The sequence below is a fragment of the Rhinolophus hipposideros genome, assembly GCF_964194185.1.
Source record: "Rhinolophus hipposideros genome assembly, chromosome: 2".
Lineage (NCBI taxonomy): Eukaryota > Metazoa > Chordata > Mammalia > Chiroptera > Rhinolophidae > Rhinolophus > Rhinolophus hipposideros.
Genome location: NC_138048.1, coordinates 60,698,142 through 60,770,230, shown reverse-complemented (window position 1 = coordinate 60,770,230; position 72,089 = coordinate 60,698,142). Strand labels below are relative to the sequence as shown.

Here is a 72,089-nt window from a genome sequence, read left to right as displayed (position 1 = left end):
TTTATTATCTATTCGGAGTAAAAAATTACCTCAAGGCATAATGGTTTAAAACACCAATAAACATTTATTATCTTAGTTTCTGTAGGACAGGAATTCTGGAGTTGTATAGGTGGGTGGTTTTTGTTTGGGGTTTCTCATGAAGTTGCTGTCAAGAGGTTAACTGGGGCTGCAGTCATCTGCAAGCTTGAGGAGGGCTGGAAGATCCACTTCCAAAATGGCGTACTCACATGGCTGGCAACTTGGTGCCAGCTGTTGGAAGGAGGTCCAGTTCCTTGCCACATGGACTCTTTAAAGAATAGCTTGACTTTTTCTCACAACATTAATTGCTGGCGTTGCTCAGAACAAGTGACCCAAGAGAGAGCAAGTCAGAATGTTTATTACTGCCTTTTGATGACCAGAAATTCTTTAAAACTTTATTAAGATAAAATCCATCCAAGTATATAATATCTTTTATATATTCCCAAAATTATGCAACCACCACCAGTCAGTTTTTGAGTGTTTTCATCACCCTCAAAAGAACCCGTATCTATTTGCAGTCACTCTCCAATCCTCCTGAAAACTCCTAGCCCTAGGAAATCATTAATCTGTTTTCTCTGTATATGAAATTTCCTGTTATGTACATTTCACATAAATTAAATCACACAGTATATGGGGTTTTCTGACTGACTTCTTACACTTAGCTTAACAAAATGTATTGAAGAATTATCCATTGTGTACCATGATAGTACTTCATGCATTTTTATTGCTGAATAATATTCTATTGTATTGATATATCACATTTTATTTATCCATTCAACAGATGATGGATCGTTTGGGTTGTTTCTACTTTTTTGGCTATTATGAATAATGCTGCTATAAACATTCATGTGTAAGTTTTTGTATGAATGTATGTTTACCATTAGCTTAGGTAAATACCCAATAGTGGAATTGCTGGGTTGTGTGGTAACCCTATGTTTAACTTTTTTGTTAAGACTTAATTTTTTTAGAGCAATTTTCTGTTCACAGTAAAATTGAGAGGAAGGTTCAGAGATTTCCCATATCCCACCTGCCCCCACACAGGTATAGTCTCCTCTGGCAGCAACACCCAAGAGTGGTACGTTCATTATAATTGGTGACCCTACATTGACACATCATTATCATCCAAAGTCCGTAGTTTACATTAGGGTTCACTCTTGGTGTTATATATTCTGTGGGTTTGGACAAATGTATAATGACCTGTATTCACCATTATAGTATCATACAGAGTATTTTCACTGCTCTAAAAACTCTTCTGTGCTCAGCCTATTCATCGCTCCTCCAACCCTTGATCCCTGGAAATTACTGAACTTTTTACCATCTCCATAGTTTTGCCTTTTCCAAAATGTCATATAGTTAGAATCATAAGGTATGTAGCCTTTTCAAATTGGCTTCTTTCACTTGCATGCATTTAAGTTTCTGCCATGTATTTTCATGGCTTGATAACTCATTTCTTTTCAGTGCTGAATAATATTCCATTGTCTGGATGTGTGCCATAGTTTATTTATCCATTCACTCACTGAAGGATATCTTGGTTTCTTCCAAGTTTGGGCAATTATAAATACAGCAGCTATAAACACTTTTTTTGTGTGGACATAAGTTTTCAACTTTTTTGAGTAAATACCAAGGAATGTGATTACTGGATTGTATAGTAACAGTGTTTTTAGTTTTGTTAAGAAGCTGCCAAAAAAAATTAAAAAATAAAAATTAAAATTAAAAAATAAATAAATAAAAATAAATAAAAAGAAGCTGCCAAACTATCTTCCAAAATGGTGCTACCATTTTTCATTCCCACCAGCAGTGAAAGAGAATTTCTATTGCTGCAAATCCTCATCAGCATTTAACATTGTCAGTGTTTTGGATTTTGGCCATTCCAATAGGTGTGCAGTCATATCTCATTGTTATTTTAATTATGCATTCCCAATTATATATGTGTAACATATTTTCATATGCTCATTTACTTTCTGTATATCTTCTTTGGTGAAGGTGTCTGTTGCAGTCTTTGGCCCATTTTTAATTAGTTCATTCATTTTCTTAAGGCTGAGTTTTAAGAATTCTTTGTATATTTTGGATAATAGGCCTTTATCAGATGAGTCTTTTGTAAATATTTTCTCCCAATCTATGCCTTGTCTTGTTATTCTCTTCTTTTGGTTTTTCATTTTTTCTTTTTCCCCCCTTCTTTTATTATTCTCTTGACATTGTATTTCACAAAGTAAAAGTTTTTTATTTTAATGAAATCCAGCTTACCAATTATTTGTTTCATGGATTGTTTCTTTAGTGTTATATCTAAAGGGTCATTGCCACATCCAAGGTCACCTAGGTTTTCTCATATGTTATCTTCTAAGAGTTTTATAGTTTTGTATTTAACATTTAGGTCTATGATCCATTTTGAGTTAATTTTTATAAAGTTAATTTTTGTAAAGTCTGTGTCTACATTAATTATTTTTTTACATGTGGATGTCCAGTTGTTCCAGCAATATTTGTTGAAAAGGCTCTCTCTTTATCACCCCAATAAACATAAATTTAAAAAAAAAGCTATCTTTGCTCCATTAATAGTATTGCCTTTCCTCCTTTGGGAAAGATCTGTTGACTATATTTATATTGGTTTGTTTCTGGGCTCTCTATTCTGTTTCATTGATCTATTTGTCTATTCTTTCTCCAATATGACACTGTTTTAATTACAGTAGCTTTTAGTAAGTCTTGAAGTCAGGTAGTGTCAAGTCCTCCAACTTAGTTCTTTCCTTTCAATGTTGTGCTGATCATTCTGGGTTTTTTTTTGCCTCTCCATGTAAACTTTGGAATCAGTTTGCTCATAGCTACAAAAGTCCTTGCTGGGATTTTGATTGGGGTTGCATTGAATCTATAGATCAAGTTAGAAAGAACTGACATGTTGACAATATTGAGTCTTCGATATTGAATTGGAATATTTCTCCATTTATTTAGTTACTCTTGGATTTTGTTCATCAGAGTTCTGTAGTTTTCCTTATAAAGATCTTATGCATATTTTGTTAGATCCATACCTAATTATTGCAAATTTGGGGGGCTAATATAAATAGTATGGCATTTTTAATTTCAAATTCCACTTGTTAATTGCTGGTATATAGGAAAGCAATGGACTTCTGCATATTAACCTATATCTTGAAAACTTGCTATGATTGCTTATTGGTTCCAGGAATTTGATTGTAAATTGTCAGATTTTCTACATAGACAATCATTTCATCTGTAAACAAAGACAGTCTTATTTCTTCCTCCTCAATATCTGTACCTTTTATTTCCTTTTCTTGTGTTATTACCTTCGCTGGGACTTCCAGTATAATGTTAAAAAAAAAGTGGTGAGAGGAGACATCCTTGCCTTGTTCTTGATCATAGTGGGAAAGCTTCTAGTATCTCACCATTAAATGTGCTGTTAGTTGTTGGGGTTTTTGTTTTATTTTCTAGATTTTTTTATCTTTATTTTTTTGTCAAGCTGATGAAAATGAACCCTATTCTTACTTTGCCGAGAGTTATCATAAACGGACATTGGATTTTGTCAAACGCTTTTTCTGCATCTATTGATATAATCATGTGTTGTTTCTTCTTTACCCTTTTGATGTAATGGATTATACAAATTGATTTCTGAATGTTGAACCAACTTGCATAACTGGGATAAATCCCACTTGATAATGGTATATAATTATTATAAATTGTTAGATTTGATTAGCTAATATTTTGTTGAGGATTTTTTGCATGTAGGTTCATGAGAGATATTGGTCTGTAGTTTTCTTGTAATGTCTTTAAGTTTTGGTACTAGGGTAATGCTATCTTCATAGAGTAAGTTAGGAAGTACCGGTATGCCCTCTGCTTCTGTCTTTTGAAAGAAACTGAAGAGAATTGGTATAATTTCTTCCTTAAATGTTTGGTTGAATTCACCAGTGAATCCATTTGGTTCTGGTGCTGTTTTGAAAGGTTTTTCATTATTAATTCAATTTCTTTAATAGATATAAGCCTATTCAAATTGTCTATTCTTCTTGTGTGAGTTTTAGCAGATTGTGTCTTTCAAGAAATTTGTCCATTTTTGCTAGATTATCAAATTTGTGGGTATAGAGTTATTTTTCATAGTATACCTTGATTATCCTTTTAATGCCCATGGGATTCTTTCATTTCTGATCATAGTAACTTGTGTTTTCTCTCTCTTTTTTTTTTTTTAGTTAGCCTCATTAGAGGTTTATCAATTTTATTAATCTTGTCAAAGAATTAGTTTTTGTTTTCAGTGATTTTTCTCTATTGATTTCGATTTTTCTGTTTTAATTTTCATTGGTTTCTGCTCTAATTTTTATTATTTCTTTTCTGTTGCTTACTTTGGATTTAATTTGCTCTTCTTTTCCTATTTTCCTAAGGTAGAAACTTAGATGACTGATTTTAGACCTTTCCTCTTTTCTAATTTATGCATTCAATGGTATAAACTTTCCTCTAAGCACTGCTTTCACAGTATTCCACAAATTTAGTTCAAAATATTTTTAAATTTCTCTTGAGATTTCTTCTTTGATGCATGTGTTATTTAGGTGTGTGTTGTTTAATCTCCGATTATTTGGGGGCTTCATAGTTGTCTTTCTGTTACTGATTTCTAATGTCGTCTGAAAACAAGCACTGTATGATTTCTATTTTTAAAAATTTGTTTAGATTTGTTTTATGGCCCAGAATGTGATCTATTTAGGTGAATATTTTGTGAGCTTGAGAAGAATGTGTATTCTGCTGTTGTTGGATGAAGTAGTCTATGAGGTGTGATCAAACAATACAGTGAATGTTTAAATTTTTAAAAAATTATTACAAAAGACACATTGCCATTAATCCCCCTGGCTTCCAACACGCTTATTCCATCATTCTTGCCACTTTCTGAAGCAGTTCTGGAAGTCCTCTTTCATGAGTGTCTTTAGTTGCGCTGTTGTGACTGCCTCGATATCCTGAATCAATTCAAAATGTTTACTTGTCATGGTCATTTTGACTTTGGGGAAGAGCCAGAAGTCACATGGTACCATACCAGATCCTGTGAATAAGGCAAATGAGGGCAGATCTTAATGTTTTATAGGACAGAAATTACCTTACCAAGAGCAATGCGTTGCATGGAGCCTTTCTGTCGTGATCACAAAATATGGTGAATGCTGCTGCCGAGTGCCATCCAATGGAAAGATGGGGATCTTCAATATGGGAAACGGCACATCAAACCTTAGTAACAGTGTTGACAAGTTTCAACTTGTTCAGTGCAGACTGGTGTGAGCTGTGGCTGAGAGAACGTGAGTTTTAAAGCATGCTACAAATCATCCTTCATCATGACAATGACCCATGTCATACAATTGATTCCGGTATATGGCAATTTCTGTCAAATAAAAACATTCCGGTGTATCCTCATCCACCTTATTCACTGATCTGGCACCGTGCGTCTTCTGGCTCTTCCCCAAAGTCAAAATGACCATGAAAGGTAAACATTTTGAATCTATTCAGGGCATCGAGGCAGCCATGACGGTGCAACTAAAGACACTCACAAAAGAGGACTTCCAGAACTGCTTCAGAAAGTGGCAAGAATGATGGGAAAAGTGTGTTCGAAGTGAGCAGGAGTATTTTGAGGGGGATTAATGCCAATGTGTCTTTTGCTGTAATAAATTTTTTTAACTTAAACATTCACTGTATTGTTTGATCACACCTCGTATAGATGTCATTACATCCAGTTGATTGATGGTGTTATTGAGTTCAGTTATATCCTTCCTGATTTTCTGCCTGCTGGATCTGTCCATTTCTGATAGAGGGGAATTGAAGTCTCTCTCTATGCCAGTGGATTCATCTGTTTCTCCTTGCAGCTCTATCAGTTTTTTCCTCACATATTTTGACATTCTTTTTTTAGGTGCATACTTGTACACATTAAACATTGTTATATCTTCTTAAAGAACCTTCTTAAAAGAGGTCTCCTTATCATTATGGAATGCCTGTCTTTATCCTGGATAACTGTCCTTGCTCTGAAGTATGCTCTGTCTGAAATTAATATAGCTACCCACACTTCGTTTTGATTAGTATTAGCATGGTGTATCTTTATTTACTTATTCTGTATATGTCTTTATATTTAAAGTGGGCTCATTGTAGACAACATGTAGTTGTGTTATGTTTTTGGTAATCTGTCTTTAAAATTGTGTATTTATACCATTGATACTCAAAGTAATTATTAACATACTTGAACTAATATCTACCATATTTGTTAATATTCTCTATATGTTGCACTTGTTCTTTGTTCCGACTGTGTTTCCCAGAAAATAAGACCTAGCTGGACCATCACCTTTAATGCATCTTTTGGAGCAAAAATTGATATAAGACTGGGTCTTACATGAAATAACATAATACCCAGTCTTATATTAATTTTTGCTCCAAAAGACGCATTAGAGCTGATGGCCCAGGTAGGTTGTATTTTCATGGAAACACGGTATTTTTCTCTCCCATTCTACTTCTGCCTTTTCAAAAAATTTTTTTCAATTATAGTTGGCATTCAACATTATATTAGTTTCAGGTGTACAGCATAGTGGTAGACATTCATATAACTTATGAAGTGACCCCTTGGTAAGTTTAGTACCTCCATGACACCGTACATAGTTATTATAATATTGCCTATATTCCCTATGCTGTACTTTACATCTCCGTGACTATTTTGTAACAGCCAATTTGCACTTAATTCCTTTACTTTTTTCACCCAGGCCCTAACCCCCTCCCACTGTATCTATGAGTTTATTTCTGTTTTGTTTATTTTGTTTTTTAAATTGCATATATAAGTGAAATCATATGGTATTTGTCTTTATCTGTCTGACTTATTTTACCTAGCATAATACTCTCTAAGTCCATCCATGTTGTCACAAGTGGTAAGATTTCATTCTTTTTTTATGGCTGAGTAATAGTCCATTGTACATATGTACCACATTATTATCCAATCATCTATCAATGGACACTTGGGGCTTGTTTTCTTATCCATTCAACTGCCCTGTGCCTTGATTGGAGCATTGAATCCATTTAAAGTACTTATTGATGAGTATGTAGTTATTGCTATTTTATGTATTTTCTTCTGCTTAAAGAAATCCTTTTCACTTTTTTTGTAATACTGATTTGGTGATGATGAACTCCTTTAACTTTTTCTTGTCCGAGATGCCTTTTGTGGTTTTAATTGAGTATTTTATATAATTCCATTTTCTCTCCTTTCTTAGCTTCTTAGCATATTAGTTTTGCTTCTTTTTCTAACATGTACCCTGGAGTTTGCAATATACATTTATGTCCACTTTGGAATAACACTACACTGCTTTACCAGAATTGTACTTTTTATTAACAAAGTAATTTTAATTCCTCTCATCCCTGTTATCATTGCTGCCATTCATTTCTCTCATACATGAGCATAGAGGCCCAAGAGTGTGTGTGTAATATATACATAAGCATATATAATACATTAATTGAATAGCAGTGTTGCTATTATTTCGAACAAACTGAGGGGACGAATAGGCATAAAACAGGATTTTCAGGGCAGTGAAGCTACTGTTTGATATTATAATGGGACACATGTCATACATTTGTCTAAACCCACAGAATGTACACCAAGAGTGATGAACCCTAATGTAAAATATGGACTTTGAGTGATAATGATGTGTCCATGTAGGTTCATGGATTCTAAAAATGTCCCAATCTTGTGCTGGATGGTGATAGTGGGGAAATATGTGTGTGTGTGATATCCCAAAAGTGTTTGTGTTGTTTAAGTTTTAAGTTTCACTAACTTCAGAGAAGTAAGTGCTACAGACTTACCCCCAAGATCATTTGAGGGTTTAGTTCTTTACATTTATTTTATACTGATTTGTTTTGTGAATGATGAATAATGAATTATTCATTTTAATTGAGTCAGCCACTCTAATTGAAGAGAGTAAATGCTAACTGAAATAAACTAAAATTTGCTATTCAACATTCAGAAAACTAAGTATAAAAGAAATTTATACTTAGTTCTTGTAAGGCAAAACATTCTATAGGAAAGATGGATTTGAGGATATATATGACCCTGCATGTAAATGTCTGGGTACAAGCAAATATTCCAAGCAGTATTTTAGACTTTCAAGGTAGTGGATGGGATTAGCCCCAAGTCAAGTTCTCCACACGGTAAAGGGTAATATCTGGGTTACAGGTGGAACAAGCAGAACATTTCATTAAGGTAAATATATGATGTGATGAAAGATGGTTTGGAAAATAAGAAGGCAGGGGAGGGCAGAGGGACTTACAGGCCCAAAAGGGGTGGAGGGATCTGCTGAGGTGGTGGGTGGGTAGGAGCTGTGTCACAACCCTTTGTGACTCATCGATGGTCTGTGATGCAGGCCTGGCAATAAAGTCAAGAGTCTGTATTCTCAGAGCTCAGTTGCCTCAGGCAGCTTGTCATTCAGATAATGGAATTCACACAATGGAATATTTTCTCATTTCTAATAGCCTTGTCGGAGCTTTGGCTCAATATCCTCAAATATTAATCTCACTTGCCTGTATGGGTCCTGATCGCTACGTCTGTTCCTGTGCCACCTGGTGGAGATTCCATCTTTACCACCCATCTGAGAAACCAAAAACACCCAAAAGGTAAGGAACCCTGAACAAGCCCCATTAGTTTCGTTAGTGTTGTTTCCATTTCTGGTCCCCCCTTTCAAAATGAGCATGGTTGGCTCAGAGTAACACCTGAGGTGGGGCGGCTGAGAGAATATACTGGGTCAGGCTAGAGTTCAGCAGCGACTGTTTCTTTGGAAGCTCATGGACCATGTGGGTGTGGTAGAGAACTAATTCCAGGATCAAACTCCAAACAGTGATTTCCTGGCTTGGGCTATTCAGAGAGTTTGGAATCTCTGCAAAAGAACAGAGTTCCCCAGTACATCGAGTCATATTCCCACGTCAGGCATCACTCCGCCGAGCCTTCTTCTGTGTTGGGCTGATCAGGAGAGCAATGCTGTGCCTCTGAGAGCTTCTGAGCAGAGACTGGAGCCTGAGCTCTGCCCAGGTTATTGGATCCTTCCTATCTGGGGGAGGAAAGATGAGACTGTTGGCCTCAGATTCTACACCCTCCTTGAGCGGAGGACTTCTGACTGAGAATACCAAGTGTGGACCTCGTAGACAAAATCCTTCCTTGAGTTTTTCAAAGAAGTAAAAATTGAAAACATTTTGAACCCATTAAAGTTGATAAAAGGAACACAAAGTTCCATAATTAAAATAGTCATTTTGTTTTTTGATCATTAATATCTGAGTTTTCCATGGAGAGAAGTGACAGAAATGATTCTTCTTTTCCTCAGCATCAGGGTAGAGTCAAGAGAAGAAGGTGGGAAATGGAAAGGTAAGATTTTGCCTATTTCACTTGAACTCTCCAAGGGTGACTCTTTCTTCCTTTCCATGAAGTCCCAGGTCCATGATGTCTAAGGATAATAGTTGCTAGATACAGTCCCTCCTCAGAGGAGAGGCTCATGGGAAGGCAGTCAGACCTTGAGTCACTTCTCAGGCCCCTCCTCTGCCATCCCTTGGCATGAGCAGTGATGGACCTGAACAATGGACATTGCCCAATAGATGTCGAGAGTCAGAACTTCTGTCTCCTGGCTTTTAAGTACTTTGACCTCTTGGATGATCAGATTCCTCTTTGATGTAACCACTGACCTGATTCACATAGTAGTTTTGAGCATGAAATGAGATGAAGTATGTGAAAGTACTTTACAAATGAAGTGAGAGACACATGGGAACCTTATTAATACTATCATCAATCATTTGACCTCATCTACTGCTTCTTGGGGTGTTTACAGTCTAATAATCACAATGGTCTCTCATTAAGGGACTCCTGTATACTTATGCTTCTACCTTCATTCCATACAACTCACTCTCCTGGTTTCCCAGGTGGGAGATATTACCAGAGGGCAGACGAGGAGAAAAAGAGGCTGATTTCTATCCTGAAACAGTGACTAGTCTTTCCCCCTTTCCTGATCCTTCTCTAGCACTTCCAGGGACTCAGTGCAGCCTTGATTATGGGGTGGGGCAGCCATACGAACAGGGATGGGAATGAAGGCCTGGGGTGAGTGTTACTGAGTGTACTGTCAAGTCAGGGATGTGGAACAATGTGAAGGGCAGCAGGCTTCATTCAGGTAGCCCCGCCCCCATAGGGCCATGAGGTCCTCTTTGTTCTGATCTGACTGTAGCTTGGTACATCCTGTCTCTTGCAGCCCCCTGCACCAGCATCATGGTACCATGTGCTTTTGTCAGCTGTTATGTCCAGACCCCTCCTGTCAGGTGAGCAATAGCAACCACTGAGGTCAACTGTCAACTGTTCTAAGGCCCTGGAAGATGCTACTCCGTCTGTGTCCCCTTTGGCTTCCACAGCTCCTGTGACTGAGTCATGGTTCACTCTGTATCCCGCCTTCTTAGTAATCCCATCAAGAGGCCCAACCCCCCACCCTTCAGCCTGAGCCTTTCCCATCACGACCCCCAATTCCCTTCCCTGATCCAATTCCCTTCCCTGATCCCTTAGCTGACTTTCTTTTAAGGTCACTCTCTGCCACCAGAACCTTTCCTACATTGAAATCCAAATTCCAGTGGACCATTCCTTGTCTTTGCCCCTCCCCCACCATGACACTCAGAGGCCACTGTCTCTGAATACCATCTTTTCACCTGATCCTCTTTTTCCCCAAGATATCAACTCCTTACCGTTTATAACAATGATTCCGATTCATTTGCCTGTCATCAAAACCCACCAATGCTATTTCATCACCCCAAGGCTGCACTTTCACTGACTGAATCTAAATCGATTTCCATTTTATTGAAGCCTATTCCAAAGGACTCATTTCCACATAGTCCTGGTGCATTGTCCACTTATATCCCAACAATCAGAGGCACTGACCATTCATTCAAACCTGTCCACTTCAGACGTCCTGTTGGCAGGCATATGCCAGTAACATGCTCCTCCCACATTATCACACTCTGTTTCCCTCTACTTGCCAGACCTCTCTCTGGGGAGACTGTTACCAAGCACATGGAGGCCAGTAGCCATTCTTTCCTCTGCCTTAATATCCAGGCACACGTGGGGAGAAACGAGGAAGAGAATGGCTTTTCAGATTTTCGAGGGACGATTTTCAAAACGTGACAGAGTAACAATAGACACCTTCATAAATTTCGCTGCAGTCACTTGAGGTGCAGGATACCACAGCCCCCTAAACTGGCTGGAACATCAGACATAACAGAGCAGCTGCACACTAGCCAGCAGCTTTTATGTCAAGACTTTGTGGGAAAACTTGCAAAGTATAGCCAGTTCTTCTAGGGTCTTCCTTCTTTGCAGTGAGTACCTAGTCGCTACTCTTCTGGTTTTAGGAAGTAGTCCCAACTAGTCTTGCTTTCTTACTGGAATCTGTAATGTTTCTCCAGGGAAAATGCACCATCCAGGATCACCACCTCCTCCTTTCCCCTTCCCCTACTCAGTGTACAACCTTTTCCTTAACTTATGCCCCCATCCCAATCGATCGGGTTGTTTTCTCTCAGTATTTTAAATACTTCACACCCTCTTGCATTCATGGTTTCTGAAAAAAATCAGTTGTAATTCTTATGTTTTCTCCTCTATCGGTCAGGTTTGTTTTTCCTCTGCCTTCTTTAGTGATTTTTTCATCCTTTGACTATCTGTAATTTGAAAACAATATGCCCCCATGTAGTATTTTATTATTCTGTTTGGTGTTCTCTGAGATCCCTGGATCTGTGGTTTGGTGTCTTGGTCTGTTCAGGCTGCTATAACAGAATACCATAAATTAGGTGTCTTATAAGGTTTATTCCTCCCTGTTCTAGAACCTGGTTAAGTCCCAGATAGACACTGACAGTCTGGTGAGGACCCAATTCCTGGTTGTCATCTTGTCTTTTTGCTGTGCTCATGTGGTGGAAAGAGCAAGGGCGCTCTGGGGTCTCTTTCATATGTAAGTCATAGCTTTTGGAATTGTCCTTGGATGTTTAGATATTCTGGATTTCTTTCTTTTCTCTGCTTTTCAGTTTGGGCATTTTCTATTGAGAATTTGTCAACTTGGAGAATCTTTCCTCAACTATGCTCTATTAATAAGCCATTAAAGGGCATTCCTGTTACAGTATTTTTGACCTCTAGCATTTTTTTTTAAGTCTGTGGTTACATCTGGTTCCTGCATGTAATGTTACCGCCCTTAGCATACTAACTATAACTAAATTCCCAGTCTGTTAATTCCAACATCCCTGCCATGAGTCTAGATCTAATGCTTCTCTTCAATCTGATCTTTCCCTTTTAATATTTTGAAAGCTGGACATGATGTACTACGTAAACGGAATTGCTGTACACAGGCCTTCAGTGATGTGATAAGGTGGGCAGGGAGGAAGTGGTTTATAGTCCTATGAGTAGGTCTGAGTCCTAAGTGTGCCTACCGCCTCCTTACTGTAAACTTTACAACTTGTTAAATACAGAATGCTCTGGTACATTTCAGTGGTTCCTTTTCCTCTCCCAATAGCAGCACAAGGGGACTCCACTCCAACACTGTCAGAAACTAGTTGAGCCCTTGGAGGCAAAACTCACAAACAGGAGGATCCTATGACTGGGTCCCCTTGGAGTTTTTGCCTCAGACATACCCACATTGGGCACCCATCAACTCAATTACAGTCCAGGTTTTATCCCGGCACTGGTTCTTTCAGATTTCTGCTTGTAGGTTTCTGCTCCAGTATATCCGATTTTTCTCTCCAATTCTGGGAGCAGCAGTTTGCCCTTTGACCTCACCTCTCGGTGACTTTAAAAAAAAAGCTGTTGAATTTTCAGTTTGTTCAGCTTTTTACTTAAGATTGGTGACTTCCAAGGTCCTCACATGCCAGATTGGAAATCAGTCATTTGATAACTTTTTCATTCAAACATTGAGACTGAAGCCGAGAATTATACTACACAAATAGTGTTTTGAGGGAAGATAACAATACTTATGAATCTGATAACCTTTTTAGCTTTAAAAATATGCCTACTGAAAACTCAATTTAAACAGCATAATCAAGTAGACTGTAAGCCTTTCTAGTTTCAGGACATTGTTTAAAACTTTTAGGCTGCTTCCATTTTAAAGCATGTTTTAAAAGTTTCAAGCAAGACAGTAAGCAAAATAAAGATTAGGGAGTTGGTTGCGGGCCTGTTCTGAAGCGCAACCAGTTCCAAGTTGTCTACATCGTGCCTTTCTCATTCCCCAAATCGCTTCTTGTTGAAACTCCTACCCTAGGTTACTCAAGCTGAGGAAACTCCTTGCTGCCAGCATTCAAAAGTTGCAAAATAAGGAAGAAAACCTGATCCAGTTGGGGGGCCAGCTAGTGAAGGTTTCTTGCAGATTGCTAAATTTCAATTTGTATCTAAATGCAAGAAGGAGCCACTGAAGGTCTTTTAAAGCAAAGGAGTGATGTGATCTGATTTACCTAACATTCACTTCCACTGCTAATGTGGTGAGTGGATTGGAGGGGTTATGAACTAAGATTGCTATCAATTGGGTATCACAAACGAGTATTGCTATGAAGATTCTTGATTGTAAAAAAGGCCAGTTGATTTAAGCAGAATTTAAAAAACCAGTTGGTAGTTTGCGGGCTCCAGAAGGTAGAACCAGGCTTGGAAGGAAGTTTCACAGCCACCAAGTTCAGTGAGGTTGCCACTGCCAAACCCTGGACACAGCTTGACACCATTGCTGGTATCTGGCCACCAGATCTAGAGCCAACCCCGTCCCCATCCAACATGTTGTCATCCACTCCACCCACTGAATTTTCTAGTCTACTTCTTAGGGTTATTGATTTCATTTGGATGCATCTGATTGACCAAGCCTACCTAGGCCACATGCCCTCTAGATGCAAAAAGGCTGAAAAAAGTTTTAGGTGGGTTCTGACTTCCATCAAGACTGATTGTTGGGAGAATATCCTAAATAAGAGCAGGTATGCATGCTGGGAAGCTGGGGGAAGTCACACCCCGCCCCATACCAGCATGGAAAACAATGTGGTAGCTCATTGACCCCCTTATACCCTTTGCCATGTAGTTTTGAGATCTCCATGCCCGCCCCCATAAAAGTAGTGTATTTCCCCATCCCTTGACTTTTCCTTACCATGTGACTTGCATTGCTTATGGGAAATGAACAGATATAATAGAGAGGCTTGAAATACACGTGGGTGGTTAAACTTGGTCTTGTTTTTGCCATCACATTGAGGAAATGTGCTGGCTTGCCCACTCTTCCAAGGAGGCTAAGGCAACCCCACCTGTCTTGCAGATGAGCCTGGCCCAAAAACAGGTACTTAGTGTGTCAGTACCCTCACGACTCAGTAGACCTCCCATAGGATAAAATAACCTATATGCATGACTTTCATCACTAGATTCGAGAGCTCATTCTTATTACCACTGCTCGGCCTTTTATGAAATTGTTACTCTTCTGCTCAGCACCACCAATCCCAACTTCCCACCAAATCATGAGTAAAAGCCAATTTCCTTGTCTATAAAAATCATAAAAAGGATGTGGCCGTTTACCCACCTATCTTACAGCCATCTCTTTTTACTCACATTGGCTTTATATTAATTTTTTACTCACCAGGTCTTATATTAATTTTTGCTCCAAAAGACGCATTAGAGCTGATTGTCTGGCCATGTCTTACTTTTGGGGAAACACGGTAACTGGATTGAGACTGCCCAGGTTCTGATCTTGGCATTGGTACTTTAATAGCTAGCTGTGTGATATAAGGTCAATAACTCCACATTATGATTGCTACAGGCTAAATGAGTAATTGTGAAGTGCTTACTAAATGATACAGAAGTACAGACAAACCTTGTTTTGTGTTTTTGCAGATATTGTGTTTTCCCCAATATTGACACAAGACCTACCACCAGCAAAAGCAAGGACTTGAAGGCTCAGATCATTAACTTTTTATCAATCAAGTATTTCAAAATTAAGGTTATGTAATTTTTAAAGAAAATGCTATTGCATACTTTATTGGCTATAGTATAAATGTAACTTATATGCACTGGGAAATGAACATTCAAGCGACGCACTTTACTGCGATGATCTGGAACCAAACCTGCACTATTTTAGATATGTCTGCACTATAAAGGCCAGCAGGCCAATAGAATTATATCACCTGCCTGTAGCAATTTCCCTAGAAGTGGCCGTGAAAAACACCAAAAATTTGGAAGAAACAATATTGAGAACATGCATTTCAGGCACCATTAGAGCAAGTGTGAAGAATAATCTAATACAATGTCGTTCCCAAGTGGTGGTGATCACTGCAATACCTCATTCCTCACTCCAGGAATATATTTCTTTTTAAACAGCACAAAGAATATACTCAGCTCAAGGGATACTGCACGAGGGACTAAAAACTATAAATGAACTCTATAAATAACGTTAAAAAAACAAAACCTTCTTTGTAAACTGAGTTGTACCAGCCTTTTACTCTTTTCATTTGCGTTTATTTAACACAGTTCTCAAAACATTTGAGTGAAATTGGGCCTCCTCTGGTAAGCAAAGGACCTGAAAATAATATTTAAAAAATGAACAGGCAGTCTTCAATTCCCCCACAACACGTTAGTGTTCCCTTCTTTTTCCCCAAACTCTGAAGCACCCAGTTTTTTTCAGTCTAAAAGCTAGAAAGAGAGTACATTTATGGTGGAATGTAATGTCATTTGCTGATAACCAGTTGAAATACCATTATCCCCTTATAACAGCTTTAAGAAATAGCCTTTTTAAGGCTTATATTGTATTAACTCGTCTTACTCCCTGCTATAATACAGATTACACAAAGGCTGACAAATCCACATTATAGAAGCATTAAGCATTTGCTGTATTGAAAGATCTTTAGTTCTAATACTAGCAGTACTGAGTTACAGAGCTTAATTTTTTAACACTTAATTGCAGGTATATTAAGTATGGTATGTTTCATGGACCGGAGGAAAACTGGTGTTTTTGTCTTGAATTTACTACTGACAACCTAATCTGAACAGTTCTGCTAACCACTGATGTTAGAAAGAAAAGTAAAAATCAAACTTTATTGTTGCTTTTTGCCATTTGGTAGCATTTTACACACAGGCTTCGATCTTCAGAATACCCTGGATTCAGTAGAAAAACCTTTTAAATGAAGTTTTGTACAATAGAAACTTCTCAGCAGTCAAAATTTAGACTGTAAAAAAATACATGCAAAACATACTTTTCTGAAAACACTTAACTTTGAACAAAGCACCGAACTACACAAATGCAGAATGAGAACAGCATTTCAACTCCACCGAAAGTAGTCATCATAAAAGGTGTAAAAGTCACCCAACTTCACTAGGCACTGTTCACTTTTTAAACAGGAGACAATAAAAAATATTGTCCACAAACAATATCCCAACTCTAGGGCAGGTTTCAGAAAGTCAACTTCATGCTTTAATAGCGACCTGGGAAGAAAAAAGTATATACATATATAAATATGCATCATTACTAATGGAACCGATTTCAAGTATAGTTTAATGGTGAGAATTTCAGATTGTTCTGCCATTAGGGAATTCCTATGTACCAGATTCTCTTCTGTGGAAACAGAGGAAGACCTTCACGTAAGAGTTACACTAGAGGCCAGCCCCGGTGACTTAGGCGGATAGAGCTCCATGCTCCTAACTCCGAAGGCTGCCAGTTCAATTCCCACATGGGCCAGTGGGCTCTCAACCACAAGGTTGCCGGTTCAACTCCTTGAGTCCCGCAAGGGATGGTGGGCTCGGCCCCATGCAACTAAGACTGAACACGGCACCTTGAGCTGAGCTGCCACTGAGCTCCCGGATGGCTCAGTTGGTTGGAGTGCGTCCTCTCAACCACAAGGTTGCCTGTTCGACTCCCGCAGCCGATGGTGGGCTGTACCCCCTGCAACTAGCAACGATAACTGGACCTGGAGCTGAGCTGCGCCCCTCACAACTAAGACTGAAACGACAACAACTTGAAGCTGAATGGCACCCTCCACAACTAAGACTGAAAGGACAACAACTTGACTTGGAAAAAAGTCCTGGAAGTACACACTGTTCCCCAATCCCAATAAAATCTTTAAAAAAAAAAACAACTTGCACACGGACGTTCACAGCCGCATTATTCATTAAAAAAAAAAATTAAGTTACACTAGAAACGAGAGAACGAAGTGAAGCAATAAATATTTGGGGAAGTATAACTCAATCTAAGAGTTAAGGTTTTAAGTTACTTAGATGTTCCCAATCTAAAAAAAAAAAGCTACAAATGGTGACAATATACTATGTATTTACTATATTAATTAGCAACAAGAGAAAGATTCCAAAAGTTGTTTTCATACTTTCTGGAACCCTCCCTATACATAAAACGGGAGTGGGATGTGTGTGTGTCTGTGTTATTGATAAAACTACTTGAGAACCAACCCCTTTTCTGCTAAAGAAATAGTTACTCTACTATGGTTTGGTAAGCGAGGGCAAGCTGTACTATTACAATATATAAACTAAATCATATCAAGACAAAAACTTACGAGGTGAGTATGATCGAGACCTGGAACGTGATCTGTATCCTCCACGACTATAGTAAGGAGAAGGTGACCGTCTTCTGTAAACAAATGTCAAGATCGTCTAAGGCTCCACAGATCACAATTAGACTAAATGACATATCAAGATTATACAGAATCCCCTTATCAGTTTCTAAAACTAGGAGGCCATCACTGACCATCAAAAACTTTGCATCAGTAATGGGATTTCAAGGTCTGTTTCAGTCCTGAGAATGTAACACATATCAGGCCCAGTACCAAATAAGCAAACTATGAGGTTAAATACTCTTATTTCATCTATTGATCATCTAACCCATTTTAAATTCTATTAAAATATTAAAGAAAAATATTCTTTCCCACTTAATTCCAACCATACCCTCATGAACACCCAAAACAAATCTCCTTAGTGTATCAAAATGGTTTCCTTTATCTAAGACTGACTGACTTGAGTGTTCATTGCTTATTCTGAGATGCTTATTAAAAAGCAAACAAATTAAAAGTCCAAGAGGATAGCTATTAAGAATAAAGACTGAAAATACCATGGGTATCAATGACCTTAATTTGTAACATCATTCATTAAAGTACAAAATGGTACCACTGAGTAATTACCTAGTAAAAGCCCAATTAATTTCTGCAAAAGCATAAATGGACACATCGTCCTTGGGTTTCAGTTACAATATTTTAATGAACTTCATGCAATCTAATTTTGTGCAATGCCACTTAAAACTTAACTAAGCAAAACACCAGTAATGGAGTGTCTTTGTGTAAGCCATTCTACTGCTGTACAGATTTTAAACCCTCCCCTGGCACACCTGTAAATCTGATCCCTGTCTTGAGCAGCTCTCCAGCCTCCTCCTCCTCCACCTCCTCCTCTGTGAAGGCAGAAAAACATTAATTTTTATGAGTTTTTGAAAGAATATACAATTCATGCAGGAAAATGCAAACTCTGAGAGCAGAAATGAAAGCCAGTTTCTTTTAAGTAAAGTGATAAAGAGCTCCTTTTGTCACCCTCCTCACAAACTGGCAGAGCTCTCTGGTGGCTAGAACAAATATTAACACAAACAACAATTCTAAGTCAATGCTCAATTAAAAATCAAATCTGCAATCTTAATTTTCTCAGCCTCCACAAATCAATCCCCCAATAGCCACTTAATGCAAAAGTGCTCTAAGGGGGTGCGGAGGAAGGTTTTCTGTCCACAGCAAAACAGACAAAAATGTCAGGGGCACCCTTGACAACCCATACCCACAGACAGTAACACATCGACAACTGTCAACTTCTTAAAACATTACCAAATAGCGTGGAAAAAACATTCATACTGCACCACACCAAAATAAGGTATCATGGATTCCTGCGGTCAATAATTATTACACAATTTACATTTTGACAAGTAAGGCAGAGTTCTAAATTACCTGTTGCTGCTAAAATAAAGGAAACTTGTACTTCATTTTTATCTTTGAAAAATATCCTCAAAGACATATTTTGTTTTTCCAAGTATGATGGACATTTGTCTACCACCCCCTAAAAATGTATCAGTATTTTGGTAATGAAAAATCTCTTACTGTTCTTATATTTATGGACTCTTAAGAACCAGTTTTCTCTTAACTTCTAGTGTGCACGATACATTAGATAGACAAAAAATTGCTTCATGTAGCTTATTTTGCTTGAGGGAAAACAAAACAACCTTTAAAAAGGGAAAAACTGAAGTATATGGTCTGTATCGCATTTTGCCATGTATAATGTGCACCCACGTTTTTAGGCCAAACTTTCAGAGGAAACCAATTTTAATTTATTTCAAATTTTTGTTTACATTTAGGTACTTGTTTTCTGTATTATAAAGGAATTTTAGCATTTATTTTTTAACATATCATGGTGTAAAAAATTTCATGTAATAAATAATTACAGGACACAAGAACAGATACAAAGTGGAGGACATTTTATGTACCAGTAATAAATGTACAATATTTACGCATCAGAGAAGACCAACAAGTCTTCGTCGTTCCAAGTTTGTCCTAAGTTCAACAAAACCATTATTGTATTCCAGGGTATTCTTTTGCATATGGATATCATTATTGATTTCTAGAGTTTCACTTTTAACTCATAAGCATAAATTAAAAAATTAAAAACATTTATATAAAGATGGAATCAGTATAATGTATAATGCACATCCTTATTTTTCCCTCACAGATTTGCGCCATAAAATACGTCTTATAAATGGCAAAATAATTTTATTTCCACTCTTATGCTTGATACCAGGTATTTTGGTTGGTTTACACTGGATGTTTGAAGAGAAATATACGTATTATGTTAAAGATACATAACCTTAAAATCTGGTTTAAACGCTAACTCTAGATTTCTTAGTATAACAAAGAAATGCTTTTATATTATAAAGAGTAAAGCACGCGGAGTGCTGCTCAGTTACACCTGATTCAGAAGAGTTGGTGCTTCCTTCAAACTTTTGGCACCATTTTATAACGTCGTATTACCGTTAGCTTACCTGTATGATCTGCTATAGTAGTCCCGATCGTCATAGCCTCGATCATATCCTCTGTCATAGTAATCACGACGGCGTGAGCTGCCACTATGAATAATAACGTATCTTAATAAAAGTCTCAAGTGGCCGTCCCTATTTTCCTAGACATGACTTTTGCTGTTAAAAACTGTTCAGATATTTATTAACAGCAGAATGATGCTATGAACATTTGATCTTAAAAGGGTAACACAACCCACACAGCCAAACTCTACGGACATGACTGGGCAATTGCTTTATTCTCTTGTCCTAGGCAAAAAAAAAAAAGATACAACTAACAACTCACAATTATCAACTCATAGGCCTCTCCTGATAATGTATCAATCAGAAAAGACATGTCTATGAATTAACTGAAAAATGAGTATTACTCCCATTTGAATTCTGATAGTGGATGAACACTGCCCCCTTTCCCCCGGTAACAATGTACATACGATTTCTATAATCTTTTGATTAAGGAAGTACACATATTCTACTAACTTGCTTTCAACTAAGTCAATTTGCCAATCCCCCACTTTCCCTAGAGGTAGAGAAACAATTTCATATGGAGAATATAGTTTTGAGTGGGAAAATATTCGGCCTATTAAAAAACAACATGGCAATTATGGTACACTTCCTCTACCTTAAATAATAACATTAAATTTAAAAATCAATTCAATTTAGAGCTTTCTGTCAATAATACACACTGGTAAGAATGATGACATGAAAAATGTATCCTGTACCCGTTCAGTACAAAAACTGGAGTCCTTTTTTTCCACTATACTTAAGGAAACAAAAACTACTTGGGAGTATGATTTATACAAACTTCATTTTACCTATAATGATTAAGTTTCCATTATGGGAACAATGATCTAACAAGGAACATTTAACTACCAAGCGAAGTCAAACATAGCATTTCTTTATGATAAAGTGGGATGGCATTTATGTAATGGTGTCAATCAGAAATTGTGGCACAAAATTTCCACTGAATATATCATATCCAATAGTTTTAGCCCATTAAGAAAAACAGGAAAAATGATTTTTACTGTGGCAGGATTAGATGAAATGCCAAAGATTTCCCCCCAGAACATGTATTTCTGGGACAAGTGAATATACTGAGCCATCAAATTTTTTACCTTGAAAATAAACTTACTAGGTAGGTCTCCCCATGTAAATTCCTGGTGTTGGGGTATGTGGTCTTTTTGTTATAGAGAAATCAACTCTGATTCTACGTCCATCAAGCTCCATTCCATTGGCACGCTCTTTTGCCTTCAAAAGATAATTAAGTTGTTACACATACACACACACACACACACACACACACAAAATCTTGGAGAAAGCCAAAAGTATCCAATATCTCTAAGTCCAACTGGATATTTATTAGGTGCATTAACTCCTTTAATGTAGGTCAGAACATAACTGGCCTATAATGTATTAACATGCTGTTGTTTCCCCTATGAAGTGTTTTATTTGTAAAAACTAGTCATAAAACTCAGAAATGTATCAAAAAAGACCAATTTAACCCATGAAATACTTGAAGAAATTATGGCACCGAACCACAAATTTAGTGCTTCTACCTCTAAAGCAGTGCATATTTGCAAACTATGACCCATGAGCTAAAAATTTAAATGGATAGGAAAATTCATAACTGAAAATTATATGAGGTTCAAATTTAGTGACCTCAAATAATGTTCTATTGGGACACAGCCCCACTGATTAATTTATATATTGTCTATGGCTGTTTTTTGCATTACAATTGCAGGGTTGAAATGTTGTGATTGATAGCCTATAGCTCATAAGACCCCAAATATTTACTAATTTTTTTTAGAGAAAAGTTGATGGATCCCTGCTATGGAAGCAAAAAGGTGGAATGAAGACAGCTACATATAGTTCTTTCATCTAGAATATACAATTAACTGAAAGAGTACACACTTCATAACAAAACAAAAATCCCATACCAAAGACTTAGTTGCAGTTTGTTCATAATTAAACCAAAAACCCTTCACCTAAATAGAATATAAATTTCTAATTCCAATAATGCCATTTTCTACTTTGAAAGTTTAAACCTCAGAAAACAGTTTCTGACATTATGGATTCAGATGTAATATGCTATTCTTCACAAAGCTAACTGTGATCTTGTACCAAAATGTTAGGGAAATCAAGCCTATGCTGTTAGTAACCTTGGCAAATCCTATTTATACCTCTAGGCATAAATTATTACTAAATGAAGCTGGAATGACTTCTTAAAGCATATTTCCAGTTTCTCAGATCTCATAGTCATACACTGTAATTACTTGGATCCAGCTTTCGATTTTTTCTTTAGATCAGGTTATTCTTACAGTTTTCAAAAATTACGGTAATTTTCCGTAAAGAACTGTTTTATCTAGAGCTGAATTCCTTATCTCAATATTTATCTCTTAATTGTCATTGTTTCCCAAGCCTTTTCTTATACTTCCCTTGGAAATGATTTCACCTATTATCATGAGTCCCAAACCCAAATTTAAAAATATGGCCCAGATTCGTGCACTCCACTTTTAGTCTACATACTACAGGTTGTTTTACTTCCTACATTCCACCTCAAGTCAATTAACATCTAACTATGAAATCACTTTGCCAATATACACACAAAACCTATTCCTTTTTCCTGAGTTGTAACTTATTTTTCTCCGTTCTAAAAAATTCCTCCAGTGTAGATACTGATTAAATCTTCTAAGAGTATCAACATTCTCATATTTTAGATACCTTTTATGTAGACATGTATCACATTTGTGAACAGTCATGGATGATGTCGGGATTTATTTAAAATAATGTGGTGGTGGTGGTGGGTGGACTGAGTCGGAGTATAGCAAGCCACAAGTTGTTAAATACTGAAAAGTTTGGGGGTGGGGGTGATAGAACCAATTATCATATGTCATACTTTTCTGTTATTCTGTATATCTGAAATTTTCCACAGGAAGTTGAAATAGAAGTTCAAAGTATTACTGACGCCAATCTGTTCCCAGAAGGATGCATTTCCTTTAACTCAAGCTACAATTATGTATCTATTTACAATGTAAAAACAAAAATTGTCTTTACCCAAGTACTTGGCCATAGGTACCTGGAGTTTACAATAGGACTGGTATTTTACGAGGTATAGGTAGGCTTTTACTTACTTCCTTGGCATCATCTACATTTTCAAAATATACAAAGGCAAATCCTCTTGAACGTCTAGACTGCTGGTCATATACAATAGACACATCAGCAATGGGGCCATATTTAGAGAACACTTCTCTTAGATCTCTTTCTGTAGTGTACAAGCTCAATCCAAATACTCCAAGACAACAATTTGGATCAGGATTTGCCTAGAAATAGAAAAATGGATTTGGACTTTAAAATGTCTCAATCAAAATTTAAGAAAAAGGGAACCACACATCAATTAGCCAAAAATGTCACTACCAATAAAAGTAGATAAAGACTTAAAATTAACATGTTACAGCAAGTGCTACTAGTATATTTAAGAATGGACATAAAGGATTAATAAAGGAATAACTTCAACCCTAGAATTAAGTGGAGGGCAACAGGAGCACATACTATTGAAAAGCAAACTGGCTTTTTCATGGGCGATTTAAAGGGCAATATTCCTGATGGATTCACCTTCTAGGAATTTATTCTAAGAAATGCCAGCAGATTCACAATATGTAGGCATAAGGATAATCATAATAGCATTATCTCTACAAACCAGACAAATGAAATAAATGATAAACTATTAAAAACACTAAATTAAGATATACCACTTACAAACTTGGTCTGAACTGCTAAAGATATAGCAGGGCATGGCATGTTCACCTTGATTCTATTTTTAGAAACATAATATACACAAGTATTCACACATACACATGAGTGAAACCAAAGAGATGTACGAAACTATTTTAACAGTTAAGCAGCTTCCAATTGTAAGAAAAATGAGACACATACTGCTGCCAATCCAGTTGCTATAAGGAATTTACCCAAAGTTTTCATTTATTTACTACATATCCCATTCCAATCAAAACCAAATTCATACACCCTACAAAACCACTCGGATTATACAATGAAATCACAATAGAAGTTACACTAACTGCCACCTCATTTGCAACCTTTCGTGAAAGACAAGAAAAGCCTTAATACCTGAAAGAAACTTGTTTACATACAAACAGGAAAGTCAGAAGTGTATTATGTAGAAGGTATATTAAAAGAAACTCAGGAAACTTCTCAAAACACTAAAGCCCCAAGAGGTAACTCATGTATTCACTGCTAAGGCTCCAGTCAAAATCAATTCTAATTTCCAAAACACAAAACAAAGCCAAAGAGATAGACCTGTATTAATAAAATGGCTTTAGACAATCCACTGCTTCAAAAATGGTATTTTTCATCTTACCCGGTTCCCAACATGACGCCTGCGAGTAGACATGGGAGAATGACTGTGGCTATGACGTCTTCGATAATCTCTGCTGTAAGACCTGCTACGGGATCGTCTATGGGAGCGAGACCGAGATCTTGACCTTGTATAATGCCTTCGAGAACTTCTTCTGGATCTAGACCTATAAAACAAAGGATTAAAGGTTATGACTAAATAAGCTGACAAGACAAAGCTTTCAATTATTTATTTTAATATTCTAACTCCAGAAGACGGAACACAATGCAGGCATACGTGGTACCAACTAAGTGGAATCAAGTTTTCTTCTGTATCAGTAGTCCTAAGACCTAGCCGGACAATCAGCTCTAAGGCGTCTTTTGGAGCAAAATTAATTTTGCTCCAAAAGACGCCTTAGAGCTGATTGTCCGGCTAGGTCTTATTTCTGGGGAAACATGGTAAAACCACTAAGAGCTTGCACACATGAAACTAATATAAAATAATTGAGTATCAACTACTAGATTGGTGCAAAAGTAACTGCAGTTTAAAAATAATTTTTTCAAAAACCCACTACTAGCTCCCTTCCATCATTTCTTAAAATGAAATTAAGAAATTAAAATCAACACACTCAATATCTTGAAAATCATAAAACATGCATTTCCTACTAGCTTAACTACCGCCTACCTTTCCCCCTTAGAATACCACAGTTTTGCTTCCCCTATTATGACCATCATTCATTTAAGTGAGAATCACCACCACAGTAGTTTCCTCCAGCAGTGTTTTAAAATCAACAATTGTTATCTAAACCAGGCAGGACATGTAAGCAAAAAGGGGTGCTGTGTTGACAACAGGCATAAACTGGGGCTGTCCGGGCAAACCAGGACATATAGCCTACTCTGGACCAACATCAAAAGTGCTCTGCATTACTTTTGTTGTATACATACATGTTGTAATACTGGACTACAACTATTTATCAAGAATTGTAGTTATCGAAAGCCAATATTCTGCAGTACATTTGCCTTATTAGTAAAAGTTTACTTAAACTCATAGTGGAGCCTCACAACAATTCTGAAGAACTGGTACTATTATGAATTTGCCTTTATAGATAAGGAAGCTAAGGTGAAAAAAGGTTAAGTAATCTGCCCAAGCCAGAAAAAATAGAGGTAAGATTTGAAGCCTAACTCAAAAAGCCCAGGCTCTTAACCACTTAGTCTTCGGTCTCCCAGAACTTAAAATTAAGTTCATTTTTAGTACCAATATTAATAAACAGGCCAACAAATAATCTAATCCTCTCTAACTTCCTAGTTTACAAACCACACACCAATTTCAAAGCCAAGAGTAACACAGAAGAAAATCCCAAGACAGTCTTTCTTACCTAGATTCAGATCTGGACCTGGACTTTGATCTGGAACGCCTGGAATCTTCCTTGGAGCGAGACCTTGCAGGGGTATGCCTTGCAGATTTCCCAGATCCATGAGCACTTCCACTTCTGGAAGCAGAACGGGATTCCTACACGTAGATGTCAAAAGTTTAATTTGTATACTTTCTGGGCAACTTTAAAAACAAATAATCTGCTGTTAAGATAAATGGTGAGGGAAAGCAATCCCCTTCCAAGATAAGAAAACATAGGTAAGGGCAGGAACTGAATTATACCTGGTATTCATAGTTACATTGCTCCAATGGACATAAGTCAATTAACTTGAACTTTCACCTTTTTTTTGGAGCAGTGATAAGAGTTAACTGACCCCAGTCTCTTCAGAAAGGGGTGTCAAAGCCAAGCAGTTGAGGAACTGTCCAAGGACTGTGTTTTGGGAATGTGACTCCATAAAGACTAGGGTGAGAAAGAACCTTATTATTAACTATGACACCTATACTTTACACCTATTTCAAGTATGTTGCCATCTATAAAACAAAAGCCTATGAAATCCATAAAACTTACTTTTAAAATGTTTTTGATCTATTAAGACCTCAACTTTTCAAATTATACTGATTGTTCAGCAGTGGGAAGAGAGACAAGGATAATCTATACAAGTCCTAGAAAAAGGCAGAAACCTAGTAGTGGAAAGCAAGGACCAGCTTGAAGGACACGAGACCCTGTTTAAGACCCTATTTCTTCCAACCATGGTGGGAGGCCCCTAAGTAAACAAAGCAACCGGATGGAGCTACAGTAGAAAGGCAGTGAATTATGCAAAGGCAAGGAGAGCAGAGGGTGCCAGGGAGTTACAGCTTCCTCAGCTAAATGGAGTTGAGCCAGGGCAAACTGGGGGAACTGAAAATAAGCTAAAAAGTTATCTGAAGGACGTATTAAAACCAGAACAGATTAAAATCAAGGGCTCCTCATCTAGGCTCAGAAAGGGAGAGTTCAGGAACTACATGCAAAAATCAAAGTCTAGGTATATACTATATACCCAGAGGTTTCCCAATCAAAACTAGGACTAAGCCAATAGGTAAGTGGCACAAAAAAGATCTCTAAAAAAAAAATAGCCATGGAATGGGTAAACAGCTAACTAGGCAACTAATCAGCAGAAAAGGCATACACATGTAGTAAGTAAAGGCACCAGAAAAAAGGTCTACCAATGCACCAAAACTGGATAAAGAGAACACCCACTCAGTCTGACAGCTAACTCAGGTATCATCAAGCAAAACAACCTTTATTACAGGTTATCTTCGTTAGGCAAATTAAAAGGCATACTCTAGTGAGTCTTTCCACCCAGAGTAGAGTAAAAATGGGCAGACGCAAAAGGAATCAACCTTAGAAGTCACTATAGAAGAATCAATGTGGAAACTGCTGGATAAGTTATCAGAGACTACCTTGTGTGGTAGACCTTCAGAATTTTCTTGGCCAACGCAAAAGGAACCAACCTTACAATAAGTCACTGTAGGGATTAAGAATCAATGTTGACGCTGCTGGATAAAAGTTATAGACACCTCCCTGTGTGGTAGACCTTTAGAATTTTCTGGCCATTCCTGAAAGGATAGAAGATATGTGATTATTTTAAATTATAGCCAAAAACATTTTAGAATATGTTCTGTGATTTACAGCATAATGGAGAAAATTAGGAAGTTCCTTTCTATGTCACCCAAGGGAGAAAAAAAAAAAGCATGACACAAGTTAAAATTTGAAGATCAGAACAGGGAAGAGTAACTCAGCCTGTAAAATGAGTTCTGGTGTCTAGGCCGAAAACTACTTTAGAAACTTTCTTACAAGATTTCAAAGTCATTATAAAACATGGTGTGATGATACGAAATGTGGCACTTTCCACTCCTCCCCCCAAGAATGACTGTAAAGAGATTCAAAGAAAAAGATGGTACTTTTGATTATGAATGAAAAGGGCTGCCTTTAATACCAAGTAATAGTTAAAAAGATGTACTGTAGCTTTAGGGACCAGAATTAACAATCCCTTGGCTTTCTGTGAATAGTCTGAACATTGGGACATTAAAAGCACATTTCACCTCACTTCCTACCTTGGACAAAGTAGTTCTCAAAACTGGGGCTATAGTTTCTACCACAGGCAAAAGCTAACCTAGAAGATAGTAATAGGGACCCAAAAATTACTAAATGCCTTTGTTCATTCCATTGCTAGAAAGATTACTTCATGGAACCGTAACAACCATAGAAACCAAAGAAAACAACTTGTGAGTTAAAAGATTACCAATAAAGTTATTGTAGTTAATAGAAACCAATCAGTCTAAGGATCTGAGTATAAAGAGAGCATAGAAAGTCAACGTAAGCCTCTTCCTTCATTAAACAAAACAGCCTTATTCCAAGCTGAAATACTTTTTACCAGTCTGTCCACTGAGATAGTACTTCTAAAATTGTAAGACTTTTCACTTAGGCTCTAAAACTAACTGGCTATATGCAGAGAGATCTTGTGAGCAATCCTTTTTAGAGCAGGAATAGGGGGAAAAAAATCAGACCGCAAAGATTTTCCCTTCTACACTGACATTTAGTTAGGCTAACACCTAAACAATGCCTCCACCTACTTTACTTGTCATGGATATTCTTAAACATGTTAAACCCATTTGTACTTATGTTGGCCATTAGCTGGTTAAGAAGTATATGCAAGGAAATTCAACCTGTCTAGAAGAAGTGAGACCTAAAATTATTAGTTAAATCTAAAAGCATATAGTTAACTTTTAAACCTTAATCCACAGGCAAATCTGTAAAACCCGCTGGGAAAGCCCCCTACACACATGGAAAACTCAAAGTCCACTTTCAGGGGTGACAAAACTTTAAGTGTCAACATATTAAAACCCTACCAAAAGAAGCACTACTCTGGACATAAATAACTCAAGTAAAAGGATCATGAACTTAAGATTAGCATGATTAAAATAAAGACAAAAATTCCCTGAAAACTGCTCAATGGATTAAATTCTTATAGATTGGATCTTAGCCATATACTAATATATAACCAACAGAACACATCAGGAAAAACTCAGCCTTCCAACAAAATGTCTTAATCTCCATCTCCCTAATCTGAAAATGGCAGTATCTTAGAAATAACTGTTTGAAAGGAGATGATAAAAGTGGGAATAACCAATCGCTAGGTTTCTCCTGTATTATTTTTAAAAACTGGATGAAGTAAATCAAGATTTAGAACTGTGGCTCTTAAAGGTATGCAGTAAACCTATGTAGCATTTAAAAACACAAGTCCCAAAACTGGAGCTGATTTTAGTGCGTCTAGAGTTGGGTGTCTACATTTCTTAAAAGCAGCATATTTCCGATGCTGCTTAAATCTCACTGATTTAGTCAATTTCTGAAGTTTTATGCATCCTACCTGATTATTATGCATCCTATCTGATTATTATTGGCAAAGGCACCTTCCTGAAACATTGTTTCATTTCTATCATCTCTGCTCCACCTGCCCCTGGCATTCATTAATCAGCCCTCCTGGGGCATGCACCTTATTGCCCATGACAAGAGGCCTATCTCTCCCTTTACCTGCTAAATGGCGGGTGTGTGGGTGGTGTCCCTCAGAAATGCTTTGGCCAAGGGGGCAAAATTCCAAATGGATGAGATGGTCCAACAGCATCAATGTTTATTTTTGCCTTACCCCTATCTACTTTAGGACATACAATCAAATCCCAAACTGCTTTCTTCCCATTTGAGGGCTGAGAAGGCTTTTCTCTTTTGGACCCCCAAGGACTTTTCAGGTCTCCTAATAAAAGAAGAATCTGTGGGCTTGAATAGAACTATCCATTCACATCACTTTTACCCCAGGTCTCTGCCTAACCTGTAATTCAGAATGCAAAACTAACATTAATGTTATTAGTTGCTACATGGCAAGAAATTTCAAAGTAGTAATCAGGGCAAAGGCTAGAAACTGTCCCCTATAACGGGAAATAACTTCCTTCTGCTTGCAAGTTACAGAAATTATAATAGAAAGGTCAATTTCACACTGACAAGAGGCCCTAAAACCTCAGAAAATGGATCGTTCTAGAAATGTTATTTAAGCCACTTTTTCCATTAGCTGTAAGATCTGACAACTCAGGAAATTTTTTATATTGTCTTCATTTCAGGAAGTGATAACCTTGGCTTTCCCAATAGGGCAAAAGACAGCTGTGGGTTGGCTACCACTAAGTATTACTTTGATGTGTACTTATCCCATCCAACTGAAGGTAACACCATACCAACTATCTGACTCTCCTACTCAGCTAAAACAAAACACACAGAAGAGGAAACGACAGAACTTTTGGATTTATTCTCCCAATAAGTGGGAGTAATGAACCAGAATAAAGCTACTATATACCTCTCACTTCATTGTAATAGCTAAGTGTTAATAGCAGAAAATGAGAAAAAGAAATAAAGCACCTTTGAGCTAGATACCCTGTTGTTCACTTGTGTAACCCACCTTATTCTAAGGGAAGCCAGTATATTTTTAGCAGTAATCCTTGTCATTCAGCTAGAATAAGCATTAAACAGAAAAGAATTAAGAATCATCCTTGTGAGTTTAGCACACACATGCATCTTAAAGTTAGGGCTTAAGTGGTCATAGCTTTCCACTATTGCCATCTGGAAAGAAATTAATGTTTTAATTTAATGCCAAAAGTAACTATCCTGTTCAAGACTTTCCTTGGATTTTGAGGGTTTGGTTCTATACCTATCCTGGTGACTTCCTTAGGAAAATTTGGAAAACATTTTACTATACATTCTTCAATACTGAAAGATAGGGAGGGGTCAGTGCATTTGTAGAAGTCCAGGGATTGGGAGTGGCGGCACAGACCACCAGTTCCAACTCTGGAAGTACTCACTCATGCCCCCCCAGCACCAGCAGTTAGAAAGACAAAAAAATGTAGAGGAACAACATGAAGCCAGTTACCCAAGCTGGAGAGCTCACTCCTGCCTACTATTTGACTACAAAGGATTATTTCTTTTTTAAAATCGCATTTCAATAATTTGTCTAAGAAGTTAAAATTAGAATTACCTAATTTAAACGTTTCCCCTGGAAGGCACTTCTTTACCCTGTATATATTTTCTTCTATTAAACAAATAATGCATGCATGTTTAGCAAAATATACAGGGACACATAAACAGACTAGTAATTACTTAGCGTAGTGCTTTCTGATTCCAGATTACTTCTTATCTTAACTTCATTTTTATTTCTTTTCTTCATTCTTCCGTTTCAAATTCTGACTTCTTTCATCTTCCCCACTTCACACAAATTGCTCAATATTCTACAAGTGGGACTTCTGGTCTGATAATTAGCATGCATTCTTTCTTTTATTTTTTCAAATTTCAGCTTCACTTATTCCTGAGCTTCAAATACTCATTTATAAAACTTGTCAAATGACGACTTCCGCATTTTCCTTCTTCAACATTAACCTTAATAGAAAAAGAACAGGATGAAGAATATTTTAAAACTCCAGGATAAAATCCAGTGCCAAAACTGAAACTAGAAAAAAAAATATCCCTTGTTTTGTTGGGTTAAAAAAAAAAAAAAAACCCTACAATACGCAGCTCAAAAAAACGGAAACTACATAGTTCCCTGTTGGTTCTAAAATATATACGGTAATCAATCTCATTTGTCTACTCCAAATAGTTTTATCATGCTTAAGTTGAATGTGAAGTGCTCACCTAACATTTTAAGACTATAATTACATTTTCACACTGTATTCATCAGTAGAAAATATGTTAAGTGTCAAAAGCAAATTTCTAGTCAAAAAGTGACACGTTAATACAAAAGTGCAAGAAAGGAAAGCACGGTCAATTCATTTGTACAATGCTGACAAGCAAGGCTCAGGGTTGAAGAGGTTTACAAATTGTGACGTGTCTAGATAAGGTAAAGAAATGTATTTAATGTCACACATTTTTGTACTGCATATCTAAAGAGTTCTGTAGAAAGACGATGTCAGGGTATCTGAAAATTTGGATGACACGTAAGTGTTCAACCCACCCCTAGAGAAAGCTGCTGTAGTCAGATTTTATATTATGAATGGTCCAACTACTAAATTTAGAACTGAAACCATAAAAAGACAAAATCAAGTCAAACAACTATATGCAAGTAGCTATGAAGGAAAGCAGAACAAACTTGAATGCAACAGTGGTGTTCAAGTATTTTTTGGTAAACTTCCCCCCTCAATGAACAAATATTAAAATCTGCAGTCAAAGGAGATACTCAACTTTTAAAGGTGGCAGTAATGGAAAAAAATACAGCTCACCTCCTGAAATTACTAAAAAGACAACATCAATAAAGTATAAGTGTCTGTTGAACACACTAAACAAATACTGCCCTCGTTAAACATCCTCTTTTTCCTGCATTTCACTGTATGGTCTTTCATTTCAGTCAACAATTTCCTCTCCTAGTTTTTATTCTTTCTGGGGGGTGGGGGGGAACCTTTCTTTAAAAATTATGCTTTATGCCTACTGGGGCATAAAGACAGCAATGGCTATCATGGGAAGTGTGTGTTGTGATGTCTTTTGTAAGAAAGCAAGCATAACTTTCAGTATAGTTTTTAAGTCAATTATTTATACAGTAATTGATTTTCTTTTAATATATCCATCACTAAAATGTAATGGGAAATGATTGCTGGCAGCATAAATGTAATCGTGGAATCAGAATGCCCAAGCAGGTTTCCTCGTAGGGCCTCCTAAATATTATGTACAGATAAAGAACTTAGATGCACGAGATACTGAAATGGAGGCCAAAGCTCTAGATATCACAACTTTTCAATATGGATGCCTTCCTGCTATGATTTCATTACCACTTCTCAATCTTTTTATTTGAACAAAACACAGTATTAGATAATGCAAATATCAGGTTTATTTAAACTCAGCTACTAAGTAAGTTCAAGTAGCCCCTTTATTAAAACCAGAAGACCAACTATTGGACTAATATTTGGTTAAGAGCTCCTACTTAGAAGTAAGCAGAAACTTGTTCCATCAACAGTTTCTGTTAAAATGATTCTAGGGGTTACAACTGGAATTCATGTAACATTAAAAACGTGCAAACTCATGAAGTCAATTCCAAATTAATATTTTAAAAATTGGGAGGGAGCAAAGAATAACTCATCCCTATCATAAAGGCCAACTCATTATCACTGTAAGAACTATTTTATCTTTTTCTGCAGCTACTCTACTGGAAGGTTGGGGTGGATAAAAATATTTAGACTGGGACTTACGCTCTGAAAAAACCATCACCTGACATGCCTATAGCCCATACTTTTGAGAACTCTTGCAACAGTACACTCACATTTACATTCATAAAACATTTAGTACTTTCCAGCAAAAACAAGTTTAAGTATGTTTCTTGACTCTTAAAAGACTACCTTTAAATCCAGTATATAAGCACAAAAATCAATTAAAAAAGGACCTCATGCTATGCTATCATAATAGATCACCTATGTTGATAAATGTAACAATCTGAAAATAACCTCCAAAACCCAATTCAAAGCAAAGATTTCGACAACTTGAAGACTTAATCTGCTGTAGTAGAGAACTTGTTTTAGGCTCGCAGCTTAAAAACAAGACTGACCTAGTAAGAAACTAAAGCCCTCCAAAACTAAACTGAGCAAGACACTTAAAATTCCTAAGCATCACCACCCCATCAGTGTACCTTGTGAGAAAACAATACACACAATTTACTGTGTAAATATTGATCAACATAAGATAATGCTAAGGCTCAAAAGATATACATTACTGTAGCTCTGTCCTCCGGCAAAAAAGTGAAGTCAACTATGAAAGTATTAGTATTTATCACTTAGCTTTGGGGTTTTATTGGAGATAACGAAGGGGGTAAGGCAAGCTTGTACAAGGGGGATTCCATTTTAATACACATCTCACCATCTGAATTCCTCTTTAATCTTTTCACAAAACCAATAGTACTTACCTTATAATCACTTGGAATCTCAGTTTGAAAATGCCACCTTTTAGTTTCAGACAATCCACAACATTAAAGCATTCTTAGTTAACAATCTGGTTTCTTCAAGAGACTCATACATAAACACTCAGCGATACAATGCAAACTATTTCCTCCCATGAACATCAACTCACTTCTTTATTAAAGGAATTTGGTGCAATGGCTAGAATTCTCTAGAAAGAAATAGACTAAGATGTTTCAGTTTTGAAAATTAGAATTTGGAGTTAGGGGCTAAAAACAAAGAATACAAAAAGAATCCAAGATTAAGCAGAAGATAACTGCAGATTCTGAAAAGCAGTTTGATGGAATAGTATTCCGATGCTAACCATCTCTTACAGAAAATAAAGATAATGTACCTCTATTGCAAACATTTCTACAAAAATAACCAATGTTCTATCAGTACTTTCTTAAACTCCTTGCTATTGTAACCTTGATAACGTGACAAATTAAAACCATCTGGTCTTTACATTAGTATTTCCTTATTTAGTTTCTGGATTCTCTAGTCATTTGTAGAAGCTCAAGAAATTACAATCCCTAGAAGATAGAACATTAAGCCAGTACAAGACCAAAAAAACAAACCTTACATAACAGAAACCCTGTGACCATAATTGGGCCCTAAAGATTTATTTTCCCTAATATCACCAAACTCTTTATCACGTAATTCTTCCAAATTGTGACATAACTGCTAAGAGTGCCTCTCTCCACAAAGGTGATTAAGTCAACTGCTTTGTAAAAAATGTTTATGAGCAATTTTTGTAAATTACTGGAAGCAACTTGGTTTTGTAGATGAACATTTTACTTTTGTATGGATTTGGGCAGATCAGGGAAGTCAACTCTATAGACACTCTTTAATTGTAAATCAACTGACCCAAAAATCCTACAGATAAAAGGTAAAAAAGGCTTTGACATACAACTAAGTATGACATAAACCACAAAATTTCAAGAACACACCCTACGTATGCATTTAAAACGAGCCGAGGGGGACACGAGGGACACGCTAAACCACTTCTAAGAGTGACCAAACTGAGGATAACTTAATTTATTGCCCACACACAACCACTGTGTTTAGGAAAGAACAACTAACTTCCAATGTCTAAAGGATTGGAGAAAAATAGTCACACTGGGTGTGTGGGTGTGTATCCGTGTCCGTCAGAATTATTAAAGATTTAGATAAATGAGGGGGAGATTACAGTTGAACTGATTAGATTTCTATTAGTGACATGTGAACAGTTTGGAATGTTTGAGAGCCTCGAGTGGAATGAAAGTTAATTTTTCAGGCCCCAGGAAGGCTACAAGGATACCGTTGCATTCAGGGCAACATTACTGCCCTGAATGCCCCTTTTCAGCTTTCAGGCACTTTCAAAAAAAAATTTGTAGCCAATCAGGCCTGACCGTTCTACCTACCTCTTTTTATGGCATTTTATTTAAATTTTTTCCATTGACCTTTATGGTTTGCCAAGCATTCTTTTTAACCCAACAAGTGTTTCAGGTCTATCCTAACAACTTCAGGTTCCAAAAGGCTAGTTTGAAACAACATACAAAACAAACACCAAACCAAATAGAAGCACGCCACAACTTCAGTTTAGAAAATCTCTTCCAGGAAGTCAAGACTCTTAGGTAAGAAAAAAATATTAATTTCTAATATGTAGTTTTAAGTTACTCTGTAACTTTCACTCCGTAATAATTTAGTTGATACCTATTATATGCAGCAGCATTGTGAAAAACACTAGGATGTATATGCCCTACTAAAAGAAAATACAACCACTTCAAAAACTTAATGGGATGACGTCTCCTGAGCTGCCTCAAACCAGGACCTAATGCCTACAATTGTTTCCTCCCTCAATGTAAAATATACTAATTTATTTTCCTGTGGGCAATTTTTCATCTCCACAAGCGCACCGACACAAATAACTTATTCGGGTATATTCAATCGAGTGCCGCTAGTCATAAACCAGTCATTTTGCAGTCCCTAAACAGTGCAAAGTACCCAATAATTGTATTTAGTAACTGAGGACTTAAAATTATGTTTTCCATGACCGGTCCAAACACCAATGACTAGTCTCCACAGTATATTCAACTGGTAGGAACAATTAATAGAAGTCATAGCCGTAACAATTTTTGAGCCCAATCCAAACTTTCTTACCGTAACACAGCCAAGAGCTTAAAACAATCGCACATTGGTGACATTAGAATCGTCTTAGGGAACTATGTAAAAAGGCAGTATTTATCTGAGTATGTGGAAGCCAGGCTTGATTAGTTCAAACCAAATTAAAACATGTTTGGCTCCCACGTTAGAGTAAGTTCATTAATGTACCAGGAGTTCACTTTTAAACCGCCCCCAAATCTGTTTTATACGCGTTCGCTAAGGTATTTGGATATATTTACCTGACAATTACTATTGAGACTTAAAAAGAAAAACGTTAACGAACCGTAAAAAAATACCCAACTTATTCCGATCATGTTCTGTGGTGTTTTTTTTTATCACCCTAACCAATTCTCCTTAACCTTCAAATACCTAAGACTTGGGGGCAAGCCTTATATTGTGGCATCTTCAGTAGAACCCACACTCCGCAACCGGGTTTTACATCACGCTGGGAACTTTCACTCCTCAAATGTAACTAACCCTCACCGAACTCCTCAACCTGGGAGAGGAACTTAAAAACACGGAAAAGCCCTAGCCGTGGCGCACAGCGTCAGAACACCTCAAAACAAAGGCACTGACGGCGTCATAAATCGTTGCCCGCCAATTTCTCCTCCACAATCCCGTGGAGAAGTCTCTACTCCATACAGTGAGAAAGACGGAGACCTCGGGGTCCATTTCATCTGGGTACTGTTTGGTTCGAGAGCCCTTTCAGTATCAAAGGAAAGCACTCGACTTAGGCCTGACACAAAGCCCACGCACAACCCCCTCCAACTAACGGGCCCAGAATCTAGTCGGCCTCCGTGAAGTTCTCCCCATCCCGAAAGGCCCAACACCACACTCGATTCCACCCCGCAGGGGCCCACAGGACGACCCTTTCCTAAGCGACGCGTCGGGTGGAAGGCCCCAAACAACGCAGCCTTCGCTCCCCACCCGCCCCACGCGGCCCGCGTCGGCGCGCGGCCCCTCCGCCATTTTGTGCCTGTGGCGGCGCGCCCAGCCCGCCAGCCCAAGATGGCCGCGGCGAGCCTTCGCCGGAGAGCAACGGCGAAAGGAGACACCGCTCCCCTCCCCCAACAGCGAGGGGACGCAGCGGCCATCTTTAATCCCCCCTATAACGGAAAAAACCGCCGACTCGGGTACACGGCCACAGAAACCTACCTGGGGTCTCCTTCACGACTAAAAACACTATCCACAAAGGCTTTTAAAAACCGACTCCCATCCTCCCGGCCTCAGACTTCTCAGTCTAAATCGCCCGTCTCCCGGTCCGAGGCCGACGGGCCTAGAAAGAGACGCAAGAAGCTGGGACCACACAGCTGCCCCCTGCACCACTTCTACGTACCCGCTCGCCGTAGTTCTGCTCGCCGCTGTCGCTCATGACTCGTAGCTGCTGCCGCCGCTCAGCTCGACGTGCTTCAATCGAAGCTGCCAACCTCTTGCTTTCTGTACAGAGGTTCCGCCGCAGCCACCCAGAACACACTGGTTGCCAACCCGCTGGTAACCGAACTGCTCCGCACCGCCTCAACACGGGCTCTAACGCTCCCGGATGTGACGTGGCGTCCTTAAGCCGGCTCCGCCCCCTCCCGGAACGCGCGCTTTCTCGGCTCCGCCCCTCAGCCCTCGGCTCTCCCTTTCCAGCCGTGGCGCGTTGGGAACTGGGTGTGACGTAAGGCCCCGCGCTTGGCGCGGCCTCACCCACATGTGGATGTCCGCGAAGCGGAAAGCGACCTGGTGGGTTGGCCTGTGGGGTGGTTGGCATGGGGTGCAATGATAGCGCCGCGGGGGCAGTGATGTCACTGGTCATGCCTGATTCCCTTCTGGACCTTTCCTAGGAAACTGTCGTGGGCAGGGGAAAGGGGGGGAAACAGATGCCCTCAGTTTCTCCCGTCTTTCTTGTTTCTGCTTTATTTCTGTCTTTTTTTGCGCGTTTTGGTTGGAGATACCCGTGTACTGGGTTCTATGCTTTACATTTATTTAGCATTAGTTATAGATCTTCTCTTCTTGAATAAACCTTCATTTGAGCACCTATTAAATACCAAAGCACTTGACCGATCTTGATGCACTGAAGTTAGACATAATCTCTGTTCACAATCTCTATCCTAAATACACACTTGTAAGCTTGAGTTTAAGTGCTATAGGCATGTACATCTATAGTGAGGTCACAAGGAGGGAAGATTAATTCTGCCATCAAACAACAGCATGGTATACAATAGTCTCCCTGTATCTGTGGTTTCGCTTTCCATGGTTTCAGTTAGTGATCAACTAGACTGAAAATATTAAATGGAAAACTCCAGAAATAAACAACTCATAATTTTAAATTGTGCCCCTTTCTGAGTACTGTGAAGATCTGCCATCCTGCTCTATCCAGCCTGGGATGTGAATCATCCCTTTGTCTAGGGCTCCCCGCTGGTCGGTGACTTAGCCATCCCAGCTGTTAGATCAACTGTCTTGGTGTCATAGTGCGGGTGCAGTGGAAAGAGCTCAAATTTGGAAACCTCTCTCACCTGTTGTTTCCCTGTCCATTAACTGGCTGGGAAACTGGCTGGTGAGGCACTTTGGTAGCGGTAAAAATCCGTTTGGTTTTCAAAAACAGCTTTTTGAAATGTAATTCATATACCATGCAATATTCCCATTTAAAGCGTGCCATTCAAATGGTTTCTATTATATACTCAGAATTGTGCAACCATCACCACAATTTTAGAACACTTTCATCACCCCCAAAAAGAAACCTGTACTCATTAATAGTCATTGCCCATCTCCCTCCCCACCCCACCAGCTCTAAGGAATCTCAAATCTGTTTTGCCTATTTTGGACATTTCATAGAAATGGAATCACATAATATGTAGTCCTTTGTGACTGGTTTCTTTGACTTGGCATAACGTTTCCAACGTTCATCCATGTTGTCGTATGTATTAGTATTTCATTCCTTTTCATTGCTGGCTAATATTCCATTGTATAGATGTATCACATTTTATTTTTTTTTGTCAGTTGACAGAGTTTTGAGTGGTTTCCACTTTTTAACTAATATAAACAATGCTGCTATGAACTTTCATGTACAAGTTTTTGTATGAACATACATTTTCAGTTTGTTTGGAAATATACCTAGAACTGGAATTGCTGGGTTGTATGATAACATTTTGTTTAACATTTTGAGGAGCTGCCATTTAATTCTAGATACCCTAGTGGGAGTGAAATGGTATCTTATTGTGGTTTTAATTTGCATTGCCCTAATAATCTTTGTGTGTAGGGGGGATGGATGGCCATTTTAGATCTTCTTCAGAGAAATGTTTATTCAGATACCTTGCCCATTTTTTAGTTGGGTTATTAATCTTTTTATTATTGAGTTGTACGAATTAATGATTTGATTCTTGTTGGACTTAAAATAGTCATCTGGAATAGTATCGGTATTTAAGGTACTTGAGATCCAGAGATTTGGTGATGACTCAACATCTCTTTTACATATTACTCAGAAACATCCTTGTCCACTTTCATGGTTTCAGTCAGGGACTTACTTACATGTTTATGGTTTCCTAATTGATATTTACAGCATTGAACCCATCCTTAGTTCCATGCTTAAATTTCAGCAGCCTACTGGAATATTTACCTGGATATTTTAGAGGCTTATAAAAACGAACACGTCCAAAATTAAAATAAAAATAATCATTTTAATAATCTACCTCTCCTCTGCCCCTTAAATGTCTCTGCTAAAACTTTTTCTCTTCCCCTCATCAATTCTACTTCCTGTATATCAAAAAAAAAATATATATATATATATACATATATATATATGTATGTATGTTTTCCTCTCTATCTCCTACCCCACCACCCTCATCACCATTTATCAGGGCCCCATTAATTCACTTATCTGGAGAATTAGAAAGTATCTTAGAAACTAAATTAGTGTTTGTGGAGTTTTTGTAGCTTTAAGCACTTTATTTTGAGTTACAATATAAGGAAATAGGGTTATGCGAAGAATTATTACCTTGGAGCTGGAGTCATAGTTCACAAAGATGAAATGGGATACGGTGTACCTGAGGAAAAAATTTTAGCATGGTTTTCCCCAATAATTGTGTTTTGAACTTTGCAATGATTCCTTGTGCTTTTGTGCATTTATTAATTTCAAATCATTATATTGGCTAAACTGTACCATTTCTAAACTTTCTTGTATCCTCCCCGGAAAGAAGAGATTAAATTAATTTTTTACCTTTTTAACACCTAAATACTTTTCAATGTGATGTAATGTAAAAATTAAGTGAGGAGGCAAATATTAATTGTAAAATCTATGTGATTTTTGGTGTTCACCTTACAATATGGGTGTTCATCGTACAATTCTCTCCATTACGTTTGAACATTTTTATAATAAAATGTTCCGAGCAAAGAACCTAAGTCAGGTCATGATACCACATGCTTTGAAACTATCAGTGGCTTCTCGTAAGTCCGAAAACCTTACTAACAATCTGCGATTCTCTGCATAATCTGTTCCTTCTCTGCTACTCTCCCCCTTGTTCGCTATGCTTTAGGCACAGAGTTTCTCACACTCCATGTAGCCTCAACCCTGCACCTTTGAATGAGCTGTTCCCTCTTCCTGGGATATCAGCCACCCCTCCGCACAACATACACCTAAAGCTGGGCTCCTACTCAGACCTCAGGCCTTCTCTTGCTCCTTGGTTTAGATGGTTAGATCTCTTGTTTACACACACTTGTAAGCACGTCGTAATCAAACAAGAGTAATTATGTAATTATTTCTGTGATTTTGTGTTTTATGTCTGTCTTTCCCACTCGACCATAAGTTCCTTGAAGACAGAGCCCATACCTGTTTTGTCCACTGTTTTATACCTAGTACCAGTACCTGGCACGTGGTAAGCCTTCAATAATACTTGTTGAGTGAATGAAGGAAAGCAAAGTATTCGTTTTCGATTGATTGAATAGAATAGATTTAGAACAGAATTTAGAATAGATTGCCTAAAAAGTCTCCAAGTAGGCAACTGATTTGCTGAAAGCAGGGAAGATTGTCCTAGCAAAGACATGGAAGTCAGGCTAGAGGGCTTGTGTGTCATTCATGCCTGAATCTCCAGCACCTAGAACAGGGCCAGGCTGTTGATTGAGTGGCCATGTGGAATGTGCTTCCAGTACTTTAAAATATGAGGTGATCAGGACTGGACTCCCATGGTAGTAAGAATGGAAGGTAAACAGTGAATGGGTCAACTCTGAGAGGGTGGGCCTTACTGGTCCTGGTGATGGGAATACAGGTGGCCCTCCATATCCACGGGTTCCATATCTATGGTTTCAACCAAACACAGATCAAAAATGTTCCAAAAAATATTACATTGTTGCTGACATGTACTATGTATTTAGGCTATGATGGCTGCGTGCACAGTCTGAACATGTACAGCTTTTTCTCTTAGTATTGTTCCCTAAACAATACAGTATGACAACTACTTACATAGTATTTATATTGTATTAGGCATTATAACTAGGATAGAGATGATTTAAAGAGCGCAGGAAGATGTGCATAGGTTATATGCAAATACTATGCCACTTTGTATGAGTAACTTGAGCATCCTCAGGTTTTGGTATCTGCGGAGGGTCCTGGAACCAATCCCGCATGGATCCCAGAAGCACCTAGCAGCACCCAGCAGCATCCAGCGGCTGGCAGCTTCCTCTGGCACCACATAAGGGATTTTCTAAGGTGAGACACTGCCCCGTAACACAGCTTTTCTTAGCATCCTAAAGGGAAGATTTATGAAAAAATTCTAGAGGGCAGATTTTTATTGAGTTCTGCCAGTGTGACATCTCAACAACTTCTCTGTCATCCAGTGAGCCACAGCCATGCTCTTTCCGACAAGGTCTGCATCTCAGCGCTTGCAGTGGGGACGTCTTTTGGGGGACTCTATTTCAGACCTGGGTAATGCTTCTTATATCTGTTATTCCTATATTCTTTAGCCCTCTCTTTACTTCTTACTAGTTAAGCTTCATTACTCCTATCTCTAGTTGTAGTGAATTCTTTATATTAAACGTTCTCTGTTCAAATTACTATGTCTTTTATTTCTCTTGGTTGAACCCCTCGTGATTCAGAATTGCAGACTGGAGTGTTTCCCCAAGATACGGCTGGGATGTAGAGGAGAAGGAGAGAGAAGCTCGATCAACTTCTACGTTGTGGCTTGGGAGACCAGGTGGAAGGACAGTGATGCCATTAACGAGGAAGGAAAATGAGGGCAGGTAGGGCAGAATGTTGAGTTCAATTTGGGACCTGTAGAATTTGAGGTGTTGCTGGGACAGCCTAATGAAGATGTCCAATGAGTACTGGTTATAACAACCTGGGGCTCAGGGGAGAGCTGGGTGGAATAGACAGAACTGGAATTACCAGTACAGAGAGGACCAAGGAAATCTTACCTTGAATAAGCAAAATCCTTAAAGGAGTGATGTGTGGGTGTCCTCAGACAACCAATAGCAGATAAAGTGACCAAACAGCCACTCATTGCTTGTAAATACGAACATGGAAGTCAGAACTTGAGACTTAGTTAGGGCAGATTTTTATGAATCCGCTTAGGAGTAAGAGGAAATTAAGAACATGTTTAGTTAGTATGATGACTATGGCTGTATAATTGTGGTGAGACAACCAATCACTTTGGAGCACTAAAGAAAAATTCAGCTTAAAAAAAGGAATTAGAGGCCTTCTCCAGCTACCTAGAGAAATCTGGTAAAGAGATAAAGGTAGCAAAAGTTAGAATACCAAAATTAAAACTCAGACATTTAACATATAAAGAAAATGTTTATCTTAGAATGATTATATTACTACCATGTTTCCCTGAAAATAAGACGTAGCCGGACCATCAGCTCTAATGCATCTTTTGGAGCAGAAATTAACATAAGACCCGGTCTTATTTTATATTATGTTATATAAGACCCGGTCTTAAATTATATTAAAGTAAGACCGGGTCTTATGTTAATTTCTGCTCCAAAAGACGCATTAGAGCTGATGGTCCGGCTACATCTTATTTTCCAGGAAACACGGTAATACAGGCTGGTGATAAAAATTCAAACAATAAGTATGCATGTAAAAAGTGAAAGTCCTCCTTTCCATCGCCTTTCTTTCCCAGTCTCAGAAGTTACCCCAGTTAAAAATGTAATGTATAACCTTTTAGATCTTTAGTAGACAAATTAAAAAAAAAATTTTACAAAACACATGGAATCGTGCTATACATATTCTCTTATTTTGATGTGCTATTCTGTGACTTGTTTTTTCACTTAGCAATCTAAATACCCCAAATATTTTTCCATATTAGTACACACAGATTTAGCTCATATTTCAAAACAATTGCGTGTTATTACATTGTAAATATGAGATGCTGTTATCTATTTTATCATTCCCCTTTTATGAAAATAACAAACCAGCCATATAAAGAGCAGGGAAAACTGTGTTACGGAGAAGAATCAGCCAGGGCTTAAAGGCACTGAGGTGAGAACCTTTGGCAGTTTCCAGGACCCAAGAGACCAGACTGTGGGCACCCCATGATCACAGCTAAGTACTGGAGGGGCTTGTGGTGCTCAGAGCAGGGTCTGGACCGCCTGGAGTTGAGCCCTGCCTCCCTACTGACTAACTGAGAGACCCTTGGCAAGTTTAACCTCTGTACCTTGTTTGCTTCATCTGTAAAGTAGGAATTATGAGAATACCTACCTCATAGGCTTGTTGTCAGGATTCCATGAGTTAGTAAATATAAAGGATTTGAACAATTACCTAGCCCATAAGTTAGCAATTATTACGCAGGTTATAGAAAGGATGTAGGATGTTATTTAAATGCAGTGGGACACTATTAAAATGTTTTAAGCAAGGAATGGCTTGAATCGATTTTTATAAAATCACACTCCCCATTAGATGGAAAATGGGTTGGAAGGAGATGAAAACTAGAAGACAAGTTAGGAAGCTATTGCATTAGTCCAGGAAAGAGACCATTGCAATAGGGTGGTGGCAAAGGAAATGAAGAGAAACAGACGGATTTTAAATCTAGTTTGAGGACAGAATTGAGTGGACTTGTAGGAGGGTAAGGGGATAGAAACTGTCAAGAAGGGGTTAGGGGGGCTGTGGTGCTCCAGACTGAGATGGAAAAGGCTGAAAGAAGGAGAGAAAGGTAGAAGGGTTTGGCTTTTGAACTCAGTAAGTTTAAGATGCTATGAAACCAAAGTGGAAGTTGTCAAGTCGGCAGTTGGATAACATACAAAATTGGATATACATTAAAATCTTATCCATCTGGAATTTATAAATCATACTTGTTTTCACTCATGAATTTTTATTCAATGGGTAGTAATTAAGAAACTATGCACTGAACACTAAACAATTTTGTTGGCAATGGAACATTTAATTAGGTTTTTTTCTCTGAGTATGCAAGTGATGTTAAATCTTGCATGTACACTGTTGGCTGTCTAATATTTTACTATATGGCTGTACATGATTTATTTAATAATTTTCTTGTTTTTTCTAATTGTTCAACATTTCAAGTAATGCTTCAATGAATATTTTTGTACATAAATCTATATCTGAGTTTTTTATTTTTTTGCTTAGGATAGATTCCTAGGAGAAATACTTTTTCAACAAGTATGATTTTTTTTAGGACTTTTGAAACACATTGTGAAATTACTTTCCAGAAAAATTGTATTAATTTACATTCCTACTCACAATCCATTAATGTTCACCATACAGTTGCAATCAAAATGAAAAACTTTGCTAATCTAATGGGTGAAAAATGACATCTTGTAAATTGTTTCATTTGCATTTCTTTAACAGCCAGTGACAGGAATTATCTCTACTAATCTATTGCTTTTACCACCGAATGGTGGTGGTGGTTCTCCTGGCCTTTAATTCTCTCTCCGCCCCCCTATCCCTTTCACCTGGTTAATTACTACCTATTCTTCACCTTTTATTCTCCAGTGCCACCCCCCCCCCAGTATTAACTGCCCTCCTTCCTATCTCTGGTACATCTATTTTATTTGATATATGTTCTCATAAACCCACCTTCCTTTCCTTCAGAGTACTTAAAAATAAGTATTCTGAAATTCTTGTAATCATATATTTATTTGTTGAAGTGTTTAGTTAATGCTGACTTCCCCCAAAACTCTAAGCTTCAAGAAGGCTTGCCTGCTGATCTTTGAATCGCAACTCAATAAACAGTGTGAAATGAACGAATACATGAAAAAATGAATAGGATCTGGGAGGAGAGAGGTGCTATGACTGGCTAGCCTGGGTCATGTGATGACCTATGCTGGGAAGCAGGTCACTTACTGGAAAAAGAAGTAATAGCATGAATATGGTCAATGGGAAATCATTGTGAGCTGGGCAGCTATCCCAGTTTGTATCGAGCACAAAAAATTCTAAATTTTCATGTAATCAGAACTACAGATTTTCTGTTAGGAATTTCTTTATTACATTAAAGCTGAGAAAGTCTTTTCTCATCCTGAAATAAGAGAAAGGTAGCCTGACATTTTCTTCTAGGTTTTTTTTCTTTTGATGATTTTATTTAAACATTTTTAGTAATTAGGCAGTTTTCATTATGAAAACAAGAAAACATAGAAAACAGGGTTTGACATGCAGGAGCAAAGTATCTAATCTGAACAGAAGAGAAAGAGAGGGTAAAACTCTCTTAGTCTTCTGATATTTGCCTTATCAGACAAATATGATATGAGAGATTTTCTTTTGCTGATTTGTTATGGGAAAATGAAATTTCTTAATGTTAATATTGTCTTCACTAGAATATTTACAGAGCCAACACCATGAAAAAAAGACTCAAAGAGTAGACTAAGTTTTTTAAAAAATGTAACACAAATCCTTTCAGACCACATGAGCATGACAAGGTGAGAGGTCACATGACCAGTTACAAACCAGTATTTGATGCTCAACCAGCTAAATCTCTGTAACTCTATCCCTCATCCCCGGTTAGCCCCAATTTCTCCTGATTAGTCCAAGAAATTTCTAGTGGGGTGTCTCCCACTTGCTTCCTCCTCATGGCATTTCTCTACTATTCCCAGCCCGGAGTTGGTGGCTTTAATTTAGATTGCATGGTTTGCCTCTCAGTGTCTTATGGCGACTCTTGTGCTGTAGCTCTTTTGTTTGATACCTTCCCTCTTAAGGTCTTAAATGGGCTACTAGTGTACTGAGAGATTTTGTTTATAAAGTCCTTGCTTATAAATTACAAAGATATGCTATACTTTCTCCTATTTACTGTTTTCATCTATCACATACAGGTTGAATTCTATCTAGCGTCTACTTTTGTGTGTGGTGTGAGATATAAGTCATTTTATTTTTCTCCATATAGATATCACCAGTTTTTCCAATACAGTTTCAGTCAACGTCAGACTGTATATATGATGGTGGTCCCGTAAGATTATAATGGAGCTGAAAAATCCCTATTGCCAAGTGATCTCGTAGACATTGTAATATTGCAGTGCAACACGTTACCCACGTGTTTGTAGTAATACTGGTCTAATCAAACCTATTCACTGCCATCTTACAAACGTATACAGTTATGTACAATAACTAATACTTGATAATAAATGAATATGTTACTGGTTTGTGTATTTATTATACTATACTTTATATCATAGTTTAGTGTGTACTCTTTCTACTGATTAAAAAACTGTTTACTGTAAAACAGTATGCTGTGTTATGCCAGCAGCAGCCTCATATATCCCATGTTTACCATGTCTCTCGATTGCATCATTTTCTCTTGTGCTTGATTTAATCTCATGTTGTTTTGTTCATCATGGCCATGTTTGGCCCCCAAGCGTTCAAACATGGCGAAATCGCCTAACAACCCATTTCTCAGAACAAATCTCCATCATTAAGCAACGTATGACCATACGGGGCATTAAATAACTTTGTAAAAAAATAACTTTTTATTTAATTAATAACTTTGTGGTGCTGCCTTTTTTAAATAGTAAATTCCCATATAGACAGGTCTATCTCTAAGCTATCTAGTACTCTGTTTCATGGGTCTGATTGTGTTTGCAACAATACTGCTTTTTAAAAAATTATTAGTAAGGCTTGATAGTATTTCTTCAAAACTGGTAGAACAAGTAGCACTTTGTGATGGTCTTTTTGATCTGTCAACTTGGCTAATTATTCCAGGTGTTGTGCAGGTATTTTGTAGATGTGATTCAAGTCCATTAATCTGCTGACTTTAAGTAAGGAAAATGATCTTAGACAAACTGGGTGGGCCTGATACAATCAGTTTAAAGGTTTTGAGAGCAGAGATGAGGCTTCCCTAAGGAAGAAATTTATCCTGTGGATAACAGCTTCAGGCCATGCCTAAGAGTTTTGGCCTGCTTTTTCTGAGAGCCTGCCTGCCCTATGAATTTCAGACTTGCCTAGGCAACCCCCACAATCATGTGAACCAAATTCTTGCAATGAATTTTTTAATATATATTTCCTACTGGTTCCATTTCTTTGGTTTATACCTAACTGATACATTCTCTTTATGCTTTTTTCTAAAAGATTGACTTATTTATTTATAAATCTTTATTTTCTAAATAAATTAGAGATATTTATTGCATTCCTCAAAAAAATCCATGTGAAATTTTGATTTTTGATTGCATCAAATTTATTGGTTAACTTGGCGAGAATTGACATCTCTATGATATTGCCATTCATCTCAAGAATATGGCTGTCTCTGCATTTATTCAGATGAAATTCTATGTCTTTCATAAAAGTTTTGAAGTTTTTTTTTCACAAGACATCTTATGTAGTCCTCATTAATGCCCAAATACTTTACATTTTTTGGTTACTTTGAATAGTGTTTTATTTTGAATTATCTTTTCTAGTTGGTTCTTGATGGTGTGAGAAATGCTATTGGTTTCGTTTGTTGATTTTATATGCAGAAAACTTCTTTATTAGTTCTAATAGTTTATATCTAGATTCTATTGCTGTTTCGCTCGCAAATAATGATAATTTTATCTCTTCCTTTCCAATTTTGTGTGCCTCTTATTGCTTGATAGAAGATGGAAGGAGAAATATAAAGATTTAAAGAAATAGGAACATTGTAGTGGATTTCTCTTTTGCAATCTTCACCTACCCTCTAGCTATGTCCTGAAAGAACCCAGAAACACTGAGAAATGCTTTCATGAAATGAACACCACCTTTAAAAAATAGAGCGATAGTGACTGTTCTTTATCAGTAGAAAGCTTCTGTAGATAATATGAGGTAGAGGATGACCCACTATTTCTAATTTGGACCAATTAAACAAATGCCAACTAGTCAAGATATTCCTGGAGTTATTGTAGTTATTCTGGAAGTCCTGGCCATCCACAGGACTCAGAATCACCCCTATTAACTTTTAAACCAGATTAGATCATTTCCAGGTGGTGCCAAACCTCAACCAGAACATGCTTGGATGTGTTTGGAAAGCACTGGATCTGGATAGTTGGGCCTAGACTAGCTTGGCTCACCCCAATCATTTTATTATATTAGCTTCTCAATAATATGTTCCTGCATTTTTGGCAATTGATGTTTTGAACTTGACTGTTTTGTTGGAGTTTTAGCATAGAAATTTTACCATATTAAGCAAGTGGCATCATCCCCGTTTTGTCTTTCTGACCTATAAATTAAGAGTTATTATGGTAGGAAGAACCAGGTGGAAGCCCCTGGAATTCAACATAGTGAATTTCAACATAGTGAAATTTTATAGGCTCATAGACATTAGTGCCAACATCAAAAACTTCTGAGACACAAAGATGGTCCTATCTTAGACCCATTTAACCCCCAAGTTTGACAGTGCAAAAGGCACATAGAGGGGTGTTAGAGAGTGACAGTGGATTACCTAAAAGTTAATCAAGTGATGACCCCAGTTGAATTTGCTGTTCCTGACAGGGTCTCTTTTTGGAGGGGAAACAAATGTAAGTCTTGGTAACTGATATGTAGCTATTGATCTAACAAATTATATCTATTCTTGATTCCAATAAACTGAGAATGCCTTCTTCCTAGCAGGACAGCAATACACCTTCATTGTCCACCATCAAGGTTAGGTCAACTCTCTGGCTCTGCAATAGGAGCCTTTATGATTTCATCAGTCCACAGGCTATTACACACTAGTCCACTATGCTGATGACATTAGGATGCAATGATCTTTAGAACTGGAAACAGTTATCCTAGATGCTTTTGTAAAACAAAACAAAACAAATATACCAGAGGGTGGGAGAAGAATGCCATGAAGTTACAATGACATGTCATCTCAGTGACATTTCTGGGCATCAGTTGGTTTCTCTCCAAATAGAAGAACCATTAGTTGCAATGCTAAGAAAGAGGCATAATACTTGGTGGGTTGTTGACCAGTACTGCCCAATCTAGTGGTAAAAGTTCATGGAAAACTATAGTAACCTTATACAGTCAGATATAATTCTAAAATGTAACTGAATTCCACTAAGAATTCAAGTCTTAGAATTAAGGTTTGATCTCCTGAGGTGCTGCTGGCTATAAGCAAAGATAACAATGAGTGATTGAGATGGCAAGTTATAAATACCAACTATGGCCTTGGATTCAGTAGCACAAATGAGGACTTTATGTATTTATTTATTTATTTGGACAATTTTCATAAGAGTTTATTTGAGCTAAAACTGATGACAATTGCTGGGAAGCAAGATGTCAAATGCTCTCACAAATCAGAGCTTTAACATCTGTCGTTTTCATATACGTATTTACATGTTCTGGACTAACTTTTGTCTTTGTTCTCTCTTTCCCTCTATATTTTATATAGAAAAAGATGCTTGTTAATTTTATAATTTAAATAATAGTGGACAAAATTTCGAGATGGAATCTAAGAGAATTAAAAGAAAGATGAGCAACATCCTGAGGTTATCCTGAGTGCAATAACTGAGATTTAGTTTTAACTGCTTTTCCAAGGGCTTAAAAGTACAAAAGGTAGTTGTATTATGTTAGATGTTATTGTTTTAAAAGTAGTATAAGTGTAGGAAGAAACATATATGTTGATTTTGGGGAACCAGAGGGGTAGACTGTGGTGGAAATTTATCTGTCTTACAGTCACCTAGCATCTGAATTCCTTCCCTATGTTTGGGGGTATCTCCACATCCAGCAGAATCTGTTTTCATTATAGAAGCCATGGATCCCAGATACTTGCTTCCACTGCAGCTAGGTACCATGCCAGTCTTGGAATCAGAAGTTAGTGATGCAAAGGAACCAATATTGTACAGAATACATTATGGAAATGGGTAGAGACCACAGCAGCAGCTACTTGTGGTTACCAGACGCAGTGGGGTAGGGTAGCAGTACTAACTGTCCTGGCCCATATCTAGAGTCAGTAGTATAAGTGGTTATGGGCTGAGATGGCTGTGCGCAGTAGCGGCAGCCATGATATCTTTGCCAGACCAGTTCTATGATATCATTTTGAGATACATTCTAGCTGCTCAGACTCTCTGAGCTGTGTTCTCAGCATTTCTGAAGATTCTAAGATTGAACCATATCTTTTGAATAATTTCCATAATCTGGCCTGTTGTTTGTAAATAAGCATCCTGATTAATAAAGTCTTGAATATACTAACATGTTTTTGTTTTACTTACTTTTATTTTTGTTCATCTTTATTTTATTCCTCAATAGATACCAAATTGTTCAATAAAGCATTATCTTGATGGAAGGAAAAAATGCATTAAAATTATGAGACCAAACATGCTAAGTGTGGTTCCCTCAGAGTAGTGATAGTATGAGAAAAATGTTCCTAATTCTTTACACTTACCAGAATTTTTCAAATTTTCATTGAGAATGCATTATTTGATAAAGAAGAAAAATCAATTAAAATCTGAGAAACAAAAACAAAAGCAAAGAGCTTCAGCTAAACTTTTTTATGCTTAAAACAGTCATGGGCTTGTAAAGCTTTTTCCTTTACTAGGAATACCTTTCTGACCCAGCTCAACAACCCTAATTCCTATCTATGCGTAATCTAGAATACCAGGCCTTTCATAAACACTACCCTTGATTTTGTTGCTTTACTTAGCTTCTCTCCAACTGACAAGTGATTTTTCCCTTTTCAGAACACCAATAATATAGCTTAAATTTACTATTATAAAATTGAGAAATTATTGAATAGCTACCATGTTCCTACTTGCCCTGGTAGGGAGGGATGTGCCTAGTTAAAAAGCCAAAGTTTTTTGTTTCCACTCAGTGTAAGTGTTTACAGGCTGGTACCTGCCCATTTTAACTTTTCTTGTTTGGTCACTTTAGCTCCTTGTTTTTTCTTATAGATTATTTTTAAAGTAATCTATAAAACTTTATAATGAAGTAAGAGGTACATACAGAAAATTGCAAAAATCTTACCTGTACAGCTTGATAACTTTCACAAAATGAACTCACACATGCAATCAACACCTAGGTCAAGAAATAGAACATTACCAGTTCTGCAGAAGCCCTGTTAAGTTTTTTCCAATCTCTACCCCCCAAAGTAACGATTATTCTAACGTCTGTCACCATAGATTATTTTTTCCTGCTTTTGAATGTTACATAAACTAAATCATTTGCTAGGTATTCTTTTATTCTTTTGCTCAACGTTTTATTTCTGAGATTCTTTCAGGTTGTTGCATGTTGCAATAGTTTATTCATTATTGTTGATGATGTTATTGTATGAATATGCCACCCATTCTACACTTGATGGACATTTGCGTTGTTGGTAACTTTTGGCTACCATGAATAGTGCTGCTATGTCCTCACAGATTTTTAAATTTTTTTTCAGTCAGCTTTTGCAATGTGCATGTCATAGTACTATGCCCTAATCAAAGTGTCCGAGCAATAATGTCATGTCATGCCCTGTCACTTGTCCCTTGGCTCTACCACCAACATGTTGGTAAAAATCACTCAACTGCTCTTAGACTGTGTGTGTGTGTGTGTGTGTGTGTGTGTATGTAATTTTTTTCTTTATAACCTGGAATCACACTACATATGTAGTTCTCTATTCTGCTGATTTCATATAACTTTATATTTTGAGCATTTTCCCATTTTATGAAAATTCTTAGAAAACGTAATTTTTAATGGAAATATGCCATTCTGTCTTATGGCTATGCCATCATTTATTTAACTAATCCCCTAGTGGCAGACATTTAGATTGCAGTTCTTTTTAATACAAATAATGCTATGGATAAACTACCTTGAATATAAATCTTTGTCTCTTTTGCATGTTTTCTTGGAATGGTACTAAGAAATTCTCCGTATTGCTAGTGTAGGATTGTGTGTAGTTTAGGGGAGCCGAGGCACTCTATATCTTTCTGGTGACATAGCTGACTTGATTTCATTAGTATCTTTATCTTAGAAATGAGAACATACCATTTTCTACTTACTGGACCCTCTGGATTCAGCTTATCCAACTTAGCCTCTGAAACACACAGGTGTGCATGACCAAATTCTTGCAATCTGTAACAACTCTAGAGTTTACCTTTCAGTTTAATAGTGGGTTACAACTGGGTGGAGGGGAGCACAAGGGGAGCAGTTAGGAGAACTGCGTCCTCTTGCAAAGATAGTCAGGGGCAAGCAATGTGAGTGGAAGAGTGGAGGGAAAGGCAAGGGGCAGATGGGCTGCAGATCCATGATTTGTCCATGATGGGTCCGTCCTCAGATCTGTTTGGCACAGGGTCCCAGGTATCCCTGCAGTAGCTGCTGTTCTCAGCACCTCTCCATCTGTGCAGCACAATCCGTGCTCTCCAGCTTCCTTAGGAACCTAACTCCATTCATTTATTCAACAAATATTTACTGTGCACCCACTGTGTGCCACATATAGCTGTAGGCCCTGGAGATATATGCAACTGAATAAAAAAATGTCAGTGCCCTTGTGGAGCACACAGTCTAGTTGGGGAAGGGGGAAAGAAATAAACATATAAGCAAAGAAATCTACTTGTAACATGGTAAGTCATAAGTGTTATGAAAAAAATAAAGCAGACTATGAAGGGTGGTGAAAACCACCTTTAACCCACAAACATGTTCACGTCTTTCCTATTGAAATAAAATTCCATTTCATTTTGTAACCATAGTTCACTCTCATTTCCTTTACAGCAAGGCTCCTTAAAGGAGACGTGTATACTTGCTTTTTTCACTTCTTCATCTCTCAATCACACAACAAGCTGCAGCTTCAAACCCAAGAGGTTCAATTCAGAACCCATTTCGCCCGGAGCCTCGCTCCTGCGCCTCTATTGCCTACCCAGTTGGCAGTCATTTTTGGTCATTTCTCTTCCTTGCTTCCCCTTTCTCCACATCTAACCAATTACAAGGAACGTCTCAGTTTACCTCCCAAATCTCTTTCACGTCACCCTCATTGTCACTGCCTGTATTGGTTTGCTAGACCTACCATAACAAAATCCCACAAAGTGGGCTGATTAAACAACAGAATTTATTGTCTTACCATCCTGGGGGCCAGAAGTTAAAAAATCAAGATGTTGGCAGGGTTCGTTCGTTCCTTCTGACGGTTGTGAGGGAAGGAGCTAGTCCAGACCTCTCTCCTTGGCTTGTAGGTGGCCATCTTCATGTTCACATGCTGTTCTCCCTGTATCTTCCCTCTGTACCTATCTCTGTGTTCAAAAATGTCCCTTTTGTTAAGGACACCAGTCATATTGGATTAGGCAACTCTAAAGATCTCACTTTAACTTGATTACCTCTGTAAAGGTCCTACTTCCAAATGAGGTCACACTCTGAGGTACTGGAGGTTAGGACTTCAACATAGAAATTTTGGAGGGACACAATTCAACCCCAAACATTGTCTCTGTTCCAGCCTTTGTTGTTTCTCACCTGTATCATTTCTTTAATCTCCTTAACAGTATTCCAGGTCCAGCATGGTCTTGTTTCAACCCTGCCTCCACCCCGCTGTCAGAGGATCAGGATAAATCCCAACTCCTTCCATGCTTACCAGGCCCTTTGTGTTCTGGCCTCTGCCTTCCTTCCCACCTTACTTCTTGCCACTCACATAGAATTGTTGCAGCCATCAAGAGCCTTGTGTCATGATGGTCGTGCTTTTGAACTTGGCGACGTGTGGTTCTTTCTGCATGGGATGGTCTCTCTTCCAATTTTCCCTGATTGAATAATAACTCATGGGGTCCTTTGGCCAACCCCAGCATCATCTCCTCTGAACAACCTTCTTTGCACCCCCAGTCTGGGTTTTTCATCTTTCTTCCATAACCTATGTCCCCTCTGCCACTTTTGTCTACTGTACTTTTATTTACTAGTTTATCTTGCTTACAAGATCTGGATTACCAGAACTTCTAGTTCACTGCCTAAGATACCAAAGGCACTCAATACACATCTGCTGACCATCTGAGTGAGTGATCAAAGGACTCTTCATTTAGAAAATTGCAGTGTCACACTGAGTAAGCTCGCTGGTAACAACAAAAACTATACGAGGGAGGGGCACAATAAGGGGTGTGGTAATCAGATGTGGTTTATAATTCTCATGCTCGAAGAGAAAGCATTTCAGCTGCTGTTGCTGCTCTGAGGAAAGTTCTGCTATCGGCTACTCCACGAACTCTTTTTTTATCCAGTAACATGACCAGCAAGAAAGTAATTGCAGTGTTTGGAGCGACAGGTAAAAAACTCCTTGCTTTTAAAGTGCATGCTGACTTTGCTTACTTTAGTGTCTTCATGTTTTTAACTTCTGAGTCTGCAAGCGTGGGCTGAACAAAGAGCCCTTTGGAGGAAATGAAGAAAAATGTCCTATTGTTGAGTTTCTGATGTGGTAAAGGGGCGGGGTGATTGGATTTGTCAGAAATGATCTCAGCAAGACAAAGACAACTGACATATTCTCTTTCTCATGTGCTGACTGTTGGTATAAATTTCTTTTCAAAGTAAGTTATACTCTGGAGACTTTACTTACTTCCTGAGAAGTAAAAGGAACAAGTGTGAGAGGCCTGTGGGTTTGTAGGGGATATCCACGTGCCTGACCAATACTTTCGAAACTGAAAGGATGGGTGGATGTGAGGAGAATGTGCTAACTGACTTCTCTCATCTGGACAGCTGACCAAGCCTTTTAACTACTGTCCCTGCGTCACTCTTGCCTCCTTTACAATTTGCTCTCCAGCTAGAGCCATCTTTGCAAAATGTTGATCAAATCAGGCCACTCCCTTTCAGTCTGTTCTCATTTCAGCCTCCTGGTGATCCATTTGAAACTGTCAGGTCATGGCATGCCTCTGCTCAAAACGCTCCTACGCCAACCCCCAACCTCATGCCAAGTAAAATGCGAAGTCCAGCTAATGGACCCCCATCTTCTACCACTCCCCTGTACTTACTCTGCATGTTCCCCAAACATGCTCCCACCTTAAGTCCTTTGCCCTGGCTGTCCCCTCAACCTAGAATAATTTTCCTCTGGTTACCCATACTTTTTTCTCTTTTGTGTCAGCCATGTCTATGCTCAGATGTCTCCCTCTCCGTAAGCACTTTCCAGACCTCCATATTTAAAATTGCTACTCCACTTTACCCTGCCGCAGTCTGGCTGCCCTCTCTGCCTGATTTCTTCTCTATCTGTCACTCCATACTAGAATATGAGATCTACAAGCACAGGAATTTTGTTTGAAGGAAGGAAAGGGCTAGAGTAGGAAGAAGAGAGAAATAAATTTGCAAAATCCAATAGCCACGTATGATGTTGTCTTTAAAGAAAAGGTAAATGGGACATGAGGATGATTGTATTAGAGTGATGACGGTGAGAATATTGTTTTTTCCTGAAAGAGATGAGAAGCCATTAAAGGATTCTGAGCAGTGGACTGAGTGACATGACATCAGTATTAATGGGATCATTTCAGCTTGTTTTGTGAAGACACTTCAGGGGTCAAGGGCTGAACAGGGAGACCTTTTAGGAGGCTGCTGCCAGATCCAGGCAAAAAGACTGTGGCTTAGACGAGGGTGGTGGCAACAAGGTGGTGGGGAATGGTCAGATTCGGGATGTGTTTTAAAGAGACTTGACAGCGTTCACTGACAGACCCGATATCAGAGGTGAGAAGAGAGGAATAAACAATGACTTCAGTGTGTTCTGGCTTGAGCAGCTGGAAGAATAAAGTTGTAATTCACTGAAATGGGGGACGACCATGGTGGGAGCAGGTCAAGGAAGGCCGGGAGCTCCCTTTTAGTCACGTTAAACTTGAGTTGCCTCCTAATCATCCAGAATAGGTAGTTGGACAACAGCCTTGGGAGTGGCTCCTAAAGGAATCAGATTAGATGTGTCTGAGTTGAAGAAAGTTGATTCCTACTTAGCTAAGGCTGATTACCTTATTGCCCAGGTATTGTTCCTAGTTCTCTTACCTTGAAGTGTTGAGTGTGTTTGGGTGTTTGAGATAGGGTTGACAGGTTGAGCAGAGAAAAATATAGGGTGCTTAGTTAGATTTGACCGGGATACGTGTTAACCCTGACCAGTGTATGGGCTTGTACATCAGACTCTGAATAGTATCGCCAGCGCCTGACATCAAATGCTACTGCGGATGAAAAAAGAGGTTCTGTGGAAAGCAATCTCACAGGGTGATCTCATCATAAATTCCTAACTGGGCAGGTCATAGGGGGTATTCGCGCCCCAGGCATATAACTTCTTTAGTAAAAGGCTTGTCTTTGCCTTACGTAAGCCCTGTCCATTGTTTCTGTGCATCTAGGTTAACACACCTTTGAAATAAGCCATAACTCCCAGAGAGCACATAATCTTGTGAACTATCCTGTAATCCAATTCCCACCTTGCTCTCTCCCACCTCCATGTAATCTTCCTTACATTCCCTCCTTCATTTCAAATGCGTTATTCCTCGGAGCACTTGAGATCTTGCTCTCTCCGGCATATGTTGTCAGTTGGGTTCAAATAAACTCATAAAAATTCTCAACACTTTTTTATGTTGGCACCGTCCTCAACATGGAATCAACTGGAAGGGTCTAAGAGGGAATGATCCACAATAAGCGAGGAGGGTCTGGGACAACTGGGTGTGTCAGCCTGGCTGCTGTGGGGGCTGCTTTTTCGGGCTGATGGGTACGTCTTGCTAGTTTAAAGGAACAGGGACAAGAAGGATGAATTCCTTTCCTGGTTTGGGTCTTGGTAAAACGTTAAAGTGGGAGTGGTTAGGAGAGCCAGTCCTGGTTTTTCATACTGATCCATGTCATTTGCTTCTCCATCTCTCACAGGTCCAGGCAGGATTGTCCACCTCCAAAGCTAGAGAGTTGAAAGCAAAAAGGTTTCAGTCTTCCCACTTCATTCATTCAGTCATTCAGTCATTCTGTTACTGGAGAGCAGGCCCTTCTCGGCTCAGTGTCCTGGTTCTTGGCATCTCGAGCAAAGAATTGAGTGAGACACAGTAATACAGGAGTGAAAGAGCAGTTTATTAGAAGCGAAAGTATACTCCAAAGAGGTGGGAGTGGGCCGAGCAGAAGGAAGTGGCTCACGGACCCCAATTAATGATTCCTTGGTGGTTTTTATCCCTGTTCTTTTTGACAAAGGGTCATTCCTCTCTAATTGTGGGGCTGTTTGATTGATACCTGTTGTTGATAATGGCTCATGGTTATGGTAAACAAGGGCAAGTTTGGGCGGAGAGGGAGGGTCTTTAGGGTGGTTATTTCCTATAGACTATGTTGGATATGCAGGATTGTTACCTGATGTATCCAGGCATCTCGGAAACCCAATTTCTGTCTCTAACTGCCTGCCTTATGTCTCCCTTGAGAAACATGATCCCCATACGTCTCTATCGGAAGTTGATGGAGAGGAGATTTCTTCTTCTGTATCTGCTTCCTGCTGAATGTGGCCGTTGTTCCTACCTATTGGGGATTCATGGAATTCTCGCCCTATATGATCTTAAATGAGGGGAAGGGGTCTTAAGATCCACCTGGAAGACCATGTTGACCTCTGGGTCGGGAGGTACTGGAAGTCTTGTTGGGGTATCACTTGGATCCCCATGGCCCTTAGACGAGCAGATATAGATTTTGGTTAATAGAGTTAAAAGTGTTGGCCCAAGAAGCAGGACTCAAAGCCAACGACACAGGGTGACTGTGTGATGAAAAAACTATTCAGCTGCATGGAGCCTGTGGTCTTCTGGTTTAACCAGTCATTCAGTTATTGTCCACCTGGGAGCTGTGCCTGGAAAGAACGCTGTGCTACAATGACCATCGTCAACAGACATTAATCACAAGCTTTAGGGTAATTTTCTAAAGCAGGGGGTAAGAGATTTCTATGATTCAGGTTAAAAGCAATCTATTGTTTATGACTAAGAAACTGATTTTAAAAAATGATTATAACCAGGGGCTACGGAGCTGAAACACTAGGAAAAAGGAGACTTAGAGTTTTTATAGTGATAAGCTCTTTCATTTGGCCCATATCAGTTCAACATATAGGCATTGAAAAGTTGCAGTTTTCCAGGGAAAAGTCTTAGCAATGTTTGGGAAACAAGGATGAAGAGTAAACAGTTTTTGTGCAACCATTACCACAATCTATTTCTAAAATTTTATAATTACCCCAAACAAAAACTCCGCAATCATTAAACAATAACACCCCATTCTTTCCTCTCCCCAGTCTCTGGTAACCTCTAATCTATTTTCAGTCTCTATGAATTTGCCTATTCTAGGTGTTTCATATGAGTAGAATCATATAGTATTTGTCCTTTTGTGTCTGGCTTATTTCACTTATGTTTTCAAATTGTAGCATATACTAGAATGACATTCAAATTTATGGCTGAATAGTATTTGAATTATATGTATAGACCACATTTTGTTTCTCCAGTTGTCTGTTGATGGACATTTGGGCTGCTTCCATCTTTTGGCTATTGTATATAATGTTGCAATAAACAATTGTATACAAAAATAAAAAAGAGTCAATAGTTTCTGTCCTCAAGGAGAATCCAGTTTAGGAGGGTTATAAGGAAATAATTATAATAGTCAGTGATATGGGCTGAATTGTGTACCCCCCATTCATATATTCCTAATACCTCTGAATATGACTGTATTTGCAGATAGGACCTTTATTGAGGCAATTATTTTAAAGTGAGGCCACGAGAGTGAGTCTATTTGACCTGTGTCCTTTCAAGAAGAGGAAATTTTGACACATAGAGACAGGAGGGGTTGGAGTGCACAGAGGAAAGACCATGTGAGGACACAGTGAGAAGACTGAAAACCAAGGAGAGAGATCTCAGGGTAAACCAAATATACCAACACCTTGATCTTGGACTTCTAGCCTCCAATACTGTGAAAAAATATGCTTCAATTGTTTAGGCTACCAATCTTTGGAATTTTATTATGGCAGGCCTAGTAAACTAATACAGCCAACAAATATTTGTTACTGAATTTTTATTTCTATAGACGTGCATATAATAGTTTTAAAAGTCTAGTCTGACAGGCTTATAAAGAAATCCAGCAGACCCTGCCCTACCCTTTTCCACATTTAACTCTTCTTTGTGCTAGTATTTGTCTCTATATTTCCAAAAATAGTGATAGCATGCTATTTCTTGATTTTTCAATTTTAGATGTTATCCATTCTCTTTAGTCTCTGATATTCCTAGCTCCAAGCACATTCTTCCTTTTTCTCATTCTTCTCATATAGTTTATAACAATTTGTATTTTTTCATATGGAAGATGGACTAATATGGATCCATATTATGACTATGTAATTATTGTTCATACTTGAGCCATGTAATGTGCACTTTCTTTTCTTACATAATGTCTTGTTTTCCCTGAAATTAATAATTGCCTTTATTTTTTATTTGTTTAGTTTTCTTTGTACCTGTCACTCGTTTTTCTCTAATTTCTCCAATAAAGCTGGATGATTTCTCTCCAAATAAGCAAACACATCAATTAACCTGTTTATTAGGTCCCTCCCCTGGCTCCATGGAGACCTCCATCCTGGAGTGCGCCCTTTGTTTATTTTAATCATTTTAGGATTCTCTTCCCCATTCTTCTAATAATTCTTTGCCTTTTTCCTGGGTTTGGTTTCTGTTTCCTGAATGACTCCTGCTTGCTTTACTTTGTTATTTTGCTGTAGTGCATCCTCCATTAGCGTACAGAGAAAGAGTGCACAGGAGTTAAATTTTGGGGACTTTGAGTGTCTGAAAATGTCTTTATTTAGAATGTTTAGAATCAACTGATCATTTGGCTATGTTTAGAATTCTAGATAGAAATTAATTTCCCCCCTAAGTGGCAAGACTCCATTGCTTCCAATGTTATAAAGGAATCTGGTGCTATTTTTATCCCCCACCTTTGAATTGACCACCCCCCCCACCAAAGTTTTTAAGATCTTTTTATCTCCAGTGTTTTGAAATTTCACAATTACGCAAATAATGTGAGACTTTATTTATTCATTGTGCTGGGCACTCAGTGGCCTCTTCATCTGGAAGCTCATTCCATATCTTTGAACTCTGGGAAATTATCTTCTTTGATAATGCTGTACCTCCATTTTCTCTATTCTTTCATTTTGGAATTCCCCTAGCTTGATTCTCTATTTTCTCTCTCGTATTTTCCATTTCTTTGTTTTTCCCTTCTGATTCTCGGAGATTTCTCCAACTTTTTCTATTGAAAATTTATTTCTGCTATACTATTTTAAATTTCTGAGAGCTTCATCTTCTTTTCTGAATGCTTTCTCCTGCCTCTCCCCCCCCCTTTTAATACAGTATACAGATGTAGGATTCTGAATGCAAAAATCTCCGAAGATATTAATTCTTTTAATTTTTCTTCTGTTCACTGCACTGTTTCTGTTTCCTTTTATCAGTTTGTTTATCTTGGTTTTGCCTTTCATTTTGGAAGCTTTCTTCAAACATCTGGTGACCTTTGGCTGTCTGCTTATATTTACTACCAGAGCACTAAACTTCAGCTAAAGCTCCTTGTGCAAAGGCACAGCTCACTGAATGGCAGACCCTAGGGTTTTCAGTGGCGTATCATATGGGGTCCTACAAGAAACAATTACCACACTTTTTCAGAGAAGCCAAGGAAAACTTAATAAAGGTGGAAAGGGAAGAGAGAAATAAAGAATAAGTAAGCAACAGGAGCAAGGAGCAAAGGGCAGGCGAGAGAGATGACCAAAACCTTGGGGAGAGTAGCAATGTGGGGAAGGTCCTCTCTCCTCCTGCTCTTGGGTCTCCTGTTGATGCCTCTCGTTGACCAGACCCAATATGAGTGCAAGAGAGTCCACTGATGGAATCCATACAGGTCAGCCTCCCAGGGCACTGAACAGGATGGGGAAGGTGAAGGTAGATCTGAAGGCACAATAAACATATTCAGGACAGGTATGCAGGCGATCTGATGGAGGATCAGAAATGTCAGTGACCCAGCACAACACCTGGCATATATCAGAGGGCATTCAGTACATAGTTGTAGAGTAGATAAATTAGGCAAGTAATGTTCATATTATGAATGGCTTTTAATGACACAAAAAGAAACTCATGCAAGTTTTCAACTTTTAAAAAATATAAAATAGGAACCTCTTTTGAAAATAAAATTGTATGAAGAACCTAAAAATAAAATCTATTTATTTGATGAAAAGTTGAATCTGGGCTGCAGGGTCTGGCACCCAGCCCATTTGGCCTCCTTGTTGCGTAGCGACTCTCCCACTCTTCCTGTTCCCCATGGAGTCTGCAGAGGGGCCTCTGACAAGGCTGCAAGCAACCGAGTTTGAACACCACTGTTGCAAGCCACGGGGATGCCTCCTGAAGTAGTCATTACAACAGCTATGCTCTGAATAATGGGATTTCCTGACCAACCTTTTTAGTGAACATTCTTCCTGACCCTTCTTCTTTCTTTTTCCCCGATCTTGCAGGAGCTCAGGGTGGCTCTGTGGCCAGGGCCATTTTGGAAAGCAAAAAGTTTGCTGTGAGAGCACTGACCAGGGATGTGACTCGATCAAATGCGCTGGTGCTCCGGGACCTTGGTGCTGAGGTGGTAAAAGGGGACCTGAACGATGAAGCATCAGTGGAGGCTGCTTTAAAAGGTGCCTACGGGGCCTTCGTGGTGACCAGCTTCTGGGACCATCATAGCAAAGAGAAAGAAGTGTGTCAGGTGGGAACGTCTTTGAGCCCTTCCTCTTACCCTCCCTGGCAGCTCTGCCTTCCCGGGAAGAGGGTAGGCCTTCAGGCTGGACAAAAATATAAGCCTCAGTCCACAACAATCTGTCTGGTATTTATGGAAAATATGTACTTGTTAGAGGGGCTTTTGATGGTGAAATCAGTGTTATGCAGCACCTGTCTGCATCTCCAGACCTTGGGTATTTGAGAGTCTGCATCTGCAGACCTTTGGGCAATAGAGTCAATCATTAGCTTCTCACCAGTTGTCTGTAGATGGCATATGACGGTTGGCAGTAAAGATACCCCACAAATTAAGATTACTCTGAGAGTGAAATGGAACAACAAAAATGTAATGAGTATATACACATATATACTTCTGGCAGAGAATTTGAGGGCAAATTAGTAATGGGTACATAGAAAAAGAACTAAGCAAACAAGCAAATAAACCCACAATGATTAACTCCAGGTAAAATGAAAGTTTGTAAAAAAATAAATAAATGTAACCATAGAATATTACATGGGTCACCTTAAACACTGGTTATTGATTTAGCTCAAAATTATGATATTGGGAGCATTAGAAAAAGGGAATTGTGTATATGTGTGATGGTGGCGATGGACTGTGTGTGTGTGTGTGTGTGTGTGTGTGTGTGTGTGTGTGTGTGAGAGAGAGAGAGAGAGAGAGAGAGAGAGAGAGAGAGAGAACTAAAGATGGGCTCATCTTTCATAGTAAGAAGTTAGTAGATGATACCTTAAACTGAAAAAAATTAAGAATCAGTAGTACAAACTTGTTATTTAGAAATAAAGAAACAGCTAAAACAGATGAAAGTGGTTACTTCTGGAGAGCAGTTATTAGCATGAAGACTCAGGGAACTTCTTTGTCATTGTAAGATCTATTGTTTTCCCCATGACAGTACTATTTGAAATTATACACACACACACACACACACACACACACATACATATACGTATATATGTATATATATGCAACAGTTAGAAGAAATATGAGGATTAGATTTTTAAAATGTGATGGATGGGATCTGCCTCTTGCAGAAATGGCACAATTCAAAAAATCAAGAGCAGGATTGAACCGTTTCAAGAATGTCTGTTAAATTAATTACACCACTTACAGCTTATCTTTACTGATAAAATTTGGGAGGGCTTATTTTAGGAACTTTGGGTTCTAATTCTGATATTCACTCACTATGAAACCCAGGGGTACAAAGTCACTTCTCTACTTCACTTTCTGCATCTACTAAACCAGATTAATTATGTTTTCTCTGCTTGCTACATGGGGTAGCGTAAGGGAAAAGAAAGAAACAGTAAAAAGAAAGAAGAAAGAAAAAAGAGAGAGACGAAGGTGCTTTGGAAATTTTGGAACTGAAACACACAAAAAAGAATATTTGTATAGTTGTGTGTTTGTGTGTGTATTCATATATATCCATTATGCCCTCAATATCAAAAAGGTGTGTAGATATAATTCATTATGAGAAAACATTATTATACTGTGTATTGTTTTCTCAGATATCCCAGAGCCTCATATACAAATACATGAGGCAGCTGATCACAAAGATACTGATAGCCAAGATGAAGGGACACAATATGTTCCTGACTCTTCCCACCAGGTTGCCTCTGAGCTGCTGATGGGTGGGGTTCAGCATCTTGGCATGGTGGAGCCTCAGCTGGCTAATACTGTTGGCCTCTCCTATGATAATTTGAACATAGTTTGATGCTAGAAGAGCTCCCTCTCTAAGGAGGACAATAAGGAAAGAAGGGGGTAGAGGGGACCCAGCACCTGCCTCCAGTCCACATGCAAATACAGCGATCTCTATAAAGAATTTATGTTTGTTCCTTAGGGAAAGCTGGTGGCGGATGTCGCCAAGCGCCTGGGTCTGCAGCACGTGGTGTACAGTGGCCTGGAAAACGTCAAGCGCCTCACGGGTGGGAAGCTGGAGGTTGGGCACTTTGATGGGAAGGGAGAGGTAGAGGAGTATTTCTGGTCCATTGGTGTTCCCATGACCAGCGTCCGCATGGCAGCTTACTTTGAAAACTTTCTCACCACGTGGAAGCCGCTGAAAGCCTCTGATGGAGATTACTATACCTTGGGTAAATAAAAGTTTGCAGTGAAAGTTAACCCGATACCTGCTGTCCTCCCCTCCCCATCTCCCCTTTCCCTTCCTCCTTCACCTCAGTGAACATATATCCCTCGAGTGCCTACTACATGCTTAGCTCTGTGTGAAGTGCTGAGAGGGATACCAAACTGTCCTAGATCACACAGAGAACTGGTTCTTGGACTGGAAACACAAAGGATTTCCCTTCCAATCGTAACAGTCTGATACTCCTTATAATAAGTAGTTAGCTATGTGACCTCAAGCCTCAGTTTCCTCATGTCTAGTGGGAAAGTGGGTAAGCTGACTTCTAAGGTCCCTTCTAGCTCATCCAGCTAACCTCCTATGGCAACAGGGAAGCCATTCTCCTATCGATCTGGGTCCCATGGTTAGAATCCTTAGAGGGACCGTGACTCTCCAAGGATAGCTTCCCAGCTCTGCCTGCAGAGTCCAATTCTGTAGGTCTGGGCTGGGGCCTGGAAGCCTGTAGTTTTAACAAGGATTCCTGGCAATTCTAAGGCTGTCAATCCACTGGCGAGCATTCCCCTGCCCTTTGGGGACATTGTTTTGCCCATAGTCCAAGGTGGCTCTGTGGAATGGAGGGAATATGGATGACAGTAATTCAGTGTCAATAGCTACAATTCAATCCTTTTTCCTTGGCACATAAGTAAGACTCATCAGAGGCATAACTACTGGCAGTCAAAGTAGACCTGAGCTAGATAGAGCCAGAAACATGTGCCATACATCACAGATGACCTGGGTAAATAGTTCAACAACATCGAGGTAAATATATAAATGTGCTACCTCTCTTTATCCCACTTTCTTCCTATACCCCTACCAGCTTTCAGAAGCCAGCTCACTGACATTTCTCAGGTCCTGAATTAGGACATTGTAATCTATTGGTTATATTGGCCTGGGTGAAGAGGTGATGCCTTAAACTTCTCCTAATACCCAGTCCCATCTGGGGCCCCAGAGTCTATACAACCCTGTCTCAGGGTATCATTCTCTACTATACCTGACTCAGGTATCATTCTCTACTATAGCAATAGCTATCATCTACTAAGCACTTACTAGGGGCCTGGCACTGTGCTATTTCCCTCCATTTTACAGATGATGAAACTGAGGCACAGACAGGATAAGTAACTTTCCCAAGAGCTCTAAAAAAGGCAGGACCAGGACATAGATCCAGGTAGTCTGGTTCCAGAGCCATATTCTTTACCTCTGTCCCATAGCTGCTTTTAATCTCATCCTAAGACCCTAAACCCTCAAATAAAAATGAACCTCAAAGTCAGAATAGACCTGACTCCGAATACCTCAGAAAATTCAAATTGCTTTTCAAATATAAAACACCATTATAATTTAATCTGACAGTTTGCCTACCAAGAAATTCAGGCTGGAACTAATTTTGCTACAAAAGACCAAGTATGATATTTAGTGCCTGGCTGCTAAGCCTGAAGTCACTTTTACACTGGAATGAAATTCAGAGACCTTGATTCTCACCCTATTGCTATAATAGCTGGGAAGCACGGGTGAGTCAATAGGCTTAGTTTCATTTAAAAAATGAGAGTGCTGGGGCTACATCTTGTCCACTTTGGGGTCCAGCCCTGGGATTCTGGGAATCTATGAGAGGCCATGTCATACTGTGGGAAGGGCACAGGCTTTGGGGTGACGCATGAGGGTTTGAACCCACTTCTGCTGCTTACTGGCTGAGTAATCTTGGGCAAGTACTTGATATTCCTATGTTCAAGGTTGTTTTGAGGATTAAACCAGCCAATATGTTCATTCATTCATTCAATAATTATTTGAGGCCCTACTATGTGCCAGTCACTCACTGGGGAATCAGTAATAAACTGTTCAAAACAGACAAAGCTCTTCCCTCATGAAGCTCCTATTCTGGTGGAAGAGAGAGATAATAAACATAATAGATAAGTAAAATATATTGTATATTAGGAGGTTAAATACTATAGAAAAAATAGAGCAGAGTCAGGTATATGTGGAGTGCTAGCAGCAAGGGGGTGGCATGTGAAATTTAAACACGATGATCAATGGGTGTCTTAGGGAAGGTGAAATCCGAGCACCTCCTAATGGAGGTAGGTAGTGGATTTTGTGGGTATTCATGGGCAGAGGGAACAGCCAGCAAAAAGAACAAGTAGGGGAGGGTAGTAGGAGGTGAGCCCAGAGCTAAGAGAGGTCTGGTCCTATAAGCCATTGGCTTGTCTTTTGAGGGACAGAGAGCCTTTGGAGGGTTTGGGCAGACATATGATGAGCTGGCTTTAGTTTTACAGGATCAGTCTGACTTTTGTGTTGAAAAGAGACCATGGAAAGGTAAGAGTGGAAACAAGAAGACCAACTTTGTAATAACCCGAGTCAAAGATGATGTTTCACGGTGGCTTGGACCAGGGTGGTAGCAGTGAAGATGGTGAGAAGTGGTCAGATTCTGGACATACTATGAATGGTATTTCCAAAAACAATAGGATATGGGGTGTAAGAGAAGCGTCAAGATTGACTCCAAGACTGACTCTCGTTGACTTGAATAACTAGAATGACAGAGTTGCCGCTAACTGAGATGGGAGGCCTGTAGGGACGGCAGGGTGTAAGAATTCATTCTGTGGCACATTGAGTTTAAAATGTCTATTAGTCAAGTAAGGATGTTGAGTAGGAATTTGGACACACGAGTCTGGAATTTAGCAGAGATATCTGGGTTGGAGATACAACGAATCATACTTTGCACACAGCAGATGCTTAATAAATAGTCGCTCTTTTTTTCTTTTTAAATCAGTACCCAGGTATTATGGCATTTTCTCACACAAAACCTTGTAGCTTGCATAGATTGTAGCCACTTGGTGTTATATTGCTTTCCTATACTTTTTATTTAAGTAGTTGATTCATTCAAGTTGGTGGGACCACTAAGGATGTGATATTATTAGTTATTTTTATGTTTTTTTATTTTTATTAGCACTGCCTATGGGGGACATACCAATGGATGGCATCTCTGTTGCTGATATTGGAGCAGTCGTCTCTAGCATTTTTAATTCTCCAGCGGAGTTTTTAGGCAAGGCGGTGGGTCTCAGTGCAGAAGCGCTAACAATACAGCAATATGCTGATGTTTTGTCCAAGAGTTTGGGGAAAGAAGTCCGAGATGCAAAGGTAAGTTTTTAGGAAACATAAATGTGATCACAAGAGTCCATCTTGGGTGAGAAGAAATTGAAGAGGATTCCAGTTCCACAAATCTATCTTCATCTGTTGATGTATCTGAATCTCAACCTTATGGCTTTATTTCTTTGGCGTAAGGTTAATCGGCTTGTTAAAGTAAAATTACTTTTGGGTGGCAAGAACTTAGAATGTGAAGACCAAGGTACAACTTTTCATATACACTATCCCAATTCTCCTCTCATAAGCACTCATTGCTGATCACTCCATCTGCCAGAGCTCGTGGGTGGAGGGCAAGGCACTTAGCCTCTCTGAGCCTCAGCTTCCTCGTCTGTAAAGTGGGACAATAGCATCTACCTCAGGGTGTTCTTGTGAAACTTAGAGAGAATGTATTTAAGCGGCTTAGCAGTGTTTGGCACATAGTAAATATATATCAAGTACCTATTAGGTGGCCGGTGCTAACTTTAAGGAACGTACAGCAGAGTTGGGGTGAAAATGTTAAAGCACATGAAATCACAGTGATCAATACAAGACAGAACACTATAGGTGCTTAATTGTGTTGTCCACACTATCTGTGCTATAGATGACCAGAGAAGGGTAGGAGAAGGCTTCGTGGAAGAAGTGGCTTTGAGGTGGTCCTTGAGGGTGGACAGGACTGTGTGTAGGTGGAGGGAGCAATGGGGCTGGCCTGGCTAAGTTATGGGGTTCTAAATTCTAGCTTGGCTAAATGAACATGAATGAACCAGAGGCAGCATGGGGACGTAAGCAAATCCTAGCTCTGCCCTGATCTTTCTGTGGACTCCTGGCAAGTTACTTAACCTTTCCAGCCTCAGTTTCTTCATATGCTAAACAAAAGTTATACCGCTTTCACAGGATTGTTGTGAGGATGAAATGAGATACATATGGCAGGTGTCTGGCACGGGTCTGGCCGTTAGTAAGCCCTGAATAACCGATTGTGGTATAAATCAGGCAGGAATGGCCTGGACCAGAGTGTGGCTAGGACAGACCTTTTATATTAGGTTGGTGCAAAAGTAATTGCAATTTAAAAGGTTAAAAATAATTGCAAAAACTGCAATTACTTTTGCACCAATCAAATAGAAAATTGAGAGTAATTGACAATATTGTGCATTAGCAGCCATTTCTCCCAAGTATGTGTTTGGGTGTGCCTTGCAAAGAGAGACACCATTAGAGCTGAAAGGAGGACCCATACCTTCTTTCAAGCTGGCAGGCATTAACTAATATGGCTCTTAGCCTCTTGGCTGCCGTTCTCCCATCTGTGAAATGAGAGTATTTTTTGGATGATTTCTAAGGTCCTACCCAGCATCCACGTCTCTCCAGAGTAGGGGTCCACAAACTAGAACCCACCACCTACTTTTAAAATAAAGAATGATTGGAACACAGCCACACTATTGTTTATGTACTGTGGATGGCTCTTTTCATGATACAATGATGGAGTCTGAGTAGCTGCAACAGAGACCGTATGACTCGCAAAGCCTAAATTATTGATATCTAGTCCTTGAAGAAAAAGTTTGTCGACTCTCACTCTAGAATGTTTCCTAGAGTTAACCATAGAAAGCTAGTTTTTGTTTTCATCTGCGACTCTTGGTTCCAGTGAATCTTAAGCGGGTATCTAGATTCCCAGTTCAGCCTCAGAAACTGAAGCTGTGAGGAGGCTAAGAGATCTTTTGTTTGAAAACTATTGTAGGTGTCTTTCATGGAGAAAATAAGTTACCCCCAAACCCAAGAAGGCAGCCAACCGTTCAAAAGATAGACTCATGACATGATCTGCAATGTCCTGTACCTGCTAATACACTTCTCAGGGCCTGATCCCTCTCCCAGGGCATCTGTATTTGGGTGGATCACGTTTTCATGTTGTGTCATGGGGTTTGGAATCTGTAAGGATGAAGGGGAGAAAGGTGAAAGAGTGTGGACATGTGGTGTATGTGTCCATTCTCAGAGGACTGGGTAGACATTGTTTTGGATGCTTAGGAACTTCTAAGCATCTCTTAGTCACATTCCTGATCCCTGACTATTCTTGGTACATCAAGTTGTTTCACAACGCAGCAGAAACATCCCTGGCATCAAAAGTTTCAGGACATTAGAGGCTGAAAATTCTACAGAATGGTCAACGCTGTTCTTAGTAACTAATCTGACTTGAAGACGCTGCCCACTGGTCTAGCAAGAGTGGGAAAAATGCTTACGCATCTTGCTTCTCTGGGGAAGGATGTATGTGGCCACGAGGTGGCGCTCCAGCCTTGGCAGTCCGACTTTTCCCCCAATCTAGTCAGAAGGAGGCTATTTGCATAACTCTTTAGAGAATGCATGCCCCAGAGAAAGTTCCATCAGGAACTCTGGTCTGACTGAAACTGTGTAACCCCAAAAGGAACATGATTCAACAGAACAAATCTCTAGCCTTCAAAAATCTGCAGAGAATCCCTTTTTTTTTTTTTTTTTTTTTTTTTACTGAGGGATATAAATTACAGGATGAGGGAGTGACTCAGGAGATAGACGTTTTAGAAGTCATCTTCCATGCTTCTCACAGTCTTCTATTTCTAAACTTTTATTCAAGTTTTAAATTTTTTTCTGATTTCAAAAATAACAAATGTTTATTTCAAAAAAAATTATTTAAAAAATTACATAGTTTAATCTATCAGAGATAGCAACTGTTAAGATTTGGCACATTTTCTAGTCTTTTTTAGTATATACATATAAAATAAAATTAAAATAATATTATATGTACTATTTTGTATCTGGCTTTTTCACTTAACATTATATTATGAGCATTTTTCTACTTTGTTAAACTTCTCCAAGAACATTAATTTTATTAACTACATAATATTCTTAGAGTGGATGTACCACAATTTATTTTACCAGTCCTCTGTTTTTGGATAAGTAGTTTGTTCTTGATTTTTCATTATTATAAATGACATATGACAATCATTGTTTTATATGAGTTGTTTGTATCTGTCACATTTTTCTAAGGCCAAGTGGAACAGCAAGGTTAAAATTTAACCCTGGGGTCTAAAGACAGATAACACTGGATCTGATAGTTCGAAATGGTTTTTGCTAATTCAGGCAGGGGAGCTATTGATCTAGTTAGTGTCAGAAGGGACTCAAAGGGTGGGTTTTGTGGAAGGTGACAGTAGGTGTGTGATGGGCAGCATTTGTTTGGGCCTGGCCCTGGCAGAGGCCGGGATGGTGGAAGTCAAGATGCTCATTTCTAATCAAGGAGGGGAGTGATGGTGGAAGGGACATCAGTCAGGATGGAAAGGATAGAACTGGTACCAGTGTGTGGGAGCCTTTATGCTGCATGGAGGACCAAATGGGTAGAATATCTGAGAGGGCTGCTGAGGGAATCTCATGAGGAAATGTATATGAAAGCTGGGCAGATGAAGGGGATGGAGATCCATAGTACCTTATCCAAAATGCTTGGAGCCAAAACCAATTCAGTTTTTAGACTCTCTCAGCTTTTGGATAGGTTCTAGTCTACATGTATCATGTAACATCACCATTGAGCTGGGCCAGGAACCTGTAATCAAACACATCAACATCTCTGCAGAAAAAATACGAGCATTTCTACAAAATGGGATAATTAAAGACCACACATAGCTTTGCATAAGTTCAGATCAGAACTAGTTCAGGAAAGTCATTCTGCTGACAAATTTCTTTTGAAAAAGCTTTAGAGTTTCTTGGGCTTTGGAGTTAGGCTAAAGTATTATGGACCTGTATCATCATTAAGGTGATTAATTTCTTCTGAAACTACTTTCAAAGAGAGCTAAAACATTTCTTTTTTTTTTTTTTAACTTGTTCTTGGAAGATTACTCCGGAAGCTTATGAGAAGCTGGGATTTTCTGGAGCAGAGGAATTGGCCAACATGTTTCGTTTCTATCACATGAAGCCGGACCGTGATGTCAAGCTCACCCACCGACTAAACCCCAAAGTCAAAAGCTTCAACCAGTTTATCTCAGAGAACCAAGGAGTCTTGAAGGGCATTTAAGCTGTTCAAAGAGGCCTCTGACCACACAACTTCCTTCCTCCCTGATTCTGATTCTCTGTACAGCACAGCATCTACATTTACAGATGTGTTCGAATGCAATTGTTTGCAACACCAAAGGCTTTCCTAATGTTCTCTCCTAAGTAAGAAACACTGAAGTGGGGACTTGACCCAGGAATTTGACTCACGTATAACTTTCCAGTTAGTGATAAGGATGGTACACCTGTTTGGTTAAGTACGAAGCCCTAAACCTGTCAACGTTTGGAGCTCTCTCTCCCCAACAGCCAAGTCACCTTACAAGGCTCTGGCCTGAGTAACCTGGAGTTTCTTCCTTACCAAGCATGGGGGTGGCAATCACCTTTCTCCTGCCTCAGTGATCTAGAGCCCTGGCTCTGAAACTCCCCTAGGCAGCTCCATTTTTCCCCCCAAGTGTACTGTCACATTCTCAGTGAATTTTAAGCAAATTTAATTCCTTAAAATAAAAATCTTTGTGGACTTTCTGGGGAACGTGGTGTTAAATGAGCAAATGCAAGTATTAGAAACTCTAAAATTCAGTTTTGTTTCAAGGTTGGAAGTTCATTTTCTGATTCATTCGTTAAATCACCTGTTGAATGACCATTCAATTATGCATCTATTCATTCTTGTATTTTTTATTTAGCAAACGTTATTTTTAGCACGAGCACCGACAAGCATTGGGGGACTGCTCTCCCCTCGTATGTGTTTTCTTATTGGAGTGGTCCATTCTCCAAAGGCTGCCATGGCTCCTTTTCAGTTTATGGTTGGCTTTGTTTTGTGCCAGGGCAAAACGGGTCAGCTAACCATTTAGCCACTTGACACCCAGAGGCTCTGCAGTGGATGAAGCCAGGAGCTTGAGTGGCAAAGGCCAGGGAAAGGTAGGAAAGTAGAAAGAGAAGGTAATGGAAGGATCCCCATAGTATCTTTGTATATCTCTGGCTTAGCATTTTCTACACCATATT

At 38.7% G+C, this 72,089-nt stretch overlaps 2 protein-coding genes across 8 annotated transcripts; one reads left to right on the top strand and one right to left on the bottom strand.

The window, feature by feature from the left end:
* Positions 1-16,024: 16,024 nt before the first annotated feature.
* TRA2B (transformer 2 beta homolog) lies at positions 16,025-37,456 on the bottom strand. 6 transcript variants are annotated; one of them, XM_081027119.1, is made up of 11 exons: positions 37,244-37,451; positions 30,953-31,228; positions 27,268-27,372; positions 25,781-25,914; positions 24,430-24,592; positions 23,186-23,374; positions 21,187-21,302; positions 20,025-20,108; positions 18,342-18,401; positions 17,518-17,591; positions 16,025-16,438 (listed from the first exon to the last, which is right to left on the bottom strand). In XM_081027119.1, the coding sequence occupies exons 5-11, from the start codon at positions 24,460-24,462 to the stop codon at positions 16,428-16,430; spliced, it is 567 nt and encodes a 188-aa protein (XP_080883245.1). In that variant the 5' UTR covers positions 24,463-24,592; positions 25,781-25,914; positions 27,268-27,372; positions 30,953-31,228; positions 37,244-37,451; the 3' UTR covers positions 16,025-16,427. The 6 variants fall into 6 exon arrangements, with proteins under 6 accessions (XP_080883245.1, XP_080883243.1, XP_080883244.1 ...); XM_081027117.1 differs by lacking the exon at positions 27,268-27,372 and having other exon boundaries at positions 37,244-37,456; XM_081027118.1 differs by lacking the exons at positions 27,268-27,372; positions 37,244-37,451 and adding an exon at positions 33,732-36,036.
* Positions 37,457-37,545: 89 nt separating this feature from the next.
* Positions 37,546-71,612, top strand: LOC308508341 (nmrA-like family domain-containing protein 1). 2 transcript variants are annotated; one of them, XM_081074803.1, is made up of 8 exons: positions 37,546-37,632; positions 41,469-41,590; positions 41,719-41,806; positions 41,977-42,120; positions 61,620-61,858; positions 63,717-63,966; positions 66,925-67,115; positions 70,936-71,475. In XM_081074803.1, exons 4-8 carry the CDS (start codon positions 42,111-42,113, stop codon positions 71,113-71,115), a joined length of 870 nt encoding a protein of 289 aa, XP_080930929.1. In that variant the 5' UTR covers positions 37,546-37,632; positions 41,469-41,590; positions 41,719-41,806; positions 41,977-42,110; the 3' UTR covers positions 71,116-71,475. The 2 variants fall into 2 exon arrangements, with proteins under 2 accessions (XP_080930929.1, XP_080930928.1); XM_081074802.1 differs by lacking the exons at positions 37,546-37,632; positions 41,469-41,590; positions 41,719-41,806; positions 41,977-42,120 and adding an exon at positions 54,303-54,452 and having other exon boundaries at positions 70,936-71,612.
* Positions 71,613-72,089: the final 477 nt, after the last annotated feature.

Excerpts from the sequence above, each read along its gene's own strand:
- TRA2B (XM_081027115.1), bottom strand. The coding sequence starts at position 37,279 with ATGAGCGACAGCGGCGAGCAGAACTACGGCGAGCGG. Across the intron at positions 24,593-25,780 it reads AGGTCCAGATCTGAATCTAG|GTCTAGATCCAGAAGAAGTT; the intron begins GTAAGAAAGACT and ends TTTGTTTTATAG. Across the intron at positions 17,592-18,341 it reads GACAGGGATCAGATTTACAG|AAGACGGTCACCTTCTCCTT; the intron begins GTGTGCCAGGGG and ends ATTTGTTTACAG.
- LOC308508341 (XM_081074802.1), top strand. The coding sequence starts at position 54,413 with ATGACCAGCAAGAAAGTAATTGCAGTGTTTGGAGCGACAG. Across the intron at positions 63,967-66,924 it reads TGGAGATTACTATACCTTGG|CACTGCCTATGGGGGACATA; the intron begins GTAAATAAAAGT and ends TATTTTTATTAG. Across the intron at positions 67,116-70,935 it reads AAGAAGTCCGAGATGCAAAG|ATTACTCCGGAAGCTTATGA; the intron begins GTAAGTTTTTAG and ends TGTTCTTGGAAG.